The sequence below is a fragment of the Vanessa atalanta genome, chromosome 16, assembly GCF_905147765.1.
Source record: "Vanessa atalanta chromosome 16, ilVanAtal1.2, whole genome shotgun sequence".
NCBI lineage: Eukaryota > Metazoa > Arthropoda > Insecta > Lepidoptera > Nymphalidae > Vanessa > Vanessa atalanta.
The window spans coordinates 10,132,068-10,185,426 of record NC_061886.1 but is presented as its reverse complement, the minus strand read 5'-3'; the positions used below and the strand labels follow the sequence as shown (position 1 = coordinate 10,185,426).

The following is a 53,359-nucleotide window of genomic DNA, read 5'->3' as shown; positions in this document are numbered from 1 at the left end:
CGGCGACAAGTAAATTGGGCAGACCATATTATAGTGTGTGCGTGCAAAAGCAGGAACTCTGTTTATCTCCTTCATTCACATACTCGAAAGATATTATCGATACAAATGAAAAGATTTTAGATGCAATAGCTTTACGTGTAATCTCTGGGCTGCTACAGAGAATTTCTTAATAAAAAAACACCAAAAACTTTTTATTACGTATGGGAATTGAAACTACATCACACAATTAAACTGCATCGTTGGTTAAGTTAGCTAGACCAACGAGTGCTATTGTTTATCGTAGAGAGTGAGGACTTGCGATCAGACGATTAATTTGCCAGTGCATTCCTGAAATACATAAAAATATACTTATATATTTCATGCCAAATATGTGTGTGTCATATTTTTCTTAAAATAGTCTGCCCGCTCCGTTTTTCACAAGTAACAACATCAATAACGTGAAACTGCCAACGCACCCAGACGCAAACATGTCAATATTAATACCCCCGCACACATGCAAAACACTTGAATGACGTACGGTCGAGAGGTAGAGGGGAGGGGAACATCGGAATAAACGCTTTATATAGACCACGTCTACGCAGACCGAACCAGTTTCACTCGTGAAGTAAACAAAAACAGTTCGAAGAGGACAATTTATTTATTTCTCAAGGCTATTAGCCCCTACTATGGGTACGTTACATATATTTATACTGTTTTATAACCTTGACCTATCTTTTGCTTTGATAACAATCTTATCATTCCCATCCCTGTATCTTATCTGTGGCATTATGGAAGTTGGCAACGTAACAAAGGCGCCGTCTGATTTTTGCTATCGATTTACACAACATCCAGTCATCCACCCTTAACAAGTGTAATCCTTATAATATTGGCTTTACTATCCCGTGTTAATTGAAATATACAATCATTAACAACAGATTTATTGTGCATTCATGGTTTAAACGTGAAAATAATTAATCTTTTGTGTTACTATGGCTCAAAATGACCGTGTGAACAATATACATTTCTGGCTTTAACCTAAGCCCTAATTCCATGTGATCTTACACGCCATTCTGTGACGCGTCAGTGGTGACTGTATTATATTGCGCCATTATTATGTACCTGAAATGATATCATTATAAACAGACTCACTCCAAGGCATTCATTTCATTGCGATCGTATGATTGTTTTTATGGTTTTTCCTCGTGTAAAATGGTATTACCAGGTAATCATTTGTGCTTTAATGTTGTAGAGTTGTTAATGATCCTATAATTTATTAAAATGAATGTAAAAAAGATAAAACTGTCATCTTCCTTATCTCATAATTTAAAGAAACAACTTCCGATGATAAATAATTAAAAATATATTACACATTACAAAATGATGAACGTTATTAAATATACTTTTACCAGAATCAGCATACTGGCAAGCGGCCCGTTCTAATTTGGAATTATTCATCTTTCCAGATACGTTAAATATAAAACCGTTAAGTCAGGATTTAGAGTGGTCTCTGGGCGCGCCGGCCGGCGTTGGGGCCACTCGGGAGATGGACCGGGTCCATGCTCCCTCTGACGTTGCATCCACCTCCAGCGAGGAGAGAGCTATTCGCCGCGTCACTGGCCGCTGGGGTGCCGAGTGGTTGAGCTGACTCGGCTCCAGCCTCCTCAAACCTGCCGCGCCCCAGTGGCCGGCCGATCACCCCCTTCCGCCACCGCGGTGGGGGGCGCCGCGCCCTGCTTTGCACCTGTCCTTACAGCAATACGAGGATCTGGTCGCTAAAGCTGAGGCGATATTAAGCCGAATTGTCGTCGCGGAAAACTATGACTCCGTTAACAACTTTGTAAATCTCTATGATGCTTATATGGCATCTCCCGATGAAACCCTGGCTGAGTTCTTTCCAAAGTATAATCCACCGATTCGCGCCCACAAATACACCTGTGTGGGCTTAGGTATGGAAGTCATGAAGCGCTTAAAGGTCCTAGAGAAAGATTTTCCTGGTATTACGAAGTCAATGATGCTCGTGTCGTGTGATGAAAATATTGAAGATCTTATTGACTACACGACGTCTTTTCCTGGACCTCAAGGGTTTTTGATTGAAACTGAGAAGGACCACGTACTTGTAGGTATTCACGTGAGGGTTGCAGGAAGACCGGGTGTCTTCTTATCTGATCTGGGATATCACATCTCTCGCGTCGTGACAGTAATGGCGGATCGTTGTTATCCACATACAGGTAAGACACTTCCAATGACAAACAAATATAAAGTCTTAATTTTTGATTATAAAAATAAAAAATCTTAAAATCACATTGAATCCTAACTAATAGAACTTCAATTTAATAATATTTATTATTTTGCAGGCTGGTTCACCCAGTCCGACGAGCCCCACTGTCGCAAGGAATACAGCTATCAGTTCAACGTCCACAATCCCAGCTACGTGGAATGGCACGAAAGGGAGACCCGAGGAGATAAAGTGAAGGAACGTCTTTCTCTCGTGTATGTAACAAAAGCGTATTTAAGCGCTGTTGCTGTTACCGAGAAGCGAAATTTAGTATGGGATTTAAGGTAAACAAGAAATACTAGATCATTTAACATCAATTTCTAAAGAGATAATCGTTGATATCATAGAGAAATTTACATTATTAGCATTTAAAATAACTTTGTTTTCATTTTGTTTCTTAGGAGTCTTTTGGCCCGTGACCCTAAAGGACACTTGACCGCCGGTATCTACTTCCCTCTCAAGAAGAAAGATCAGCAGTTCACCATGTTCTTTGACGGCGTCAATGGCAAACAGAGGAAGAAACTGAAATTTGATTCATTCTTGGAGTTGCAAAAGGTACGGTATAATTTTTGATAATATATATATAATTCATAGCAATTGTCATCACTTTAAATTATGTTATAATTGTAGCCCAAAGCGTGAATAATTTTCAAACATTAGTTGTCTTTTCTAAGTGTAATATTACAGATTTGTTAAAGCTATATAAAATGTTCTAGATAAGTTTTCGATTTCCGCAGACAAATTTGCGCAATGCCACAAAATAAAAATATATGTATTTGTTTAAAGCACGCTATTACAAACACTTCAATTGTCATATCTAAAGACTTATTAATATTTAGCTTTCCACCTTTCTACTTGTTAAATTCCTTTTATAGAAATTACGAAAATTACAATTTAATTAATAAATCAGTTACTACTACAATAAACATTTTAAAAAGTATGAATATCTAAAATTACATTGCGGTTTTTGTTACAGATTCCTGATGAAGTTGTTGATGAAGTAGAGCAATGTAACGATCAACTTCGTTTAAGAGATGGCGAACTGTTGTCCGTTCTAAAGCGCTTAGCCACCATCATGACTGATGAGGAATATATGACCGAGCTGCTTGGAATCAACGACAAGATCGTCCAACTTTCTGCGGGCACATAAACATTTTATATCAAATCTAAAAGTTCCTTATATGAATAAAGAGTTTTAACGGAGTCAGTTATTTCGTCGTGGGACTGTAGTGTAGATTTGTAGTGTCATTTTGTAGTTTCATCTTTGGGTTAGACTATTCGGCTTATGGGCAAATAAAATTATAAAAAAGTTTACAAGACTGTTTCATTTTGTCCTTTGTCTTATTCTTGTAGAAACCTCTTTTGAAAGAAAAAAACAACATTATTTGTTTACCAATAACAAATAAACGATCATATTAACCAAATCAAAGTTCAAAGTATATTATCTATTACTATCGTTCTCATTGCTCGGTACAAATTGATTAAATAATTTAACTCCATACATACATATATACATATGTAGCAGTACTGACGAGTCACAATATTTCTAAAAAAAAAAATTATCACAACATTACAAACATGCATTGATTTTTTTATCATTGTTATGACTACAATGTTTTAGTTCTTGTTATTTACATTTGATAACCCGCTCAATAATGGGATAGTCATGAGACAATAATGAAATTACAGTAAAATTACTACGTGAGAGACTTCTTCCCGGACCAAGTAAATTATTAATTTAAAAAATATAATAAGAAACCTTAGAAAATAAGGAATTTATTTTATAAAAATTATAAACATAGGTGATAAACAACTAGATTTTCTGATTCTTCTACAAAAAAGACTCCTAAATTTCATTTAAAATCAACCTATTGGTCATAATATGTGCAAACTTAAAATATACTTTATTTTAATTTGAATCATACATATAAAGAGCATACGCCTGATAGATTTTTCAGAACAAAATCTCTTGTTCACTAATTAAAGAGACATTAGAATTAAACAGACATAATGGAAATTACATAACATGACATAGCCCACATCAGGGTCGGATCTACCATATGGCTTTTTGGGCTTCAGCCCAGCGCCCCATGGATTCAAGAGAGCCCCAGCTAAGTCAAGCCAAAGTCAAAAATAAACGATAATGCGAAAGAATCCATAACTTTATTAAATTAAACAGGTCGTATGATTTCAAGCCTACGTTCAGATATGTCTCAGGTGGGCCCCTAAGTAGTGTTAGCCCAGGGTCCCTTAAGCTTACGGTTAAGGTCTGACCCACATTCTATTTTTCTCCACAATATCGTTTGACTAATTAGTTCTTGCGGTCGTCAGAAATTAAATATGTAGAGTTCACGATTAATAGATTTATCAGAGCAAAAACTCTGGTTGAATAAATATAGAGCCACTAGCTTGTATTTATAGTCTTCTAGCTGAACCTGCACGGAATTTATAAAACTTTACCGATAGCACACAAGCAGTCACCCTGATTTTAAACCTTCGAGGGGCAAATTAAAAAAATAAAATAAACGCATGTCCTTACGCGGGACTCAAAATATCTCCATATTAATTTTCATCTAGATCTGTGTAGCGGCTTAAGCGTGAAGATGTAACAGAGTTACTTTTGCGTTTATAATATTTGTATAGATTATGACAAAAAAAAAAAACAGAAGAAAAGATTTATACATGTATTAAGCCTAATTACATAGAAGTTTTTATTTGTAATATACCAGTCAAATAAAAACATCGATTACAAATACACTCACTGAAACTTTAATCGGGCTTCAAAACAATAACATACCTATCTTCAGCATAAAAACGTAATTCAACAATAAATTTACCAATCCCATTCTGCTGCATATCAAGAAGATCAATCGTTGCCTTCGTGTTTGACAACTTTAAGCAATCGGATGTTATCAGACGTTATCACGACGCAAAAATACAAACGTGTCAGCATGTCTTCACGATAAATTTATAGTATGTAAAATAATATTTTTCATTATCACTGTTAGAAGTGTACTTACACTTTTAAGTCTAAGATTACGCTATGTAAATATTTAAGCTGGGTTACTCATACTTCAAACCGAAACACAAATGGAGACCATTGTTATAATAAGTAGTTCCGAGTATAATAACTGTTGATCTCCAGAGACAGGCATGCACAGGGTCTAAGTATCAATATAAAATTTTATAGTTCAAAACTCCCGCCAGAGATACTGAAGAATATTTAACTTAATCCGAAGCTAGATTCGGATATGAATCTCATGCCATGTGCTACTGGTTCGTTCATAATATTGTAGTCGACTTTTGTTTTTTTTTTATGATATAGACGAGCAAATGGGCCACCTGATGGTAAGTGTCCATAGACAATGGTGCTGTAAGAATGCGCCAGCAAACCCGGGAACTAAGATGCTACGTCCCTTGTGCCTGTCGTTACGCTGGCTCACTCGCCCTTCAAACCGGAACACAACAATACTGAGTACTGCTGTTTGGCGGTAGAATATCTGATGAGTGGGTGATACCTATCCAGACGGGCTTGCACAAAGCTTTACCACCAAGTAAAAGTCGATTACACGACTTTCTACTAAAACTTATTATTATTTTAGTTGTTAACAATATTTCTTCAGGCATTTGAGGTCAAAACCAAGAAAAGACGTATTCTTATAACAGGGTCATATACAGACTCAATGTGACATTAAAAAAATCTTGGATTTACAATTTATCTGCATCTTAGTTAAAATAAATAAGTTATGAAATGATTACTTGTCTAAATATGTGTGTCATATCTCGATGAGATCACTTAACTGATTGTTATTACACTGGACATGATTAGATAATACCATGAAGTTAGCATATAATATAATCATTCTTAGGCTTCGTGTATATAACGACATAGCATCATCAGGACGTGAATTATCCTAAAAAGTTAAGACTTTATCGAATCGAAACGTAATCGTTGCCGTTCAGCCGTTTTCCTATTCTACTAATACAAGGATTCACTTGCGGTTCAGTCGAAGTTGGATCGGGATCATATCATATCCGATATAAAAAGTAGAACTGACACTCACTTATGTACCATAGTTGGGTTTAATTTTTGTGAGGAATTGTCGAAGTCGGATCGGAATGTAATCAGACTCATAACCATTATATATTAGTAGAACTGCCCCCTCCTTGTTCCAGACCGCAAGTTAGTGTAGACAGATTAAAATAGCATATGAGCCGCATCGGTGCCGTTCTGCCAGCGCACTGTTCTGTATGTACACAGGTGTTGTTCGTAAATAAGTATTATTATGGATTGACGGTAAATTACTGACTAATTTAATGCAAGAGGTATTGTGGAAATTACGTATTGAAAACTGTCGAATGTGCGAATCTTGGTGTCGCGTACATGGCTCCATAGACTTCTAGTAGATGACACCGCAGCCGCGTTACATTTAAACCGAACTGCAACCGAAACGCGATAGCGACGGCAACCGCATATCCAGCATTGAGTGCAGTAGGATAATATAAAAATTATGCCGTCGTCTATTTTGAAAACAAATAATTATTCAAATCAAATCAGTACTCAGTATTGTTGTTTACTGGTTTGAATCATCAGTGCGCTAGGCCCAAGGGCCATAACATTTTAGTTTCCAAAACTGAGTATCATTATTCTGTTCATAGTTGATAGCATAGCTTGGCAATGAAACAAGCTATTTCGTTGATATATTAAGTATAAACAATGGCAAACTGACAAAAAAAAAGCATAATAAACAAACCAGCTTAGTTAATTTCGCCGATTCTTTTCAGGATTTTAATCCGAACCGCTGACCGAAAGTTTTTTATTTGTCAATCAATGTATGTATGTATATTATGTATGTTTTGATTGTATTCTGTTTGTGTACCTATGAATAAATAACTAAGTATATAATAATAATAATTTATTGGTGCAAAAGTAAATATTACAAAAGAAGCTTATATATATGAGTTTACAAATTTTAATTTATTTAGTGGTTGGTATCTCCCCAGATGGGCTTGTACAAAGCTTACTAAGCTACCAATCTACTAAGTGGCTTGGCCACACGCAGTTTGTTCGTGAACGAGTGTAAGCTTTTCTTGATTAACCGTAGCCAGTTTATAGGCTTACCAGGATACCTTAGCTCTTTACCGACGTTTCCTTACCAGCTTTCGGATGATTTTATTTTTGCTGATATATATTGACTGAATTTGGTATATTTGTACATGTTTTTTTTTTTTATAAATCTATCTACATATCCCGGATTCAAATGGGTACAATATTGGTCTGTATAAAACGTTTAAGTTTTGAATATGGAGCTCTATGAATTAAAGGTATGGCGCACGCCAGCGACACTCCCATCGGCATGATTTTTCTGACATCTTCGAGAGTTATCGCCATATTTAAGCAAATTTAAACAAATCCTTAATCAATGAAACACCTAAACATTCCTCATGAATCAATCCAACTATTGATTAAAGGCGTAAGAAAATCTGTTCGGTAGTGTTTTTGTCTTTATCGCGTCAGACGGGGAGGCAAAAGCCTTTGTTTTATAATATGGAGTGATATACTTGAAGTCCGGCGATTTTAGTATACCGTATACACGCAGCCTTATAAGCAAAAATAATGGTATTCTAGTAGATAATAAACTATCTCCATACGAATGATGTCGTGTACATAAGCTCGTAGATAATGCAATGTCAGATATGCCCGTATTATCAGCCCGTTTTAATGTTTATGTTGCAGTCGAAACTCTCATCCGATCAAAAGTACTTTTGACTATCTATCGGAAATAGTATTTTTGACCGAAATTATAGTCCAATAGAGTCATGACGGGTTTTTCCCAATAGATCTGGTTCAAGTTAATTTTCACTAACCGATTGCGACTAAAGTTCGCTTTTCAGCAGTAGAGTTAAGTTTAATAAAAAAAAACTAACCTACATACATACATATTATATATATGTATGTAGGTAGGTGTAGGATTGTTAGGTTAGGCAATTGTTGGGTTAAGTAAAAATTTACTTCTCCTGATGAGAGCACCACCGAGCCACGTGCGGAGATAAGAACGGAAGCCCGTAGCCTCTCCGATCCGTGTCGAGGAATAGTATCCGATCCCTTTTCGAATAATAATCACTCATAAACCGGTCCGACCCCCCGGGGCCCAGGTACCTTCCTGAAGGTTTCCAATGGGAAAAAGAATATTTTTTTTGTATCGATATATATAGGAATAAACGATTTTACAATATTCAAATCTTTTTATAGACTTTTATTTACAATCCTGGTTGGATTGTAAATAAAAGTCTATAAAAAGTTAAAATTACTGATGTTCTAACGGTTAAAGTGGGTTTTATTAAGAGCATCAGTTAAGACAACTTTTAACCGCATATTTGCAGTCAGAAGCAACCAATGATTTTCAGACAAAACTACTTTTGCTTTACCTTCTCGGTCAATATTACTTTTGCTAGTTTTTCTCTGTTAAAAGTAATTTTGACTGGTCAAGAGATTGACCGCAACATATACATCGCACACGTGAGTAAACAAAGCGCGTGTTGGCCATTTCTTCTTATCCGTTGAGATATTCACGTGCAATAAATTGCATCCAACCAGTACATATATTTAAAAGCAAACTTCGCGCTACTTAACATATATAAAAAGGAATCGTTACTTTCCTTGGTCACGCCATAACTCGAGAGTCATTCTCAAGTCGCCGATTCCAATCTACTTTTTTTTAACTTTTATAATACTTTGTACAATATGTCCTGCACATATTTCTTACGGAAAGAAATATGTGCAGGAAATATAAAAACGAAATTTATTATAAATACTTCTGTCGTGATGTACCTATATGCTTCTTAAGAAATTCAAATTGAAGTTTGTGTGAATATAACTCGAACGAAGAAGGGACGGGCAGCTTATTAATATTTGTTCTTATGTCTTACCTAAATTTAAGAAAAAAAAAGGTAAAGAATGAATGAATTAAGATGAGAAAGAAAAATGGGTCTAGTAAAGTTCAGCTGAGACGATTATTCATCTCAGTTTACTGTTTCTTTCAAGCAGATGTCACAGAACCTACTCTGGGCAGTCGGGTTGTTATATACGCCGACTGGTGTTCGGAGATCTCCTAATTGTCTTCTTCGCTGATAAATGTTCTAATGAGTCCGTGCAAAGCACAGAAGACGCAGCAAAATTGTTTATTCAATCTCGCAACTCCTTCGATGTGTGCTAATTGATTTTAGAATGAGTACAAGATAACCTAATCGGAATCACACTATTGCAGATTAACCCTGCATAAAAACTCAGACTCACTACATATTGACACACAAATTGGTACTTAATAAATATATGTATAAGTATATATCAGTACTATATGTTATAATTATTTCTTTGTCTTTTATTTAACATTAATTGCATATATAATATCATTGTTATCATCACGTTTCCAGCTGTCCAAAGGCCAGTGTTTATCGCACTCATAGTTATACATTGATATATTTATACTATTGGATAATAATTATATGAAAATATATAGTCTTTGAATTGTCTTTATTATATTCTCAACTAGTTGTCGCCCGCAACTTCGCTCGTGTTTTAAGGGTTTGTATAGAAAAAGTATCGGGTGTTATGTATAGAAAGAGTACACTATGTCCTCTCTTGGAGTTCAAGCTAGTAGTGGTTTGGCCGTGAAAGCGTAGGATACAGAGTTACTTTCGCATTTAAAATATGAATTTAGATATAGTATCAAATAGTTTTAATATGGTACCGACTTATGTTATGAACCATATCTTATTTGTTTACTTCTTAATCTACCAATATTTTTTTTTTAATTAAAGACTTGACCAAGATCATCTTCGAGGTCCAAAAGTAGGTTAAGTAAAAAAAAAGGTTTTTCTGACTAAAAAATCTCAGCAGTATCACGTGTCTACGTAACGGGTTTGAGGATTTTCATCAATTCGTATTGACTTAACACGGGATGAGATCTTTGTCCAGCAATGTGACAATTAAGGACAGACACGTGTTGGTTACATATACCTTAGTTATATGTATGTGAAGGCATTTAATTATTTAATCTCTATATAATTATATATATAAGCGAAAAACATCACTATCACACCTACAAACTTGAAACTTCCTTATATAGATAGGATGTAGAAATCCGCTAAGAACGGATTTCATGAAACTCCATCCCTAAGGGGGTAACGGGAGTTTTAAGTTTGTGTTTTATAAATTTTGCGGGCGTACATAAACTTTTATTTTCACACAACACTAAATTTAAACATAGTTGACTCCTTTTAAATATGTTTAAGTACTGTTAGGAAAACTTGAATTATCAAAAGAATAGCTTCTGCGTTTCAATACTAACGTCTCCATAAATCGAGTTAATAAGTCCCTACTAGGACAAAAATGTATCCGAAATTCATCCCATGTCTGCAGAGGTCAGCTAGTAAATGCACTGGCACTAGTATAATCGTTGAATAAATATTAAATATTTAGTGAAATATCGATAAGGATAATAAAAAAAAATGCACCGAATAATATTATTTTATTAAGCGTGCAGAAACTGGTCTTATTATTTACTAGAATTGTATTTACTACAAGTGTTTGGTGACCCCGCTTTCATTAATCTAATGTCAATGTCAAAACGTCAAGTTTGAAGGCGTAATCGGTGAAAGCAATTTGAACTTACTGCAACCACGTGACAGTCGAGATAATCGATGCCCTTGTTGAAAACAACTTCATAAAAAAATATTGAGATTGCACTGCTAAATGTCCGTGATACAAATATTTACTATCTCAATTAGTACAGTGGCTATGTACATATATGGGCAGTAAGTAATCTTTGCCCTTTTTATGATTGAACATAACACCATTGATGGCGTAAACAGTTGGTGTACCAATAATTGTAATATATTTTATATCTATGCGTAAATATCACTTAAATCTTTTGTATCATATCGTTATGAGAACGATAAAATTAGTAACACAAACGCACTTAAAAAATATTAGTATAAACGATATATACTTCTAAAAACGTAATATATTGTCACGTTTTAAAAAAAAAACAATCAATATTATGTCCCTTAATTCACACAATCTGATGTTGTACTAGTGTTTAATTAAACCGCTTAAATTTAATTAACAATATTAATGACAGAGTTCTTATAAATCGTATTTATAAAATACTTGTTTCGTTTTCATTAAACGATCCGCCCCCGTAGGTCGTAGCGTGATCTTTAACCTTTCTCAATAAATGAGATACCTAAAGACATTTTTTTTTGTAATCTGTCTGATGATTTTAAATCTTGAGATTAAAATTTTCAAAGTAATAAACTTTGATACAGATTATACTGTACCTGACTGATCTTAATCATATATACGAACTTGGGTAAAACGTCGTTACATTTTTAATTTTCACTTTGTATGTTTAATAATAAGACAATTTTTATTTTATATTAACTGTTAACCTATTATTACTAATGCAATTAATTAATTAAAACATAATTTTTAATCTATTAAACATTGAAACTATTGTTGGTATTTATTTAAGAAATAATTGTTTCTCGTTATTTTCATTCGTAGGCCGCAAAGTAGATATTCGCTACGGTCAATAAGTGCTACGCCTCTACGCTTCTCTAACATACGAGGCTGGTCATCGACGTCAACGATTTCCTGTAAATTCAAATTTTATGACGCAAGTGTCAAGATTAGTCGAAGTGTTGATTTATCAATGTTCAATTAAATAACTAACACGTGAAAAATATTAAAGTGAGACGCAAATACTTGATATAAAATGAAAGTTTTATTTTTTTAATTCGCGCTTAAAATAAAATGATTAAATACAATTATCCTTGAATAATAATTATTCAACCATAACTTATTAAATTTATCGCATAAAATTTAATTTAACTGACATCAAAAATAACGATAATTTAAAAGTTTTATTTTAAAGTTATAAGTTGTATAAGTTGTCATTCACTTGCCCGCGTGGTAGAGAATTTCATTAACACTGTGAGAAAGAGACATCAACTGATGCCTGTAATATTATGAAAGTGGAAATGAGATAGTATGAGTCAGCTGAGCGAATGAGAGAGTTTCAGACATGCGCATAACTAGTGTCGCCACGTTGCTGAGGGAACGGTTGTAACGTTACACGTAACTCGATATAACGATCATATTTATTAATTTATATAACGTTTTATTAGTCAAATTCGAAAAAAAAAGTTTTCATTTCATGAAATGTTCGATTACATATTTTCGTAATTGTATTTTTCATTCGTTTGACTGTAAATTAATTTTCATATAATATTGAATAAACACTAAAGCTATCATATTTTTATATTAAGAATGATAATTAATAGTATAAATTGTTGATAAAATATGACAATTGTAAATCATATAAGCAACAATCAAAGCATGAAAATATAACAAGCCAAATTAAGCAGTTAAGTCTTCGAATTTAGCTAGTCTTAGTTTTTTTATTAATATGAAATTAAAAATAACAGTTTCGCAAATTGACAGAAGTAAAACTTTTTTACGTCATAAATATTTAACTTAAACATTACTCGCGGACTCAATCTTAAAATCTATCTCTCATTGCGTCTAAAGCATTAACTCATTTAATGTAAAACTTCAAAACTCATAACTAATTTAACGACAACGTTAACGCTTCACGTACATCACTATAATCTTTACCGCGAGTTCGAGTATAATAATGCAAGCACAACAACCCGACGACCAGTTTGTCTGTAGTCGTGCGAGAGAGAACTGTCCCGGATAGAGCGATTCTCGGGGCAGCCGATTTTCTTTTTCTTTTTTATTTGGCTTCTAGCCGTTGTATGGGTGAGTTTTGTTTTAAACATCCTATATTATAAATGAAACAAGACTTATTTAAGGCAATAGCGTACGCCGATATTTATTTATGTTGTCATAGTAACAAAGATGTGCGCGTGTTGTGGAGGAATGCCGCGTTTGCGTACTAAAACTGTGTTCTTTTCGATATAAACAAAGACTGCGAAAACTTAGGGATGTATCAAGTTTAGTTTTAGTCGTTTTTTTCCGAAGTTTTATCAGCCGTGATTAATTGCTTTTTGTTATTGTTAAATGTGATTAATTATTTTGTTAAATGTATACAAGTTTTAATTGATAAACTTAACATGTCAAACTTACAATTATACATTTCTCTATTTGTTTTTTTATATACAGTAGAGAGGTGACTCATAGGGCGATTATAATTAGTATTGAATTAGTTTTATTGGTGGCATATAATAATAGTAATCACAGTTACACTAAAGTGAATTATATTTTAATACCTAAATACTTTGACAATCTACACAGTAATTAGCGCATAAATTATAAATTATGCTATACACTATTAATATTAATCTGTGTTTATGGATGTTTCCATTTGTAATGTTTTTTGATTGTGTTCAAATTTTGTACGTCTACGTCCTAATTTCAAAGTAAATAAGTCATTTAAAAAAAAATATTAACATCTTATTAATGTTAGTTGTATCGCCTGAATGAGAACGGCTACGTGTTGCATTTTACGCAAATACCGTATGATTCACAATAATATCAAGAAAATTACGTTACGCATTGACGCAAACGCCAATTCAAAAAATAATTGTTTTTTAACAACGTTAAATTCTAGTTGTGATAGCTACTTAATATTATAATCTTTAATTTTTATTATTGTTAAAAAAAAATTATCTGTGACAAATGTCACGATATTTTACTTAAAGGCGAATAATTTATTTATTGATTTATGTAGTTCGATATTTATACTTTAACTGGAATTAAATTCTTCTTAAAAATAATCATAAACGAAACGCATTATTTACAAACGATTTTTACGGATGTTTAGTTAACTACTAATTTATCTCTTTCTATCATGACTGATTCGATATTCGAAAGAAAAAGACAGCATTGTTATACTAATCACCGCCTAAGTAACATTCATAGATACTCTCTAATGACAAATTTAATAAAATAAAATAAAAACCAGATAGTGCTATAGGCACTAATTTTATCATTCATGATCTTATAATGCGATAAATGATAAAATTTAAATATTGTATATTATATTACAATAATAAAAAAAAAACGATCGATAACTGTTTCAATCCAAAGCGAATTTATGCGGAACTTGACGTCATGAAATGGATTATTAATAAGTTTCTTTGAAAGACAATAAAAATAATAACCACTTATCGTGATAGCTATAAATTTTCCGAGTTGCCTTCCGAAATATATAAGAAGGTTCACTTGTTCCCTTTTATTAACAAATATCAATTTGAATGGAAAACCAACTAAACATAATATTTTATTTGAAAATAAGGAATAATGATTAAAGACCATTGTATGATTAAAAAAAAAATCTTTTTTTTTTAAATCAATTGATGTCAGACGTAAAAATAAATTATGCTTCCATATACCCAGTGAAAACAAAGAGATGTTTACATCGTTAATCGTCATAACATTACGTGGGATCATTTACCTGTTATAGAGCATTGACACGAACATTTCATGACAAGTAATACGAGATTCAAAGTAGATAAGAGATAGCTGGGACTGTCAAAATCTGAAAATTAGATTTGGAATATTGGAATGTAATAATAAAACTTTTCGTTAAGGTTTGGTCCCTTTTTCAAACTTTATTTGCACAATTTATTCCCCCATTCATACTTTTATTTCTTCTTAAACCGAATAAAAAATTTCGAAAATCGAATGCTGTCATCGGCAGAAAAGTACAATTGGTAAAACACGAACGACTAAACATTCTTAATAGCTTAATAAAATATATCGTGATAAGATGTTTCTATAATTAAACATAAATGCTGTTGTTAGTCGTATTTTGATCGCTACAATATGAAGAACCAGTACCCGCCACTCCGGGGGGAGGCAGATCTTAGGTACCCTGTCTTATTCGGCATACTAACTTGTACGCAAAATATCATGATGATCGGTTGAGCAGTAACGATAAAATCACTTTTGTATTTATTATATTAATTAGGATAATATTAATTGAATGCGCCAGCAACATCATATCATAAACAATTCCAAATATCAAACAATCACGTGTAAGATAAGCGTCGCTACTAACATCGACTTTGTGACACGTGATTTACGTAACCGTTTAAAATACTGTAAAGTTAATTTAGATCGTTATTAAAACTTTAGAAACGTTATTTTTGTAAGTTTTTTTTTTTATATACCAGTTATTTTGCAAAAATTACGACAATTTTAACATATCCTTTTAACTTTTTTTATATATAATCTGTCCCCGTGACTCGTTTAAATTCCACAAAATCACTTGCCTTCAAAGAAGGTCGGTGACACAATGGCCTAGTTGCGGTCTCGTGGCGCGAAACGTGCTATCAAAATCCAGTTCAAGTAACCTCGTATGCTTCCTGTACACTTTATAATTTGCAACAACTCATAATTAAAAAAGTATTTGCAAAGTTTTTGTGAGTAATAATCACCAGAACAAGAAGAATTACTTATATATTTACAACACAAATAGATACAGATTTCATAATAGCTGCGTTTTCTGACAACTGTTTGAGACTTGAGTCATTTTACGTGATACTCATCACCGTTTAACTGGGAATTCTCACTGATGCTAAATACGCGTATTCGTAGAAAATATTAATAGAAACAAACCTCGCTTTTGCGTGTTTAAAAATACCGTTTATTTTATTTGTATAGATATGCAAATTTATTTTATATAAATAAAAACATAAATCAACGTCTATATACGGAAATGCATTCGCTAATTTATGTTATTTCTAAGAAATTAGATTGTGTTTATTTATTGAGAAAATTGGTAAAAATACTTGAATTAATTAAAAAAATCAATTAAAACATTATCTTTGGCCAAGTTGGACAGACATACCTACGTTACACTCACTTGTTATGTGGAATTCGTAAAATATATCAGCTTTTTTTATTTCATAATATTTGCATAGCCAAGGCCACAAGAGAATGGAATGTACAACGTTCACATCAGCTGTGGCTGCTGAGGCGAATGATACAAGGTCGATGTTCGTTACTATCAACGTGTCAACAACAGCTGATTGATTGCATCGCAGACCAATCATTCGACCGCGAATGAATGAAATTGTCGTTTCATTTTACGCAATTGTGGAAAGTTTTATGAAAGCTTGTGTTTTCAGTTTGGTAGCTTTTGATATAGAACTTATTATGTTATTGGAATTTAATATATGATATTATTGAAACAATTATTTTTTATTTTCTAAATAGTAATATTTATTTTGGCTGAATCATGAACGATTTTGGCTTCGACAAACATTCTCAAGAGAGACTTTGCAACTGATAATCCGATAGGACAGCAAATCCTACATGAAGAGGCAGGGCCAGCATTCGTTAAGCATTTTTTTTTTTGTAGGAAATAGATAGGCGGAGGCGCGAATTTGCCACTTTATGGTAAGTTGACAACCCTGAGAACTAAGATGTTATGTCCTTTGTGCCTGCAATGACCAACTTAAAATGTCAAAGTTGTTTAAGTTTACTCCTACTGTGATTGGAATAGGCCTTATATAATGTAAAATAATATAGATCTTACTTAAAAATCTTATATATATATATATATGTAATTATGTAGTATATATATATATATATATATATATATATATATATATATATATATATATATGTAATTATGTAGTATATATATATATATATAGATACATATGTACGTAAGTATGTAAGTAGGGTAGATGCGTTTATAAAAGTCTAACTTTATTAAACATTTTATACATCATCAATGTACTACCCGTACCTGCCTGTAGTTACATTGGCTCACCTTTCAAATCGGACCACAACAATACGTTTTGATATTTGGCGGTTGAAAAACGTAAGTAAACGTCCCATTTCTGGGCAAAGGCATACTCTATTGAGAATAAATTATGGATCTAATTAGACATTACACTACTCCATTGATAATTGGTAGATACTAATGTAGAAAAAAATCCATCTAATCGACAATGGATGATTTTCATCACTGCCCCGAGCTCTAGATGATTTGTTTAAACAAATTAAGCACGTGAACATTCAGTGATGCCTCGTGACCTTCGGCTGAAATCCACGTGTTTTATCCATTTCAGCTACGTTAGAGACAGTCACAGTTTGACGCAGTAACAATACAACATTAAAAATAAAATTATTAGTTACATAATGTTAATTATGTCATAAATATATTCGAAATGTTATTCCGGAACTATAAATATAACAAGGAAATCATATATTATTATATTATCCCGTATTATATATAGGTTAACAGTTATTATTTTGTAAAATAAATTTAAAATATATTTATTTCATTATATATTATAACTTTGTTAATCAACAAACTATATTATATTAAATAAAATTTACTATATAAAGCATAACCGAATATTAAGACGCCCGCGACTTCGCTCGTGTTTTAGGGGGTTAGGCACAAAACTAACCTTGTGCCCTTCGTTGGGGTTTGAACTTGCTTCATACCAAATATACGCAAAAAGAGTAACAAACAGACAGAGTTAATTTCGCATTTATAATATCAGTATAGATAAAAAGGTGTCGAGTTTGGATTACTTTATTTTTTACAGAATATACTTACCAACATAATTGTATATATTTAGGTGTTATTTTACTAAATTGGAGAAAATAATTAAGTACTGAGTGTGTACTGAGAATGGCTGGTATCTACTCCTCGATAGATTATATATGACGATTATGTAACCGATGATAATTCTAAATTCAATTGAATCATGTTAAATGTCGATTCAAACATAAGAAGCTAAAAAATCTACACCTCTGTATGCATGGTTTTGATTTAGCGAAAATTGTAATAAAACATGACTATGAACTCAATAGTGATAATTATACAAATAATAATTATTAATTATCTATACCTACGATCTACCTAATTTTAGAAAAACTAAGATATTTACTCACATAAAATATCATAACATTTTATGTGTGTGTATTTATTCCTTTACAAGTGGCGGGAAGCTAAGCGTTAAATTAAAGTTTTTTTTTCTGTACGTTTTGTTCCTTTAAAGGTGGAATATTTTCGTAAAAAAAAAAAACTTTCAATGTCAATTCTCAAACTTAAATTGTGATGCTGCCTGTTAATCAAAATATGCAGGTACACTAACTACTGTTAGACTAATAAAAAATAGAAATCATAATGGCACATAGTACATGTAAAATTTAAGAATTAAAAAAAAGCCAATGCGCAAATGATATGTACGCAAATTAAGGACGCGTGTCGACAAATAAAACCGAACACATACAAACGATCGTGCGTGTCTAGAGTTCTAACTTTAGGTTCTCGTAACCCATTTCATAACTTTCCTATTACAAATATGTACCATCCGTGACTTGGATAATACATTCACAACACCTTCTATCTTCTTAGTACTTACCCGATTAAAATATTTATTTTCAAACATATAGTTAATTATTACATATAGTTCTATTAAATATTCTAATATTATTTCATAAAATCACTTCTGTCTATATTTCTGTAAATAGAAAAGTCAAGAGATCTATTTCCGTTGTTTTTTTTTTGGCAGATACTTATGACATTATACTCTGTTACAAACAAAAAAGTAATAGTTTATTTATTGTTCTGTTTCAGAGCGTGAAAAAGTTGTAGTATTGGTGTTAGAGAAGCGTGAGGCGCTCTTACAGAGCGTTCTAGGCCGAAACGATGCCTGGCCCAAGATATTGGCAGAGGCTGAGCCGGCGGGCCCGAGGGTTGGCCGCTGGGGTGCTGAGTGGCCGAGTTGACTCGCTTCGGGGAAGGACGACCGCAAGCAGGCCGTCTACTACCTGACCAAGCCCCTGCCGCCCCCACGCTGGGCGCAGCCACAGGAACCACTCCAACTAACATCGATAGCGCACGAGGAACTCGTCACTCAAGCCGAGTCAATCCTCCGCACCTTTCTCGTCAACAATAATTATGACTCAATTAGCAACTTCATCGCTATGTACGACTGTCATGTTAAGTCGCAGCAACCGTTATACGACCTTTATAAAAAATACTTACCACAGATCAGGAGAAGAAAGTACACGTGTGTCGGTTTGGGAATAGAGTTGGTTCGGAAATGGCAACACTTGGACAAAAAATTTCCTGGCTTCGCGACGGCGACCGCGTTGATATCTTGTGAGGAGGCGGTGGTGGACGTGAGGGGCTACGTGACGATGGGAGAAACGCCGGATTCCGTAGGGTGCGCGGAGAAGGAGCACGTTTTGATCGGTGTTCAGGTCATTATAGATGGACGGCCAGGAATCATGCTGGCCGATCCGGGATACCACGTAGGCCGAATAATTACTGTTATGTCCGACCGTGCATATCCACATACCGGTAAGTTGTCTATAAATTAACAAGTTATCACGTATGAAAAAAAATATTATACCTATTTGATTAAATACCTTTTTAAAATGAATAATAAAAACAAATTTTAATTCAGCTTACTAATAATGGAACATACTTATATGAAATAGGTCTTATTATACGTATGTAAATTACAATAGACCAATAGTTTTTAATTGTTTTCATAAATATTTATCTTATTTTGCGTAGCATAGCGAAGAATACTCATGTCAGAATATCTTAATAGGTTGGTTTACCAAAGCTGATGACCCACAATGCCGCAAGGAATACGAGTACAGCTACAACCCTCACAACAGCAATTACATCGAGTGGCACGAGCGGGAGACGAGAGGACACATCGTCAAATACCAGACGTCCCTGATCTACGCGGCGCAACCCTACCTCGACAGCATATACGTCACCGAAAAGCGAAACTTGGTCTACAATTTTAGGTAACTTCCTTGATAAATTACTTAAATAATTACATAGGAAGCAATTCTTTTATATATATATACAGGTAATATATGGGTAGGTAGGCTAGAAAAAGGGTTACGTGGTCGTAAGTGGTCACAAAGGCCCATAGACAATGACGCTGTAAGAAATATTAACCATTCCTTACATCACCGATCTTGTAACTGTAGTTACATTGGCTCGTTCATCCTTTAATACAACATAACTAAGTATTGCTGTTTGGCGGTAGAATATTTGATCAGTGGGTGATACCTACCTAGACGGACTTGCACAACGCCCTACTAAATACCACATATAAGGTTTGATTGGATTGCCATCATATGAAATGCATATCTACAAGCCCACAAGGCGCAAAACCCTCAGCCTGCAGTGGAGCAGCGTTGTAGTATACAGTACGAACTTTTTAAAGTCTCGTCAGAAGTCTGATCAGCAGTGGCTAGAGACAATGACTCGCATTAAATTTATAACTAGAACGACTTTTATGCCAACCAATATTGGTGTAAGGCGATTGAAAATCGATAAGTAAAATTCCTGATTGTCTTCATCAGATAACGATTTTAATTTATGCTTTCATAATAATTCAAAATAATACATATAGATTATTCATCCTTGTTCCAGGAGTTTGCTATCACGAGATCCAAAGGGCAATCTAAAGGCCGGCATGTACTTTCCCGTGGGGAGGCGCATAAAGGAAGCAGCCTTCACAGTCTTCTCCGACGTCGGCACGGAGAAGCGTAAAACCAAGTACAAATTCAGTGCCTTCACAGATCCCAAAAACGTTAGTCATTTACATTCACCTTTATGTTGCTCTTTATTTTTCATATATTCTAAGTTCAATTTTAAGTTTTTGAAGTGATAACTTATTATCGGAAGGTAAACCGCTTCGTTACGTAACGCGTTACGGCGCCAGTCTGTCTGGCTTCCGTTTCTCTTTCGCATACGGCACCGATTATTTTAAGTTATCACTTCTGTCAGGCGTCCCGAGACGCATACGGTTTTTGTGCTTTTATTTGTATCATCAGCTTACACATCATATTTTTTGTTACAATTTTCCACATTATCCCATTGACTACGTATACATTTTATACATTTTTACACTACTGAGATTTTGCGTACTAAGTTACGGTCAATTCACCACAAGTCATTTAGTCGAATGCTAGCAAAGCAAAAAGAGCTGTCGGTTGTTGAAAACAGCGATTTATTTTTATTAAAATATACAAATATCGGTACACGTCATCATTCCAACGTGCTTATAAAATTAGCGATGTATCACAAAACGTTTTTTACGTAATGTTAATTTACCTGTTAATCAATCTTATTTCCTTACATAATCAGTGTGATAACATTGCTAAATTACAAGTTTATCGCACAACGAATTTAAAAATAATTGATGTGAAAACTTAAAAAAAAATTATAACCTATAAGACAAAAAAAATATCCATTTTTTTATTAATCTTTATAAATGAATGTTTTTCGTATTTACAAACCGATATTATCAACTAAAATGTACTTGATACGTAGGTATCAAGGACGGCCCAAAATCAGTGAATCTGTAAAGACTGAGTTCACAAGTCACTTGATTTATAGTATACATATTGATTTTAGTTTTATAAATTAACTATTCTATAGCTATCAAATTGTAAGTAACAATTTGCATGACTAATAATAAAATAGCAATAACTCGAGTAACAATTTTCTAACATAATGACGGGCTGAGCCATTACGTGATGTCCAATCAAGCATTCATCCTTGTGAACGATAAATCCATGCAATCATTGTTTTAATATTTAAACAAGTTTTGACACACATGAAGTTTCAAGGTCTGTTTGTTAACAATCTGCACGCGATTTTCCTATAATTGAGATAATTGAATTCGCCCACTTGAAGGGGGAGGTATTAGTAAATGTGAACGCAAAATTAGAAGACGATCGGTTGATTTAAGATGTGCAAACGTAAAAAACACGTTTCCATTGAGATATTTATTTTTCTAAATACAACGCTTTACCAAGTCAATAAGACTGTTTAAAAATATGTATCTAGAACCCCCTTAAAAAATCCCGTCCCGTATGTTTGATTTTTTCAAAGCACTACAAATATTCCTGGATTATTTAATTCTAACACCATCATTAACGTTCATCAGTTTGAAATTATTTGTAGGAAGGTGAAATGTCGATCGTATGCAGTTACAACTTAATGAAATAGTTAAACTATGTTAGAAATTTGTGTAACTGGTTGGTACTGGTATTTGAACTGTGTTGGGCAGAAATTGTCCAACACAGTTCACAGTTAACCGGGTTGTTGTAACAAACAACAATAAAAGTCATTCCCTCTTCAATATTTTTTTTTTCTGTATCTTTTGTCTCTGGCTTGGAATATTTTTGCACAACCCTGTCCAATTATCTATGAAATAATCTTAATATATTTTAATAAGATGGTTGATATTCGTTCACAGGTGGACCCTTCAGTGGTAGAGGAAATAGAGCGTTGCAGCGTACAGATGAGGTACAAGAAGAGAGCCCTTTTGCAAGTTATCGCTAAGCTTGCAAAGATGATGTCCAATCACACATTCATCAACCAACTGCTGGACATTAACGATGACATATGTCGCATGTCATTATGAGGTTGAATAACACGAGCAATAACAACATGGCCGACATGAAAAATTAAATTGGCGCCCAAATTTTTTTTTAGGTTAAGTTTCTTTTATTATTTTAGTAATTTATGGTAAATATTTTTTTGTATTGTTTACTATTACTATTTATGAAGTTACTTTTTCGGTGAATTGTGTATTTAATTTTCAAGTGGGTTATTATATTATTTTGACGTCCATCTTTGTTTTATTTAGACGTACTCAAGCGATTTTTTTACGTTAATAATACTAAACGTATTTATTGTTGTACAAAGTGCGTTGGAATTGAATGAATGAAAATGAAAACGCGTTTTCTTAGCTACCAATTTATTTTTAGGATCACACGAATAATAAGAATTGTTGGTTCTCTTACGCTAACATCAATATTATATCTAAAAATATTTTCATAGGATTACCAAGTTACGAAATTCCGCGTTCGTTCAGTATAAGAGAAACAATTATCTCAGAACTACGATTTCCAAATTTACATAGAAACGTCTAGATTTTTTTTACATTAAAGATAATCTTGTATTAATTCACTAAACAGCTTCATCTATTAAACAAAAGAAAATCGCAATACGTATCTGAATATACAGAGTAGCTTAAAAAACACATATAAAATAAAAATAATTTAATTCAGGAATGGGCGATTCGCTTGTCCAGCACCCTTACTTTGTGCCATCTTGAAATCACGGGATACTAAAATTTCCATAAATTACACTAAGAGATTACACGACTATTAACTATTTATTCTTAAACATACTTATACATAAAATAATAATATAAATGGATCAAGTATTAGCCTGTAAAATAATAGGACTATTATAAAAAAAAACATAAACAAAATTTAAGTCAATTTGTCGCTTGTGGTCCTTATAAATTTTAATTTTTTTTTTTAAACAAAAAGTTTAAAATGAGAAGAGAGTATAAGATTTATGTTATAACATTTGATCCATTTGTATTATGAGGCTTGGTGAGTCAAGTTCATTGCGACGTTTCATTTTATAATGTCGGCGAATTTAAGGGCGAAAATATATTTCCAGTATTAAAGAAACGTTTTGGAACATAATATTATTTTCGACATAATAGTTAATGATGCCATATACTACAACGAAATTATTCGCTCTCGTCACATTTAAGATTATAACTACTATATGAACGATAAATCACCGTCGTCTAAAACTTAAGAAGATAATTTTTTTTTATATGAGTTTCTTGGACAGAAGTACGAAACGATTTCAAGGACCCATTTTCTTTGGTCGATGAAAATCACGTTCTATTTACAGATGATTTTCCAGATCGAGATCCACGTGAGAACACGAGAGCATACAAAAACGCAATTTCGTTTCTTTGAAATTGAGCAGCCGGTCCATATCAGGAGTATTCACGCTGACCCTTAAATTCATTAAACATTTTTAAAACTAAAAATAACAGCAAAAAGTACCAATGAAATAAACGTATATATTATTTATTCCTGCCGAAGTAATGGAAATTATTACTATATATCGCATCTTTAGAACGAGAGACATTTTGTTATAAATAGTAGGAAATTAGGCGGGCAAATAGGACACTTATTAATAAGTCACATTTATTATCCCTTGTGCCAGTATCACAAAAATTATTAAAAAAAAAAAACATTTTTTATATTTTTTACTGAGTTATCTTCCATACTCAAGATGCAATAACACGACGTAGTTCTAAATTTAAACATCTAAGCTTCTACTTTTAATACGAAAATATTTACTTACAATAATAATGATAAAACAAAACTGGAAATTTTAGCAGTTTTACATTTTATAACGGTGGAAGAATATAAGATTCATGTTTCATTAAATGTAAACGGGCTATAAGTCTAGGATTTGTGTTAATTGCTACTATTACTTGTTTTTGTCAAACGTATAATATACACGCAGTATGAGCGGTAACGACGTCAAAATAAGATAATTTGCTAACCGTTTCGTGTACCATTTTCTAGAAATTCCATTACTATGAATTTATATTAAATCACAAATTCATTTAGACAAAAAAATATGTATAAAACTATAAATGTTAAAATTTTTATACATCATATTTCCTTAAGAAGATGGAGAAAACGTCATTTTGTCTTGAATTTATGTAAGACAATTCTCATAACGAGTTAAATACCAGCATCATAGAGGCTATGACGAAGACTTATGCATGTAAAGAGCTTCCTGAGATTTTATTATAAAATACATTTTCTAACTATTCGAAATCTGTATTTAGAGAATTAGTCAATGTAATGAATTAAAGTATAGTTCCTCACATGGCCGCTAGATGGCTGTAAAATAGTTTCAATGAGTACATATGGCCTTGTTAAATTATCCGGTCCTTAAGGGAGCGTTGATTTATGGTATTCGGCAATAAAGTGTTTTAGTTTTCAGTATTTGGTATTAGGTCGAATTAACTAAGCCCAAAAACAGGAGACGAATATTCGTTGCAACGCTGATAAATAGTTACTCTATGTCAACGTTGTACTCTTACCTGTAAATATTCTAAATAATCTCGATTACGAACCACTAAGGTAGGTGGTAGACAAATAATTCAGATTTAGTCACAATATTCAGATTCAGGTTTGAAATTGTCGTTACCGCTCAAAGTCGCATAGATTTAGTTGTCTATGGGCGAGTGCCTGTGTCTGTGGTGCTTGTGCCTGTGTCTCTGTGGGTGGGATCCGCCGTACACCTCACGCACGCCGGAGCTGGAAAATAATAATGATATTATTTTCATGACAAAAATAAATCATTAATCTGTTATTAATGATACAGATGTGAAGATTTTTACGTTTTGAGTTCAAAAAATAAAAGAGAAAATGAAGTAAAGTACAGTCTTTTTTTTTACAAATAATTTCGTGAAACCGCGGTTTTATTTAATTTCTTTATTCAATTTAGTATCAGAATAAGTTTGTTATTCAATAAAAACATAACATGTATCATAATAATACAATTCAAACATATATTCGATATGTAACTTAACTTCCAAATCACACCATGAAATATATGACGAGTGTTTGACATTCAACTTAAATCAACACGTGTCTGTATTTTATAAACAAAGTACCGATAGAAATAAAACTAGTGTGACCACGAACACTGCAAAGTGCTCGTGGTCACGAACACTGCAAAGTGCTCGAAACGTCGGGATGTTAAAAATAATTAATATACGCGATTAAAGCCGTTAAAAAACTAGTTTTATTTCAATGTGTAATAATCGCGAAAATCTAAGACAACATTAAAGTACCGATAGATGGCGCTGATTGATTTATTCGAGTTTCTGAATCGCGCAGGCAAGACATTTTGTAATGAGTATATATAGTTGAGAATTAGACCAAGAGCAATGAAGTTGGTAAATTAAATTGAATAATGAAAGTAGATCCGTACGCACGAAACGTTTAACACATTACTCAAGAACATACGAAGATGATCTAACAATGCTCTATGTCATAACATTAACACAGATACAACAATTCATATGCAAAGTATTTTAAAGACAATAAAAAATTAAGTAATAAAATAAAGTAAAACCTCCTTAACAACAAAAATGGAAATGAATTAAACATTCGGTTGCTTTATTTTTTTTTTAAAAAATGTAAATATTTCATTAAAACCACGTAGCAATAAAAAATAAAAAAGGCATGCTGAAATAGGCAAAAAAACACACTACCGTCTAAAATAAATAAAATAGCGCATATACAAAGCGTATGAAAATAAATATAATATTTTACATAAATTACTATATCTATTAGTAGTAGTATCGGCGCCTCCAATATCTGGAACTGGAAATCGATTACGTTAATTTTAAATTTGGAATATATTTTATTTTAATCGCAATCTAGTCATGATTAGATAATCGATTATAAAATGTATTAAGACGTGATAAGTTTAATATGATTATAATGGATACCGAAACACGCGTGTGCCCGACGAGATTCCTTCCATATCAAAATATGAAGCGCGTTACGTCCGCGTGACAGGAGGCGGGTTGCCAAACGCGATCACAATCTAAGCTGTGATTAATTAAAGGCCAAAAATGTGAGCGTTAACGTATTAAGGCTATTCCAATTGAAGAAGGAGTGAAGGAAAAGTAAGTTTTGATTTACAAATTCCACGCGAATTAGTTATAGCTCTGATCTATTATGTATAACAGTTGTTGATGTATATGTCTGAAAGACAGAATTGTCAATGGACAAGACAGTTGCCGACACTGCCTAATGAGGCAGTCTTAAGGGCTCCGAGATCTATTTGAGAAACTAAATTATTATGATCCAGATATAATACAATACAAAACTATTCCAGTTCAATATTTACACATATCCACTTTAACGCGTCAATTCAATGTCGAAGTTGTTTATTTGACCCTACTCCTCTCGCGATTGGAAAAGACCATACTCCGAGTGCAGTGCAGTGGTCCTCAACATGTGGTGCGCTGTGAAACTCTTGGATTGCTCGCGAAAAAAAGGAAGTTTTAAAATCTGTTCCAAAATAAAATTTCAAAGGGATCGTGTTTGGCAACGGTCGGGTAGGGTGGGGGGGGGGTTCTCAGAGAGTACTCACGCGGGCAGCGCGAGCGGGCTGGCGGCGGCGCGCAGCGGGCGGCGCGGCTGCGGGCGGTGGCGGCGCTCGCCGGCGCTGCAACGTCACACACGCCTGCTAACTACGCGCTACGACTCGCTACGACTCGCTACGGCTCTGGGCAGACGGACGGGCGGGACTTGTCCTCAACTTTGTATACTTTGAAGGCTAAACGAAATCCTCGCAAACCGGTACCACCCGAGTCGTCCCACCAGCGGCGACATGTCTCAAGCCTCTTAACTTTGAGTTGTGCTCTGCCTCCCGGCACGCTCGGGGATCCAAATTTTTATTACTCTAACTGTTTATTAGCCATTATACCAGAACTCAAATGTACATTCGTGTTTGGCGGACTGGTGGTAGGATGGTACCCTCAAAAACTTACCATAATAATATTGTAATATATGCCGAAAAAAGAACGATCAACTATTACTATAAAGCTTAAATTAAATTAAATCTATAAAGAGAGGTAAAAAAATCTGCCCATCTACCCATTCCAAATAAAAATAAAATGCAACACAATTTTGATACAATATATAGCACTACAAAGTCATGCTAGCCTAATACTAAATACAAGAAAAGACAGTAAAAAAAATTTTTAATTAAATACTTGAACTTAAAAATACTAAGAAAATTGACATGCTTCTATTTAATAAGCACTAAAGCTAAAAGAAGCATAATTGTTGACATTGTTGTCGATTGGTGAACCATTGTTCTTGCGTAAAGGTTATAGGTTCGATTCCCGTGAACCGTTAACATAATGAGTATTACTTTTGATCCGATGTTTGCACTTTAAGTATCCCACTTGCTTACTAGTTTTGAACTAGTTAGTACTCGAGTACGAGTTCGAGGTGAATGAAATATGTTCTACGTCCAATTCCACTAAACAATTACATCAGTATCGTAAGTGGTCACAATATCGGTATTTCTTCGGCAACGTGTAGATCCATTCCGACACCTCGCTTAAAAATGCATATAACATGCATTAGAAAAGTTGTGCCGGTCAACATCGAAAGCATTTATACAGTAAAGAAATTTCGACGATCGGTGCACTGAACGTATAACATACTTTAAAAAATTAATTCAATTTTAGTAGCTCACATTTGACAACATCAAAATAGTTGATTGAATAGATTTCTTTCAGTTTTCATGATATGTGAATATATTCTACTATTTGTTTTGTAATTTACAAGGGAGCAATCGTGGAGTGTGCGTCGTGCGCCTGCGCCTGCGACTCACCTGGAGTGCGCGGCGGGCGCGGCGGGCGCGGGCGCGGGCGGCGCGGGCAGCGCGAGGCGCGGCGCGTGCGCGGGCGGCAGCGCGGCGCGGCCGCGCGCCCGCAGTGCGCCCGCGCGCTCTTGGAACTCTCTGCGGGCGAACGGTGATTTTACATTGATTACATTTATAAAAAAATGTAACGGTACCGATGACGGGTCACTAGCCCGCCGTGACATACGTAATTAATTCTTAATAAAAATCTTATAATATTTTTTCTTGTTAGGCCCTTCTTGTTTCGAGTTCCACGTTCCACCTCTGACTCGTGGTGCAGAGCATACAAAGCGTTTTCCGGCACGAAAACGAGTAAATTTTGTGAAGTACACATAATTATATTGTTAAAAAAGTTACCTAAAAAATCAGGTTGTCACTTGGTCAGTTTATCCTCGAGCAAACATGCAAACGCGTACCTGTCGAAGTCCTCGGCCTCCTCCTCTTCGAGGTTGATGAACTCCTGCCTCTCCTCCGCGTCGCCGGAGAACACGTTCTGTTCCCGCTCTATGACGTGCGCGCGCTCCCCGATGTGGTGACCTGCGAGCATCATTAATTCTGCATTAGAGCAAAACCTAGGCAGGAAGCGAGAGTGGGCACGACCTTCTCCAGGATATTCAGTATCCTATTTAGGTCAAATAAATTACTTGTCTAATTACATATAACTTTCACCGAACTTAGATCTTTCGGTGTCATTTTGATCTGAAGGCAGACACTGACATGAACTTGATCTATGTTTAATATAGAGTTAAAATTTTTTTATATATTTTTACGTTATATAATATCACAGCTATGACTATAAAAAGAACGACATTCAGAACAAAAATACTTTTTAGCAAATTACTTTTTCTGGCTTCCGAGAAACCTCAACTTACATAAGACTGAATGAGTTAATAACTTTCACTGAGCGTTGTGTAACTCATCACGACTAAATCTCAAACCGATCGTGATATAAATTGACAATGATAACACGTAAACCTGGATATACATTATTGGCATATAAATTAAGACTATATATAATAACACCAAGGTTTACGGGCCGTCTAGTGATGTAAAAATATGCCGGATCGGTTCTGACCCCTTGGGCTATTGTCGTCACCACTAACACAAGTGATTAACTTAAAAGGAGGGGTTAATCGGTATATTGCTGAATATAATCTTTAAGAAGAGAACAGCTAGTACCCATTACAAACGGTTTTATATAAACATATAATGTAAAGGTAAGCGTTAACACATTACATTTACATAAGAAATTAACAATATTCCATCGGAGCTTTGTACTCCATTGTTAATTGTTGAGAAATCGCAAACAATGACAAATCCTACACACGCATGTTAGACTCCATTACGTATCTAAGTTTTACATAATAATTGTTAATCGTCTTCTATTGACAATGTGTTCATCTTTTTTTTTTATGTTATAGGGAGCAAACGCCCATAGACATCTGCAACACCGGGGGACTTGCAGATGCGTTGCCGAAAATCTCGTCTCTTATGGACTTTGCGAAATTGCAAACTAATACATATTTAATACAACAGGGATATCAAAAATAATGATAAAAAATAAATCCTATAAAAGTAATTTTTTATGTAAATTTCGTTCTCGAAATAATGACTTCTTTATGTATTATGATACAACTCAGTGAGATCTTTGCTTCATCATCATCAAATACCTCTTGAAAGTTTGTCTATTCAAATAGCTTTGTTCAACATGAAATTATTACACTTTTTTAGTGATGTCCAAAATTCTACCATCGGTTCGGAGAGATCGGAAAAACCGGTGAAGGAAACAAAGCGGGCCATTATATATGGAAGTAAAAATATGTATGAACCAACCTATGGACATTTTCTTCAAGCCGGTACGGGAGTCTTGCAGTGTTTTACGTGTCTCCTTGACGCCATTTGGACCAATCTTCATGCTGCTCGAAGAACTAAATACCTAAAAAAATAAACAGTTATATAGTTTACTGGATTGCCCCTGTGAAGCAATATATGATATGTTTTTTATATGGAAAAATATATATATAGATTCGTGTATCTTTATCAGTTTATGTAAGAGCCGAGAGGGCCAAATGGTTAGAATACACGGATCATATCAAATGATTGTGGGTTCAAGCCCCGACAAGATTCACTGATTTTCCATGTACTTAATTTTTGTTTAATTTACATCAGGCACAGCAATGAAGTCAAAGTCAAAAATCATTATTCAATAGAGAAGTGTTACACTTGCTAATTTATAGTCAAAAATCTTCCACCAGTTCGGAAATAAATACCTCGGACTTGAGAAGAACCGGCGAAAGAAACTCAGTGGGATTTTACTTTTTTTTAAATGTCATATTTTACAACAATTATTTTTATAATAATTATTTTCATACTAACAATAAATATATTATCGTTACATGAAACAGCCTGGAAAGGAGGGAGGAAGAGGCTAAAAGCTTTTACTTTATGCCTCTTGTGCGGTTAGCAAGCCACTGATTAGAATAGCAACTGTCACCAAAATCAGAAAGGTGATCATATTTTCAAAACTAAAAAAAAAGATATGTTGATTCAAACCTGTGGGCTTCCACTGGGACCACTGGACATTACAACTGTGCTGCTAGAGAAAGAGCTGCCTGCACTCATGTGCCCGTCAGTGAGATCAGCTGAAAACAAATTTATAAATATTACAAAAAATATCATTTTAATATTGTACTTTATAATATTTTTATATTAAAGAAATTAAACAGGTTTTATATACAATTAGATTACATAGTATTTACATTCAGAACACATAACTTAATGGCTAGGATAATTTATTACAAGAATATGTATCAGTATTTTTAAAACCTCAATTAAGGACATTAATATATAACTAATATTTAGATGTCACTGATGCAGTTAACAATTAATGCTTTTAGTTTGAGAATTAAAACATTACAGATTCATTTTATCATTAATTTTTTGAAGGTTTGTGAACTAAGCTAATTAATAATTATCATTAGTTTATGTTAAGTTAAAATGATTTATACATCAGTATTAATAGGTATAACAATGTCACTGAGCTAGCATTATATTAATTTTAACTGTTAACTTAAATAAATTAATTAATGATTCCAGAAAACAACATATCTCTCCAAAATTTAAAAGTAGTTTCAAGGATTGAGAAATATACTGGCTTGGGAAATACATCACACCTGGACGGGAATTCTCAGACAAACATTTATCCACCCACAGGAATATAGCTTGCCAAGTATGTGTCATTAATCTTTTTACAAGTTAGATGACTGATTTCAATTTTATATGTCTTTACTTTTATGAAATTTACATGTAATAAATTGTGTGGAATATATTTTATTTATATTTAGACCATTACATATTTATAAACTCACGACAGAAATAGAACAAAATGTCTAGTGATAAAAAACTATCTTTAAAAGACAAACTGTTATTTCAAAATATTTTTAAATTATATACAACATGTGTGTTTCTACTGCTGGGCAAAAATCTCTCCTTTTAAACAGCTTGGAGCTTGTATCACCACGCTGTTTTACTGCACATTGAAGGATATACATTTGACAGAATTATGCTTGTAGGTTTCCTAACTATGTTTTAATTTGCAAGCAAGAGATAAACAATGACAAACAGAAGTACATGCCACATTTTGAACAAGCAATCTTCACTGGATCTTCTCTGATCATATATTTGAAAATAGAAAATAAAAAAACTACATATACATATTTAAAAACCTGTGAAAAGTCTGTTCAAGGATGGCATTTGTGGCATGAAGGGCATCATGGAGCTGCCATGACGTGACCCTGTTAAGGCGAGCGGGCCGTCCCTCAGCATGCCGAAGGGATCCGCAAACATCGAGTTCATCATATTGTTCATTTGGCGCATATGTCTCATGTGCGATCTGGGAAAATTTAAATATAATTACGCTTCCTTAATTACACACACATAAAGAGGTTGATTTACATGTAAGATGAAGAGTTTCAAGGTTAAAAATCAATATAACTAAGAGGTACTTTTAAATTGAATGTTTTTTCTACCGATACCTGACATTACAAAATGTATTTTTTAATCAATATACTTGTATGCGGTTGAGTACAGGATAGCGTTGCGGTTACGATATTTAAAATGATAGTGAATAAATGTCTTACTGCATGTGTTAATTGTATATAATGTACTTCAACAAAGTAAAAAATTACCCAAAAAACGGATCATCCTCCACGTCGCCCATCAAAGATCCAAACAGGGACATTTTGAAACCACTTTTCGATTCTCCAATAAAATATCAACTCAGAATAAAGATTGGTAATATTTTTATTTTGTTAAAAGTAATATGACAATCGAAATCGTCGCTTTACGAAACGATTGTTAGGAAAAATCGAAATCTCTAGCAAGTTCAGTGAAATTTCCACTCTGCCGTCTAAAGCTAAACAATTATTGTCTATTACAAATACAGATACAAAATAATGAAAAAGTTACAGATAAATTAACTACTGTACTACAACATTATAGGACCAGAAAAATAAAGTAAACAATTAATGGGCTTTGTCAATTTCTAGTATAATAGACCTTATTCTAAAAATGCACTATTCGTAAAACACCCGCTATTCTACATAAACATAATACCTGTTTTACCATTAGGTACTTCTTATATTTTTTAAGTTAGGGTATTGGTATAAAATTAAAAGTCCAATAAGTCGTTTTTTTTAGAAACAAATTTTTATACTAAAATCTAAATACTTATAAAAAATAATTATAAATTATAAAACAACTGAAGGTATGTATACCTACTAATAATAATCTAAATAATTAAAAAGTAGGAAACTTCTAAATAGCAAATTTCAAAGTGACAGGTGTCAATCTATAAATGTTGACTAATTATGCGGAACTTAGTCCCACTTCGCAACCTCTTTGGAAAATTACGCACTCATATCATATATTTCTTCGCTGCTCGCTTAGCAAAATAATATATCCCCTCTCGGTTCCCCACTTTTGAGGAAAGCTCACATTCAGAGCATAGCGGATGACTGCTCCCAGAGAGATCTTTTCAGACTTTGCGAAACAAGTTCCAGCTTTACAAACATCTGGCGTATATTATTGTATGCGGTATTATTAGATAGAATTAATAGACCCTATAACCAACGGAGCCACTTTTTTAGATTAAATGAAATTAAAAAACGTTAAAATTTAATAGAATATTTACTTATCACAAAATCTTTTATTTTCTTTAAATTTTACATTTATACACTTTGACTGCACTTTAATTTCAACATACACACTTAAATTTTATTCCGATATCTATGTGCAGAGGGGCAGATCGAGGCTCTACTATGTCCGTGGAAAGACCAAGCAGCTGAAGTTGGATATGACGTATAAACCATGTCTTGTAATCCGTTTCTATACTTGCGATTAACAACCGGAGACAACTGAAATAATATTATTTTATTTCATATTTGTATATAATAGCTACTAATTAAATCTTATAAAAAGTTTTTACACATGCAAAGAGAAAAAATCATTAGTGATTACTTTACCTTTTCCGGTACATTGGCTGGTTGTTTTGTAATTGGTGCGTCACCAATTTGTTCTCTAACATATTCTTTTCTATAGGCCCTTTCGTCATTTAGTTGATTATTTGCTACGGTATCTCCACCGACATTTTCAATAGGCATTTGCTGTGCAGATAAATTGTGTTGTGTATTATGTGGTAAATTAAATCTTCCTTCCGAATGGCTAATATTTTTGCTACTTTGATCTTTTATGTTTTGGTGCGTGAATGATTGCGAACCTTTGTATTGATTATATATTTGTTGTAACTGATTTCTACTTGGACATTTACCCACAGGCTTGTTGCCCATTAACGAAGTTTTACTTACAGTAGACTTGACATTACTATATTTTGAAAAATTGTTTCCTGATTTCATAGCAACCTGCGGAGATAATGTCTGGGGTAAAGGTGGTTCAGAGGTGTGATACATTTTACCTGGCAGCATTTCAACGGGTTGACCAAGAGTATTATAATTGTAATACTTTTGCTTCGGCATTACAAATTTGGACGTATCTACTGGTAGTATCGGCTCTTTTATTATTTGTTGAGTATTTGCGTTATTCGGTATTTGATTTGTATGAGATTGCAATATATTGGGAGTAGTATTTCCTTCATATAGTGTTGGAAGATTCAATTGGACATTATTTGAATTCGGATTAGCTAGGGGTTGCTGCTGGTAATGTAAAGGTTGTTGCTGTTGCCCATTTAAAGGTGCACTTGTAACAGCAGCAAAAGCGTTCTGATTTGTTTGTCCAGGAAATACCCCATTTGGATTAGTAATTGGCTTGGAAACTTGCTGAAATTGAGCAGTTTCAGCTATATTTGGTTGCTGTGACACCATTTGTGTATTATTCTGTTGATTTAAAGCATTATATTGCCACGTTTCATTAGTTGGTATGTTATTTTGTATTTGATTTTGTGGTATATTATATTGGTTGTTATTTGTTGATGAATTAAATCCTTGGTTGACAGTATTATCATTTGTATTTAAAATTTTGTTTCCACCATTATTATTGTTCATTATTTTGTGTATGGTATCTAAAGCTGCTTGTTTTTGATTTGCAGGGTTCATCTGAATTGCAATAGCCATAGGGTCAAAACCTAAATCGCCGTTTTTCATAACACCTGGGAACATTTCATTGAACTTGGCAATTCCTTGGGAATGTTGACCTTGATGTTGATAATTATTGTTTGCTGCCATCTGATTAGGAAATCCTCCTTCGGAATTCATATTTTTCATTTGTTGAGAATGTTGTACAGGATTTAAATTCGTTTGTTGCATTGGTTGACTGGCGCCATAATGTTGTCCAACAAAGGCAACATTGTCATTGTGATTATGTTGATTGTTTGTTGGCGATGAAACAGGTTTTGCAAGTTGGTTTTCTCCAAACATATTCATAATTTGTGGTCCCATTCCACCGATATTACCCATATTATTAGAATTTGGTATATTTGTGGGAGTATTATTTTGTGGTATATTATTGGTACCAGTATAAATATTACCAGAATTAAAGTTGCCAACATTACCCTGTTTTTGTATTTGGCCATTAGACATGTTACCCATATTACCTTGAGTCGAAAAATTTTCGGTGGGAAACCCCATTTGTTTTGCCATTGGACTATTCATTACAGTATTAGCTGGCGTAATGCTGTGTAAGTCGTTATATACTTCATTAATTGTTGGTTGCATAAGATTTTCAGTCAGATAGTTGTATGTATCAGCGTACAGCTTTGGTGGATTACATCGACCTAAACAAGATCCACGAAAGTTATGCGTATTATTTGCATGGGGTTCGCCACATGATGGATTGTACCCATGACTATGACAATAACCGTGCTTATACGCGTTACAATTCGAAAAAATGCCGTTGGAAGCTAGACTTTGTCCAGAATCTCCAAATAATTTACCCATACATCCACTGAAAATAAAATTAGAATTAGAATTTAAATATAACGTAAAAGATTAATCAGTTAAGCAAATAAAACTTACACCGTTATTTCAAGAATCGTGATTATTATTATTATGCGTAATTTAAAAAAGTTAAGATAATTTTATGTAACTCACCAATCTGTATTTTTTAACTGATTCATTACACTGCCTAATTCACTTAAAATCTTTTGCCTATCTAGAGCCATTCCGCCTTTTATTTAATTTTATTTACAAAACCAAAAAGTATGGAAAAAAAGATTTTCTACATTTGGAACAATTTTGCGTCGAATAATGTAAAATGTCAATAGTCCTTTGTTTATATTTAAAAAGAACGGAAGTGACTTTTCTTATTTTATATTTATTATGTGCCAGGCTTTATATATAAATAAAGAAATAATATTTTTTTCTTCAGAATTTATTTGCCACGCGGGTATTTTACTGCATTATACCGCTTAATTATGTTGTAACATTTAAAAAGAAATTCAGATTTATAGTGAAATTATGAAAATCGTGCAAGTTTCGTAATTCGTAACAAAAAAAGTAATTATACGTCGGCACTTTACGAACTATGATCATCAGTTTGGTTCGCATTTAAATATAATAGCGAGTACCTCAAATTACTGAGATATTTATGTATAAATATTTCTTACAGATCATATACAAATTTATGTTTGGACGCTTATCCAAACATACAATTAGTAGAGTTCAAATTCCAATTCGCAGATTCAGATTGCTTGTCATTCATTGTTTCAATTCATTTCGAACTGAGCTGTCACGTGATAACTTGTGTGTTGACCTGGCGATACAAGGTGCAAGATTTTAATAATTACTTATAAATTGATATCGTTTATTTGTTGCAATTCGTCGGTATTTATCAAGTAATTAGTTTCACCTAGATCGTGCGCGAAATTAATTTGCATAGCAAGTTGTGGTCTTTTGAAAATATAATTTCACAGTGGTCATCGCAGTTCGACATTAAGAAATCGAGGTAATTATTCAATACGAAAATGCCTAAGAAAGTTTTTGTAGTTGGTGTCGGTATGACGAAATTCGTCAAGCCCAGTACTGGGAGAGATTATCCCGATCTAGGCAAAGAGGCTGTTGAAGCTGCTCTCGCTGATGCTCGTATTAAGTACGATGATGTACAACAAGCGGTTTGCGGCTACGTTTTCGGTGATTCTACCTGTGGTCAACGGGTTTTATACCAGGTCGGTATGACCGGTATTCCTATTTACAATGTAAATAATAACTGCTCAACAGGTTCTAATGCTCTCTTTCTGGCCAAACAACTTATTGAAGGTGGTATTTCTGATATTATACTAGCTGTTGGTTTTGAAAAAATGACTCCAGGCGCTCTCGGCAATGCCACATTCACCGATAGAACTAATCCATTGGATAAGCATACTCTGAAAATGGCCGAAATTACCGAATTAACAGGCTCACCAATTACTGCGCAGTATTTCGGCAATGCAGGTTTGGAGCATATGAAAAAATATGGTACTACAGAAGTTCACTTAGCAAAAATTGCAGCTAAGAATCACCGCCATGGTGCAAAGAATCCCCGAGCTCAAGGCTCAAGGGAGTACACAGTAGAGGAGATTTTGAATTCTCGTAGAATTTACGGTCCATTAACAAAATTGGAATGTTGTCCAACTAGTGATGGATCAGCTGCGGCTGTACTCATGTCGGAGGAAGCTGTTATTCGTTATGGACTGCAGCAGAAAGCAGTTGAAATCATTGGCATGGAAATGGCTACAGACACACCCGCTGTGTTTGAACAAAACAGTTTGATGAAAGTTGCCGGTTTTGATATGACTGCTTTAGCTGCAAAACGTATCTACCAAAAAACTGGAATAACACCAAAACAAGTTGACGTTGTAGAATTGCATGACTGCTTTGCTGCTAATGAATTGATAACATATGAGGGTCTGCAGCTTTGCGGGGAGGGAGAAGCTGGTAAATTTATTGATGCAGGAGACAATACATATGGAGGTCAAGTTGTGGTCAATCCAAGCGGTGGTTTAATAGCTAAGGGACATCCTCTTGGTGCGACAGGTTTAGCCCAATGTGCAGAACTTGTGTGGCAACTGCGTGGAGAAGCAGGCGAAAGACAGGTTTGTCATATGCATTGTAAATGTGGAAATGGCCTTGTGTTGTTCTGTACAGGTATTCGGTTTCGGTATAAAGAAATGCCTCATGTGTTTTGTAATGTACCAATGCATTCCACATTCAAAATTCCACTATTTACAAAAAAAATATTCAAATGAATATGAATTTGAAACCAAAAAATACAGTTTATGTAACATTTCAAAGTAGCAAAAGCAGTTGTATTTTGCACCTTATTTTTTAAAAAAATATTATCTATTCCAAATTCAATTAAAAATTTACCAATCAATTGGTTAAAATTTTACAGGCTTTTTTATCTAAATTTTATTTCTCAAACTGTTTTGTGTTGTTGTATATGTTTCTTATTTTGTATGTGTGAGTGAATATTCCTTTTTGTTTTTACTAGTGTGTATTGTTTGTGATATTGTTTCAAGGAGGACAACAGGACAATGCTCTTAAACCTGTCATATTTTATTGATAAGCAATACCACAGTAACAAAGATTACCTTATCTCTAATGACATTAAACTGTTAACAATGCAAAAATGTTATGACATAACAAATAAAAGGATAAATAATATTACCAAATTATTTTGATACTTTTTATTTTTGATTTATTAAATTAATCAACATGTTATTGTCCAGGTTCCTCGTGCGCGTATCGCCTTGCAACATAACCTGGGACTCGGAGGTGCTGTTGTCATCACCATGTACCGCAAAGGCTTCAACAATGCTGTCCCCAACCAAGTCGCTGCCATCACTAACAACCCCGAAAACTTCAAAGTATATAAGTATATGAAGATCCTCGAGGAAGCGATGCAAACCGATGAGGACAAACTCATTGAAAAAGTTAGAGGTATCTATGGTTTCAAAGTAAGAAATGGTCCAAATGGTGACGAGGGTTACTGGGTGATAAATGCTAAAGAAGGAAAAGGCAATGTTACATACAATGGTAAGGATAAATGTGACGTCACCTTCACGATAAACGACGAAGATGTCGCGGACTTGATTTCTGGAAAACTAAATCCTCAAAAAGCATTTTTCCAAGGGAAAATTAAAATTCAGGGTAACATGGGCTTAGCAATGAAACTCACTGACTTACAGAGATCGGCAGCCGGTAGAATCGACGCAATTCGCTCTAAGCTATAAAATAACTCTAGAAATTGGTTTTTATCTTATTCTGGGTTATGGAAGAATGGGTCTTTTGGGCATTTATATAGATACATTACAATAAATTAGGTGTTAAGCCGACAGTTTGAAGACTCGACAGTTTCATTTCGATGTACCACAGTGCAATATATATTAAAATAATGTTAAGAAAAATTAAATCATATTTTTATGCTATTGTTTTGTGTATAAATATCATTCCATTTTGTAAATTGCACTAAAATATATTATTATTGTTGTTTAGATATTTTTCTATATTAAACGATTTTTTATCAAGTTTTTTTTTCTTCATTTTTTTACGTAATCTTTAGGAATGAGCGTGCGTAATCTACAGCCAATGACGAAAAAAAAAAAAAAAAAAACGGTCTTGTTTAGTAGTTAGGTAACATTAATAACATATTTTATCTTTAAATTGAAATCTTAAATTTTGGTTACTGATTGATATTAAATGAAAATGGCAAAACTATTGTTTTTTTAATCTTAGATATTTACGTCTGTAAAATCTCATTTTAATAAGATAAATACATAATTATATAGATAAATGTAAATTGATTACTTAAAAATTAAAATCTACAATATTAGACTTTAGACGATTACAAATGTCAGGTATTTGACGATAAGGCCTTGTTTACGCTTATAACAACATTTTTTTATTGTATTATAAATAAAAGGACTGGCATAAATTTTTGAGTAGATGAGTGTAGATAATAATAATAGGGGTTAATGTACTAATAACCTTCAAGCGAGCAATGAGTAGGTACTAATTTCGTATATAATAATAAAGTTAAAGCTAGTAAATTGGTTAATTTTCTTGGGCATTAGTTACTACTACTATCATTTCGGTACTAATAGTCTAATAACACAGAATCAGAAAGGTGTATTGCATAAAAAAAAAATGTTTTTCCGTATTTTTTTGTAGTTTTTTATCTAAGATCTCTAATATTGTGCCAGATTTTTTTTTTTTCTGGATGGCTTTAATGCCATTTTTAAATGATCTAAGTAGTGTATAAGATTTTATATGAAGTATTGCGATTATAGGTAATGTTCATGGTAGGTAAATGTTTAAAGACTGCAGCGTTCACGTCGCTAACGCAGTTCAAAAGTTCATGCACATGAATAATAATACTTATTTATTAATGCCTCTACCCACACATACATATCCATTATTCTGTACGTTTCAGAATTAAAAACATACAATTATAGTAGTCCTTGATTTTTGAATTTTTTTTATATTATAAATAATAATAATTCCATTATCTTCGTTATCATCATACCAGATTGATGGCGCCGTGTGTATTGAATTGTGAAAAGTTGCAAGTGTTTGTCAAAGCAATTGATACTAGAATTTGAAATGATTGAAAATTTTAATAATATTTCCTGCTACTAGCAAAGTAATCATACTTTTGTTTGGCTTTACCCGAATCTACGTAAAACTTGATTGTTTGATAAGGAAATTTTATATCGTGCTCACTTATCATTTCAAAATACATATACGGTAATCATAATGTTAAGATATTGTTTTATTTGCGAATTATTAATATTGAGCACTTAAATAACTAGGTATACGATACAATAGAATAATACTTAACGTCCCTATTTGGAACGAATGAAATTTTCACAATATTAAATTTCGATTCCGAAAAATTCCAATTTTGATTCTTTGGGCGAAAAACAAATCAGCACTCCGTTTAAGAGTGGTAGTAGTGGCCAGTAACGCCACGGAAAATGCTGACGCGAATAATTTTATACAATTATATTAAAAAAAAAAAATTAATTAAATAATATTTTTTTCATTTCGAATTATATAATTTTGCCATTTGCAGTTGAAACACTTGGAGATTAGATATCATCTGTTTATACATACCTATATAAATGGGCAAAGATAAAACAGTTCAGTATCTTTTTATCCTGTCTGTCAAACGATTTTTTTTTATAGTTATAGACGCGGTCTAGCGTTTCCAGTAAAAAAATTGGGAGTAGTGATCTGAAAAATTTTCGAATCATGCAAATTTATATAAGTACATATATACTCCAAAAATTTTCAATAATATGGTCGACTTGTCGACATCAGGGCATGACCTTATAAATATTAAATAACACTAAGTAATTTATTAATCACTAAAAAAGATGCCCTGTAACTGTAGCTTAGCATTTTACAATTTCCCAACTACAATGATGTTTACATTGACTCAAAGTTCATTTGTACATAAAGGGATTTCAAAACTAATAACATAATTATAAGGAAGGATAATAGACGAATGTCGAGGAAGTTAGAAAAACCTCTTGTGTTGCGGGCTTTCCTCTTGTATATACGATCAATGTTTACCTTAAAGTAAATATCATAACAAAAATAACACGCTATTTATCAAAGTCATGGTTATATAAATTTGCGAATATACTGTAAATACTAAGATGTTAAACTATGTCCACTTAGCACAAGCAAACATTCGGATTGAAAACATCTTTCTCAAAGGAGCTGAAGTTTTCGTACTGAAGATAAACGATTTTATGGATATTTTTTTGTTTTGCATAGTGTCGTGTTGTCACAGCAAACTAAGGGTGTTTTAAGTGATTTCCTTAATTGAGCACGTAAGCACTTCAACCGTAATTTAATGCATGACGGCGGAATATCCATTGGTAAGAGTATCAGTATGCAGCATCAGCTGCAAGCTGAATATAAGTTAATAATTAACAGTTTTATTTACAAATGCACTCGTTAAAAATTTGCATGAATCAATGATAACAAAATATTATTGATAATTACACATAATTTTATTTGGGACGGATATGTATCCGTGCTGAATTCTCAGTGCAATAAAAAAATGTATTTATACGGTACAATAAAAAAAAATGTAATGCAAAAAATGCATAAATAGGAATGAGGACTGATATATAACATCAGTCTGAGGACTGATGTATAACATCAGTCCTCATTCAAGACAATGTTTTTTATATTAGATATATTTGAAAATTTGCTCTTAAGAATTCAATAAAATTGTATCTACCTCACATTGTATTTTTTAAATATTTTAATAATATGTTGTTAATTTGGACCGTAATTTTTTCTATTTTTTTTTTGTTAGAGATGTGAACTAAAATAAATATATAGTCTAACTTCACGCGAATCATGATATTCGCGTAACAAGGATAACTTAGTGTTCAATATCTATAACGAAATATCGATTCATTATTTTTAGACAACATTTAATATTATAAATTCAATACAGGCAGCCAGGAATTGGGAAATAAGGTTTAATACCTTATATCCCAAATTTTGATTTGGGTGATGGCTTAACTAGGTACGAAATGTAGTAAAAGAAACATCGTAATTGTGAAAAAAATGTGTTGCCGTAGTAAAAAACAATTTAGGAAGTTAGAAAAGGGCAAAAGGATCGTGAAGTGTATTATTGCCTAACCTAACACTGACGTGAAAAATACGGCAGTTAGCATATGGGTAAATACATACTCCCGTAGTATGGAAAATCATCCTCATATTGAAAAAGCAACAGCTAACGACATAGGTAATTAAAAGGACAAAAACATTAGATACAATAATTAATTATTATCCTCTTTACATGGAACACAAATGTTCAAAATATGTTAACACAAATATTTTACACAAACTATCCATATCTATTAAATTGAAAGTAACTATGATTTTTTTATTTTAAAATTATTGTCTTAGTATTATTATTTAAGAATAAAATGTTTCGTTTTCCTTGGTTTATGTTGTTTAATGTGAAGAATTTTCCAGATCTTATTGTTTGTGGTTATTGATAATATCAGGTAGGTATTCAAGGAAAAAATAAGAAAACAGACAACAAAACCGTATCATTGTTGAACAAAGTTCAAAATACAAAATTATTTCAAAATATGTACGCTAATGACAAAAGTTAATTTTATAATAAAAATATGTCTAAATTTTATTTAAATGTTCTCAGAATTATCGTTTTCATTTGTTAAGACTTTTAAAGTGTTTGTACTTTTGCAGATTCGAAAGCAGTTGGAGTTGCGCGACCTCATGCCTTTCACTATTTTAATATCTCTAAAGCATATTCCATATTTAAAAACATACTATCTACGTCACGGATTGAAAGGAAAAATAATCTTTTCCATACAATTAATCTAAAACCCGTGTTCTTAAGTATGCATTTTAATGTAAGGAAAATTCATCATCATCATTCCATTAAAAAAATATTGCATTGTATAAAAAAAATGTCCGTTTCAATGGAGTCACGTTGAAAACTCAAAATAACTACTTAGTGTGTATTTTCATATATTCCAATATATCAGTATTTATTTATATGATGCCGTTGACTACACCCATCGGAAACCAAGTATGTCAATGTAGGTCACAAAATTGACGGAAAAGAGAATACTTACTACGTTTTATTACCGGTTTGGGCGCTTTTATGGCGAAAACTGCCTTATAAAGATACCTATAAGGTTTTAGATCAGGTCATTGATCGAGATTTATTTGTACTCAATTAATTTACATTCGAATTATTTTTACATACACGATATTTTAGTTGGTAGAAGGGTTATCTATCCGTTCCACCACCAAGCAGCATTACTTAGTATTTTTGTGTTCTGGTTTAATTTGTGAGTGAGCCAGTGTAACTACAGACAAAAGGGACATAACATCTTAGCTTCCAAGGTTGGGAGCACATTGGCGATGTAATGAATCCTTAATATTTCTAACAGCAACTATGGAGGATGGTGATCACTAACCATCACGTGGCCCATTTGGCGTACCTATATTATAGAAAAAAAATATAACAAATTATATTCTTTGATCGACATTATAGTTTAGATAGTAGGTTCATTATTACTAACAAAGATATGACCGCATTAAAATAAACTTAATACTGCGTTAAGTTCTTTCAAACGCGGATCAAGATTTTCCTCTGCATCACAGGCGTGGCACATCTCCATTGTAGGATAATGTCTCGATCAGCGCCACAGAATTGGCACATGCTCGTCGTAAACGTCCTAAGCTAACAAAGATTATCTATACTAATATTTTAAATTCAAAAAACTGTCTGTCTGTTTGTCTGTTACTCTTTTATTGAAAATCATTGAACCGACTTTGATGTAATTCGGTATGAAGCAACCTTGAATCCCAAGGAAGGTCTTGGACTTTTTTATGCCTAACTAGTATTAGCAGCAGTAAAATATAATACGTTTTAATTTAAACATTAAAAAAAAATGTATTACAATATGGAATAACTAATAAGAAATTATAAAACCTAACAATACATAACTTAACAGACATTTATTTGGTCGTGTTGATTTAATGCTCCGTTCAAATTTTTTCGTTTGTCGACGATCTCAGTGCTTACTGGATGGTAAAATAAGTGCAGCTACTAACCTGTGGAGATTGTTTTTAAGAGCTGAGATGTCTCTGTATTTGAAACACGTGAATCTTGACTGATATATGGGATCCTATTCAGCCAAAAATGACTGAAATTCCATGTGCTTAATTTGTGTTCATAATTCATCTCGTACTTGGCGGTGAAGGGTACCGTAGTGAGGAAACCTGCTTGTCAAAATCTGATGCAAGTATGAACGTTGAATCAGGCATTCAAAAATATTTTTTGTACCATTTTTTTGGTTTCCGTGACGTCGCTAGCCAAACTTAGACGTATTATTATTATGTTTGACGTAATGTTCCTTATATTACGTAAATTATTTATTGATAAAACATCGATGCTATCGATGTATTGCGGATACCACTACACGGGTATTTTGATAAAGCATTCAATCATCGTTTGATAAATATGACACTCACCAATAAAAGAGAGGACAGGTGCGTCTGCACGCCAATGCGGATTGTAAAAGACGTAATTTCGAAAAAGAAAAAGAATTGCGTTGCGTAATTTTCAAGCTTGGAATACATTTCCGAAAGCTGATAACTGAATTCTGGTCTGAATTTTAACACAGTTTCGTTTTGTTATTATAAGACATATAGTAATCTAATCTAGATAATTTTTTCGCATGGTCATTTATCTCCCCCATTTTAACACCCTAAAGATTAGGTTAAGATTGCCAAAAACCCTCTCTTTAAAATGTATACCTTATAAAACAAATGTATGATTTGAATTCCAGTTTCCAGTTTCCAGAAAATCGTTTGTCTTGTCGTTTTTTTTCTGTTAAAAAAATATTGTTAAAGTTAACAACATTGTTATCTTAAACCTGTTCGCTTTTTGAATATGTTTTTAAAAAAGGAACAGGTTTTCGTTTTTTAAATAAAAGTTACAATGTTTCGTATTGGTGTTTTAATGAATCACCTTTGAATTATTAATTAAAAAAAATGTTATCGCCAAATAAATCGAATGACTACAGTACTACTATTTTATATCACATGCAGTCCAGAGAAGAAAGCATTAAAAGTGAAGTAGCTCATCAAGAAATAGGAAATTATATTTGCTAAGTATTACTTTTATCAAAATTTTGTAAACAAATTATTAACTTAGTCATATTACCAATGGATCGAGAAGAAATCTAGTTGCAACCGAATATATTTTGAAATGTATCAATGTATAATTATATCTGTATTTGTCCACAGATAAGTTTTAACATTTTTTTTGAATACACCCTTATTTGTGATAAGTCTTTTTAAAGATGGTTTCTTGCTAATTATGTTGATTGTTTATTCCAATTAAAAATCCATTATTAGAAAATTTTTAAAAATATATCATAGCTTCTAAGTTCCGGGATTACCAAGTAATATTATTCCGTTTAATTACAACTAATTTTGTTTGATAAATATACTGATAATTGTAAATAATTTAATTAACAAATGCGATATTAAGGCGTCAATTGCATATAATGAGTAGAATCAGAGAAAGTGAAATGTTCAGCGCGCATACGGCGATGCGCAGCGCTATCAACATATCATGTATTAAAAAAAAATCTTCAACTTGAGCCAAAGAACATCATTAACATCGTACCAAAAAGGTTTTATGTATAGTAGTAATTATAATATCACAAAGGATCAAGAATCAGGATTGAATCCGTGATCATAATATCATCATTCTGTCGTATACTTTTTAATTTAAAAGACTCAACAAGTATTTGTTAAATATACCTACATTTTTAGCGCATTTCGGAGGTACTATTTTTGTAGACTTTATCATGATTATATAAAAATAGACTCTATTTAATTGGGAATAAAGGTTTATTTTTAATAACCTACGTTTTTAAAAATGTGGGAATACTTCGGATAGTCGTAAATACAGAGACCTTGGAGATGACGACACAATTGAAGATGTGATTAAACGAAATAAATAGAATATTTAACGTCTCAAATGCCCAACTCTGGGTTACTGACCCTGTTATTTTACTATCTCAACAACCAGCACAGAGGTTATAATTTAGGTCACTGTTGTATTTGTTCCGTTCGTATTATAAAACAGTATTATTAATACAACATAACTACGTTAAACAAAAGTCAGTCGTTGCTAAAATAATAAATACACATTTTTTAAAACTTAGTATTTATTTATAAACAAATTTTCGTGTCAATAGTGTTGACCGTTGAGGTGTGCCTTTGTTTGGAATCAATCCTGGTTATAAAATCAAGTGAATCTTACTCTAAAAATGCTTTATCCTACAACAACTACCTACACATTCTTCAACTTCGGATAAGAAAAATCAGTCCTAATTCAGCTTGCAAGAGTTAATCTAAACAAACAAACATGATTTAAGACGATAAATTTATTTTTAAATCATTACCTGATTCAATAAATTTATTACTTGATACGTAATGGCAATAAACAATGTATGAATTAATACCTTAAAATAATAATCATTATAAGTTTAGTGGTGTTTAATTTAACACTGATGTCTATCGTTCCGTTATCATTGATTTTTTATTTAAAAGAAACGACAACTTTGTTTAACTATTAACCCTATTAACAATATGAATAGGTAAAGCCAGCACCATCTGTAGCACAACAGGCGATCTCCCTACAAAAACGATTTTACGAATATCTTCTGGAGCGCCACCAATGTGACGCTCGGGGTTTTTTGTATCATCTGGATCAAGACGGTTCTGGGTAGGCCGTAAATGTTCAACTATTATGCATTAGCATATTATATACGTACAAGGAAATTCACCGTGAATGATATAACGATTTAATCTAAATTTAAAGTATTATTTTTTGTTTGCTTGTATATTCAAGTTACGCTAGTCATTACGAATTGTAATTACAATATACTATACAATATTAAAATGTTTAAAATATTCGCTTGCTGTTCTAGAATTTACCGGCTGTGAATTTTAATATGAGCCGAGTTGGCCCAGTGGTTAGAACGCGTACATCTTAACCGATGATTTCGGGTTCAAAACCAGGCAAGCACCACTGAATTTCAATGTGCTTAATTTGTGTTTATAATTCATCTCGTGCTTGGCGGTGAATGAAAACATCGTGGGAAAACCTGCATGTGCTTAATTTCAACGAAATTCCACATGAATATGCTCAAAGGGAGAGGAGGCCTTAGTCCAGCAGTGGGAAATTTACAGACTGGTTATGTAAAAATGCAATGTAATTTTAATTTATTATATGCTAGTTTTCGCGGCTTCGTTCGCGTCTTAGGAGGTCGTCTGGTGTTAAGCATAAAATAGTATGTCCTTCCTTGGTTCAAGCTTGCTTTGCACCATATTTCATTTAAACTCAATGATTTAGCTATGGAAGCGTATCAGTGTTACTTTAGCATTTATAATATTAGTATCATGTGTATAGTATGTATATGTAATTTATCATCGTGTCGATGATACGTTTATTTTGCCATAGAGTCCTCATGGACATATTTCGTTGGCGTTACCAGATCTTTAAGAACAGCCAAATGCGAAGGTAACTCTGTCTGTCGGTATGGGAATGCAACTCCTAATTCAGACGTTACTGAGAATTCCTAGGTATTAAGGCTCTGTGAGTGGTAATAGGTACCACTTTCTCATTAAGACTACCAACAGCAATACTTAGTACGGTTGTGTTCCGATTTGAAGGATAAGTGAGCAAGGGGAACTACAGACACAAGAGGCATAACGTCTTAGTTCTGAAGGTAGGTGACGTATTGGCGCTGTAAGGAATGATTAATTATAGTAGTAGAGTATCAATATCTATCTATATATGCCCTGACCCGGGATATGAACGCAGGACCTGCCTTGTAAGTTAGTCACCCAATCATAATATTATTATTATGTTTATTACCCAACGTAGCCAGATTGTGTTGGCTGAATTGTGAAAATAATATTTTGTTATTTACAACTGTTCGAACCGGTTCGTCGTAGAGCCGCGTTATCATAATGGCTTGTTTAAGTAAATAATAATTGATATGTTCACAATAAACGTGATACATATTGACTAAAAATTTACTTTAAATAACTTTGTGTTTAATGTGAATGATATCAATTATAATTAGAATGATTTAGAAAATAAATAAAATTTAGATTCAAAAAAATATATAATAACCAAATTTTCTTCAAATTTTAAAAGGGAACAACCCTCAATAAAAATATCCTCCTACGTTTCTTCCTAAACAAAAAAAGTAATGGGGTACCAAACTTAAAAAACAAAACACAGCCGACTAATCTAATTTTTCGAAGTCAGTTAAGAAGACATGTTGATCAAAGACCATATGATAATAGTTTATAATTTTAAAAAAAACCTTATAGAATGTGAACTAGTGTGACATGGGTGTAGAGTATGTAGAATAAACATTAAATTCGTCCGAACTAACGGAGCAGAGCTCTTAAAGAATACACAAAAAATATATATATTTGGTTAGTTAGGATTACATAATAAAAATGAGAAAACTATTTAAAGTAACAGTCTGTACGTGTGGCACTGCTGAACAAAGCTACCTTTCTTACATACATACATACAAGATACAAGCGTGACGGTATTCCGTATATCTTGACTAGCATGTATACAAGATATACATGCAGTTCTCTTCATAATCCTCCACAACGTAGCGCGAGTTAATTTATAGACACAAATCAAGCACAGAAATACAATGGTGTTTGCTCGGATCTGAACTCCTAATTTTCGGCTAAGATCGCGCTCTAGCTACTGGGTTGTCATGACTTATAAATACCATACAATTACACACAACATGTTTTGAACATTTATGCATATTTACATAAAAGAAAGTCGCCATGCTCTAGTGTTCTGTACATATGCATTTAAACTTGAGTATAGGTAAGCGCATAGTAAATTGCATTAATAATACACGATGACCCACCATTATTTTAAAGCTATAGGTAGTCTAAGCCACACTTATATCATTTCAAATAAAAATATGTATTTCAAATTATTATAAAATATAATTTCGGATATTTCGACATTATCTACCCGCATCTTACTATACTACTACTACTATTAATGTCGAAATATCGAGCTCCAACAAATAAAAATAAAAAACATGGTAAATATCCCGTTTTAAATACTGTTAGTAATAAAAATAACCATGTTAATTTAAAATCTTATATAATTATTATATTTGAGATGAATAATGAAGTCGGTTAAAAACAAACTGATTTTCTTTCAACGGTTCTTCCATCAAAGGTCGAAGTACGTCGTCGTCGAAACGTACTTCTTTTTTTAGTTTTTTTACAATCAATCGAATTTCAAAATTTTATATTTATTAAAGATTTTGCCTTTGACATAATAAATTGTAATATTAGAAATGTGGTGGTTGGCTTCAGGCCCGTCCATCAAGGGTGCAAGGTAAATGTACTAATGATCAACTCTTGGAGCACCAGTGAGGCGGCACAGTTCTCTTAAAAAAACTTTATTGTGGGATGGGAACCCGCTAGAACGCTGCTTGCACCCGTGCGCTTATTGTGCTTAAGACGGAGCTAAAAGACGAACCATCAAATTGTTACCAAACGAATTGCAAAAAGAATATTTACATAGTTCCTATAAAGATTGAAGTAAGATCGTAATTAATTTTAATATGTAATATGTACGTATATATTAAGCGAGCAACTCAAGCGCAATCTCGATTTTGCAGTCCGCCGAGTTTACGTTCAAAGTTAATTTGTTATATCGTTTTTACGAGTTTAAGCACTGATGCTGGAGTACATTTTACAATATTATAAACGAAATTTATTCTTATTCGTTTACCCGACTACACACGCTCGTGATTTCTCTGCGGGCCAATTAGAACGTTAGACCATTGGCGTATTTTTATTTTTAGTTTAATTTATTTAATCAGTGATGGAAATAGTAGGTTCAAATTCTGTATTAGTCCAAATAGTTATTGGATTTTCCAATCAATAAATTCTCAGTTGTATTTTAAACGAGAGCAGTGTTAAGACTCGCGTACCGTGAAGGTACGTAATTATACGTCTTGCACCAGATTTCGTACAGTTCCCATTCAATCCCAGAGTATAAGAGTGAGCGTTTCGAAAGTATTTGCGCAGACACATGTGTATTATAATAACACATCTCGCGCAATTTGCCTAGAATCTATTCCAATCTTAAGAGGAAAAAATCCAAATAAATATTTGACAGCAAATTGACGCGATATCATTAGTCGAGAGCTTGATAAATGTTCACTATGAATTTGTGAAAAATGGCGTTTTGAACGTCGACGAAACTGTTATCGGAATTTTGGAAGTAAGTGTAATAGTGTCGTATAATAAAAAAAGATATATTAATCATAAACTCTAAGTAGATCACAATATAGCTGAGTTATTAGTAAATCGCATGAAATACCTAAATCTAAGGTTTGTTTATCTTTTCTACTTCCATTTAATAAATACACCAGTACACAGAATATTTATTTATTACTTATTTGTTTTATTTTATAATTATTATAGAGCTGAAGTTAAATATACAATTCACAAAAATCTCCTATTCTCATTCCATGCGCGACTCTCTTTTATTTTTTTAATAATCCTTTTGCGCGGGAAATATCTTGTATTACATTTTAAAGCTATACGAATGACGTTCTGAAATCGATTACACTTTTATTAAATCGGATACAATAACAAAATATGAGTTTTTTAAATATATAATTATAATATAAATGTAACTACATAAATAAGTATTTCTAACACATTGGAACAGGCTCTACTAGGAATAATCACTTTTGATTGGATAATGACCACTGTGGATATAATTAGTCAGGAGGACAATATAATTTATATCAATGGCCATTAATAAATAAAAGTAAAACAAGATTATATAGATGACAAAAAGCGTGAAGCTAGTACTTCAGTACTTCAGTACTTTCAGGCAGGATATATTATATAATCTTCTCGGTAGAATCTACATTCCGAACCGGTGGTAGCTTCACTTAATATAGAAAAATGACGATTCAAAATTGCTTGTAAAGTTCTGCTTGAATAAAGTATGTTTTTTCTATCTGTATAGTATATCTGAAATACAAAATTCTAATATCAGAATGTATTTTGCGTTTATTTTTTTTTAAAATATACTTATTTAAAAGCATACAACAATAAAGTTACACAAATAGTATTTTAAAGATTAAACTATCTTATCCATATCATAAACATTTATCAATATAATGTAACGTACTTATTTGAAGTACTTAACAATTTTTACGATAATAATAAGATGTTCATAATAAAAAATTATCCCGGCTTTTTACGTTTGAAAACTATCACAGCCATTTTTTTATGAATTATTGCAAAGTCAAAGGTTGATAATATATCTTTTTTTTTTTGTAGATAATGTTAATAGTCTTCCTTTTGAGATTTTTTATTGCAGTTTTATAATTGTTAGAAAGCATGACATTGTATCGAATAAATTTATAATGTACAATTGTAGAGTATGGCCCATTTTATAAGACTACATATTCATATTATGTGTATATATATACTGATAGCTGGGATCAAAGCATACGTAGCTACAGTGTTACATTTGTACCGAGTCTCCCCTATCAAGTCTAAAAATATACACGTACGCGTATATAGTTACCATTTCGTTGTATTATGTACGTTATAAGTATTATATAAGTTAGCATGATTTTCTTGAAACACGAATTAGTTTTACTTTTTAAATGACCATGAGCAGCAGATCTGAGGCTAATTATTTTGAAATATTAAAAAACAAACAAGAAAATATAATTGGCGGTTATTAGATGTCAGGTTATTACATAATAACTAGATGGCTCTTTACCAATCAGGTATAGTCATATTATTCTAATCTTGCTTTTAATTTTAAAATAAGCGAACCTTGACATTGAATTTTTTATTTTCAAATTTCAAAGCAATTTATTATTCATGGATACACCGTCTCTGGCGGACATTTTACGAACTCTCGTTTCACATCTTAATCTCGAACGTTAATCACTGAGTACAGTATTTATTAAAAAAAAATGGATTCAAATGTAATTAAATTATCAGAATAGAGCTACTGTATGAGGCATGCTTATAGTAACGCACTGCTGACGTCTGTTTGGTTTTGTAGGATTGTGGGTAGAAAGTGACCCTGTGCTTGTAGCAGTAATATTTTTTATGCAGTTGGATTATCTACATTGTAGTCACACGGTAGAGGTTCTTACATTAAACCTACAATTGTAACGACTAATTAGCTTGAAAATATATTTTTTAAGAGGTAGGGCCATGCTGCATGCTTTCGGGTTATCGGGTTACAGCCAATTAGGCCGTCCGCGCGGTAAAGTAGGTACCACTCTCTCATTAAATAATCGGCGTTAAGTGGTAGCTAAGCTGTCGTGTCGAGTCGTTGTTCAAGTCTCGAACTGGAGCCGGCTAAACCTAGTCCAATTCAACACCAAAACTCTAGTTTGCGCGTTAACCGCCAAAAAATCACCATTTGTCGTATGTATACGTTTTTAGAATATTCCTATTGCTGCCACAGCTAATATCGGAATACTTGGCGTTGACGTTTCGAACCTTGTTCAGTTCCGCAGTCAATTGGAAGGTAAACCCAAATCCCACCCACAAAACCACCAGGTCCGGCCGTAGAGCTCAGTTACATACAGACGTAGAGTACTTTCAGAAGAATAATAAGTATATATAAAGATATACGTAAAATTGAT

At 32.9% G+C, this 53,359-nt stretch overlaps 5 protein-coding genes across 7 annotated transcripts; 3 read left to right on the top strand and 2 right to left on the bottom strand.

Annotated features, from left to right (window-relative positions):
- The first annotated feature begins 553 nt into the window (after positions 1-553).
- Positions 554-3,566, top strand: LOC125069840. Its single transcript, XM_047679432.1, has 5 exons — positions 554-669; positions 1,443-2,207; positions 2,334-2,538; positions 2,656-2,809; positions 3,231-3,566. The coding sequence occupies exons 2-5, from the start codon at positions 1,838-1,840 to the stop codon at positions 3,402-3,404; spliced, it is 903 nt and encodes a 300-aa protein (XP_047535388.1). The 5' UTR covers positions 554-669; positions 1,443-1,837; the 3' UTR covers positions 3,405-3,566.
- Positions 3,567-12,991: 9,425 nt separating this feature from the next.
- LOC125069832 lies at positions 12,992-40,028 on the top strand. 2 transcript variants are annotated; one of them, XM_047679423.1, is made up of 7 exons: positions 12,992-13,082; positions 18,892-19,620; positions 19,877-20,081; positions 20,719-20,874; positions 29,487-29,498; positions 34,716-34,719; positions 40,017-40,028. In XM_047679423.1, coding segments are annotated over exons 2-6 (753 nt in total). In that variant the 5' UTR covers positions 12,992-13,082; positions 18,892-19,241; the 3' UTR covers positions 34,717-34,719; positions 40,017-40,028. The 2 variants fall into 2 exon arrangements, with proteins under 2 accessions (XP_047535379.1, XP_047535378.1); XM_047679422.1 differs by lacking the exons at positions 29,487-29,498; positions 34,716-34,719; positions 40,017-40,028 and adding an exon at positions 22,553-22,927 and having other exon boundaries at positions 20,719-20,878.
- On the bottom strand, positions 23,041-32,994 carry LOC125069834 (myeloid leukemia factor). Of its 2 annotated transcripts, XM_047679425.1 has the most exons (8): positions 32,772-32,994; positions 32,310-32,476; positions 31,138-31,226; positions 30,418-30,520; positions 29,001-29,121; positions 28,566-28,683; positions 27,301-27,365; positions 23,041-25,448 (listed from the first exon to the last, which is right to left on the bottom strand). In XM_047679425.1, the coding sequence occupies exons 1-8, from the start codon at positions 32,822-32,824 to the stop codon at positions 25,358-25,360; spliced, it is 807 nt and encodes a 268-aa protein (XP_047535381.1). In that variant the 5' UTR covers positions 32,825-32,994; the 3' UTR covers positions 23,041-25,357. The 2 variants fall into 2 exon arrangements, with proteins under 2 accessions (XP_047535381.1, XP_047535380.1); XM_047679424.1 differs by lacking the exon at positions 27,301-27,365 and having other exon boundaries at positions 28,555-28,683.
- Positions 33,771-36,342, bottom strand: LOC125069830 (uncharacterized protein DDB_G0283357-like). The gene is made up of 3 exons (XM_047679420.1): positions 36,186-36,342; positions 34,107-36,039; positions 33,771-33,998 (listed from the first exon to the last, which is right to left on the bottom strand). The coding sequence occupies exons 1-3, from the start codon at positions 36,254-36,256 to the stop codon at positions 33,852-33,854; spliced, it is 2,151 nt and encodes a 716-aa protein (XP_047535376.1). The 5' UTR covers positions 36,257-36,342; the 3' UTR covers positions 33,771-33,851.
- On the top strand, positions 36,788-39,556 carry LOC125069831 (sterol carrier protein 2). The gene is made up of 2 exons (XM_047679421.1): positions 36,788-38,164; positions 38,801-39,556. The coding sequence occupies exons 1-2, from the start codon at positions 37,058-37,060 to the stop codon at positions 39,302-39,304; spliced, it is 1,611 nt and encodes a 536-aa protein (XP_047535377.1). The 5' UTR covers positions 36,788-37,057; the 3' UTR covers positions 39,305-39,556.
- Positions 40,029-53,359: the final 13,331 nt, after the last annotated feature.

What these genes read in the sequence shown, in the direction of transcription:
- LOC125069840 (XM_047679432.1), top strand. Translation starts at nt 1,838, where the DNA reads ATGGCATCTCCCGATGAAACCCTGGCTGAGTTCTTTCCAAAGTATAAT. An exon ending in AATTTAGTATGGGATTTAAG is followed by an intron (nt 2,539 to 2,655) that starts GTAAACAAGAAA and finishes TTTGTTTCTTAG; the next exon opens with GAGTCTTTTGGCCCGTGACC. An exon ending in CATTCTTGGAGTTGCAAAAG is followed by an intron (nt 2,810 to 3,230) that starts GTACGGTATAAT and finishes TTTTTGTTACAG; the next exon opens with ATTCCTGATGAAGTTGTTGA.
- LOC125069832 (XM_047679422.1), top strand. Translation starts at nt 19,242, where the DNA reads ATGTACGACTGTCATGTTAAGTCGCAGCAACCGTTATACGACCTTTAT. An exon ending in CCGTGCATATCCACATACCG is followed by an intron (nt 19,621 to 19,876) that starts GTAAGTTGTCTA and finishes ATATCTTAATAG; the next exon opens with GTTGGTTTACCAAAGCTGAT. An exon ending in CCTTCACAGATCCCAAAAAC is followed by an intron (nt 20,879 to 22,552) that starts GTTAGTCATTTA and finishes ATTCGTTCACAG; the next exon opens with GTGGACCCTTCAGTGGTAGA.
- LOC125069834 (XM_047679425.1), bottom strand. Translation starts at nt 32,824, where the DNA reads ATGTCCCTGTTTGGATCTTTGATGGGCGACGTGGAGGATGATCCGTTT. An exon ending in GAGGATGATCCGTTTTTTGG is followed by an intron (nt 32,477 to 32,771) that starts GTAATTTTTTAC and finishes AAATTTTCCCAG; the next exon opens with ATCGCACATGAGACATATGC. An exon ending in GTCCCAGTGGAAGCCCACAG is followed by an intron (nt 30,521 to 31,137) that starts GTTTGAATCAAC and finishes TTATTTTTTTAG; the next exon opens with GTATTTAGTTCTTCGAGCAG.
- LOC125069830 (XM_047679420.1), bottom strand. Translation starts at nt 36,256, where the DNA reads ATGGCTCTAGATAGGCAAAAGATTTTAAGTGAATTAGGCAGTGTAATG. An exon ending in CAGTTAAAAAATACAGATTG is followed by an intron (nt 36,040 to 36,185) that starts GTGAGTTACATA and finishes TTTTATTTTCAG; the next exon opens with TGGATGTATGGGTAAATTAT. An exon ending in CAGCCAATGTACCGGAAAAG is followed by an intron (nt 33,999 to 34,106) that starts GTAAAGTAATCA and finishes ATATTATTTCAG; the next exon opens with TTGTCTCCGGTTGTTAATCG.
- LOC125069831 (XM_047679421.1), top strand. Translation starts at nt 37,058, where the DNA reads ATGCCTAAGAAAGTTTTTGTAGTTGGTGTCGGTATGACGAAATTCGTC. An exon ending in GAGAAGCAGGCGAAAGACAG is followed by an intron (nt 38,165 to 38,800) that starts GTTTGTCATATG and finishes GTTATTGTCCAG; the next exon opens with GTTCCTCGTGCGCGTATCGC.